The sequence below is a fragment of the Rhipicephalus microplus genome, chromosome 9 (genome assembly GCF_043290135.1).
Source record: "Rhipicephalus microplus isolate Deutch F79 chromosome 9, USDA_Rmic, whole genome shotgun sequence".
NCBI lineage: Eukaryota > Metazoa > Arthropoda > Arachnida > Ixodida > Ixodidae > Rhipicephalus > Rhipicephalus microplus.
The window spans coordinates 49,932,037-50,004,125 of NC_134708.1; the positions used below are offsets into that span (position 1 = coordinate 49,932,037).

Sequence of the window (72,089 nt, forward strand, 5' to 3'; positions counted from 1 at the left end):
GTCAGTTCAAAGGGCCCCTCACTAAGCCCCAAAAAAGTTTTAGTGAGACGCTGGCACTTGAGAGTTCGAAGATGAGCATTGTGCATCAAATTTTTCCCAACCTGGTCATTATGAGCTGAGGAAACCGTTATATTGAAACGGCACAAAACCACGATGAGAGGAGGCAAGCTCGGAACCCTTGCCACTTGCCTCGCGTAGGCTTCGCAAGCCAAATCTCTTCCCTATCGTCTCCGCATCCGAGCTAACGGTCACGTGCAGCATTGTTTTGTTGACCAGAGTTATTTTGTGGTCTGCTGCCCGTTTCTACGGGATGGATTCTTCGATACAAGGTTCCTTGGAAATGCTGGCTTAGACGCGGTAGAATAGATGAACATACTGAATGCTCGAACATGCAGGACAATTAATTTCATTTCCACTACGGGCACGTTCTCGATGTGATAACCACGGGTACATGAACGCATGCAGAACGCAGGCCCATTAACCTTGTATCTCGTAGCAACTCATAAGGAAAAATATTTTAAAAAGATGCAGACATTCCCTTTTTGTGTCTTATTTTTCTCAAGTTTTATTCATCTATGCAAATAACAAATTACACAAGCTGCATGCATTCACTGAAATAATTTTTCCCTCGTCACGTGCTACTGCTGGAGACATTGGACCAGAGTCGTCTACGTAAAGCTATTCTTATGTATAATATCATAACCATTTTCTGGGTGCACGCCTGCAAAAAAAAGGGCAAACAGCGTACATCTTAAAATTTTTGTGGCATGTAGCGTTGCTAAGTTCGGCACAAGTGATTGTGAACGCCCCATGTATACATTGTACTTGTCGGCTCAAAATTGTCAAACCTGGCAAGTGGCCCTTCAGGCACCAGGCTTGCATCATTCTGCCTAATTATTGTAAAAAATTTTGCCTGAACAGGCATTACACCAAGTTAACCTTAGCTAGTATTGATTAGCTTATGGAGCCAGGCATGCAAAATTAAATTTATTCAGCACAGCTCGCCTTTGTCGCATTATGCCAAGTTAAGCCAAAGTGTAGTAATAATCAGCGAAGCTTAGTTGAACATTGTATCACCTAAGTCAGTCATAAAAAGTTAAATTAGGCTGAGTCAAACTAAGCCTACTTGAGCATGCTGTTTTCATATTGAGCCAAGTTTAGCTTTGAAAAGCCCAGATGAGTCAAAGTATAGCCAAATCTAATTAGACATGATTGATCATTGTATATATCCCTTCGTTTAGCAGAGTATAATTTGTCTAAATAAGGCCAGCCTGATCATAGTGAAGTTCTTTATATGCCCACAAAAGCCAAGCTCAGGAAGACCCTAAGTACTCCTTACCAACCTCATGAGCTCACTTAGGTCTAGTAATGTTGAAGGGACACAGATGTCTCAATAAGCAACATTTCCCAATGAAGCTTAACTAGGCATAATTTTCATAATTCCATGACACCGAGTCCCTCGCGTGGGCAAAGTCTGATGTCCCAATTAGCCATATTTATCACCAGTCTTAGTTCCAATAAGATACAATTTAGCTAACAGGCTCCACTTGGTCAGGAGCAATTAGTATCATTCTGAGCTTGGATTCTCAGAACTCATAAAGAATGCGACATCAATTACTTGAAATATTTGGGCTTAAATATATATGGCTTAACTTGGCATAATTGTGGTCTGATTAGTTGGATGATGAAATGATCAGCCGTGCTAAATTACATTACCCTATATATACATTGACAGCTCATAATTAGCTTAGTTATGCATTAGTGTAATGTCATAAGAAACACCATTACCTTGGGCATGTTGAGTTAATTTCATGCTCATAATTCATGCATAGTCAATATTCATCACAATTGCACTAATTAGACCAAAATGAGCCTAATCAGTATCCAATCAGTATGAAGCCGGAAGTCGGCCATATTGACTAGGCAAGTTCTCCTCTCTTGTTTACATATGAATGCGAAGCAGAAGGCGCGACTCCCTCTCCGGCTCAGAAAGCACGTGGGCTGCGCAGCGCGTGTGTCGTGATGATCCGAAACTAATGGAACTGGGCTTATCACTCTGAGCCAGCGGGACATCTTCAGCGAAATGATTTCGTCCGAGTATTTAAAGCGAGTAACAGCTCACCGACAACGAAGCAAGTACACGAGAACGTGCGCTAGATGCACTGACAAGGGCGAGTGCTTCCACGTCATTAATTCAGCAACTGCACAAACAACACGATCGGTCGTGCGCCTTCTACGGTTGCATTCCGCTAAGCGGCCGACACAGCGTCCGGCCACTGTGTCTGTGTTCTGCGTGAAACTCACCGGCGTCAGCATTCTTGAGCACGGTACGTGCTAGTGACAGTTGAGCGCGGTTGCTGTTACGTTGAGATTACGTGCAATGCTGGTGGAAAGAGTACCAAGCGGAACAGAAAAGGTGTTTAAATACGCACATGCAAGTTGTTACTGTACACACACAATACGAAACTACGTATGTGCACATGGTCCTCATGGCGTCTTGCTGGGCTCAACAGCGTCGTCCGTTGTCACAAGCAGGAGCACTGCTCAACCGTCACTGACCTGCAAGACGTTCGTCGTCATTCAGCTTCGTCATGGTGCCCAACGCAATTCCGCTGAACACTAACTGCTTCATCCGCTGCACGACACATGGATATGCACTTTTTCTACGCACTGTTGAAAGCCCGTGATGGACAAAGGGATTTGTAAACGTTGCTAAGAGTAATGTAACTGCCAGGAGAATACTGCGTAACCAATAACGCGGCGCAGAGCACAGATATTGTCCGCCACGGCTCAGCACGAGACCTGGGGAGGCACACATTCCGCCGCCAGCCGCTCACTGCTAGACCAGCTCCACTGCGCAACACGTAACCATAGCAACGCCACCATTGTGTCTAGTGAATATGGCCGCCTTGATGTCATTTCCGCCACACTTTTCACGCCCCAGGCCTCCGCGCCGGCTGGGCATGCCGTCTCCTACCTTTCCTTCCTCCCTGGGAGCAGCCATGTTTGCTGACGACATCACGCACGAACCAATGAGCGCGCAGCTTCCGAAAGCCTCGTAAGAGCGCCTGGCACAGTGCATTGTGTGTGTGGGGGGGGGGGGGGGGTCTATCCGCTCGCCTTTGTAAACTCGCCACCGGGTTAACCGAAACACTGCCCACGAACACACAAAAACGCAATGACTACTCCGGAAATAAAGCCAACACGAGTAGCAATGCTGCATGCTAAGGCACACGGTCATGCGTGTTGTGCAGGTGTCTCGCCGATTATTTCGACCGTAGTCATTTTTAGCAATACGGCCAGCATTCAAATAATGTGGATACATCCGCGTCACCTTAATACGTTAGTACGGCTATATATAATGCCACTTTCCTAAGACAATACATTCTTAAGGTTTCCCGCCCAAATGATAATGCGGCGACTCGAAATGAGAAACAATAGTGCATGAGAATCTGATGACGCGCATGTTGTTCATGAGAGCAAAAAACATGCCTGTTTAGGATGATGACAAAGAAAGAAAACAACGGCCGCACTTCACCTAGGAGAGTTGGCTACTTGACGGTCAGTGCACGCATGTGGGATAGCATGCCGTACATTGCATGCGTTCGACGTTCCGCGCGGTTATCACGACATCACTCGTCACTGACCACTCACATGTCCTCTTCGCGAGTTTGTTCAGCGATGAAAAGGAATCTCTGGAACTTCGAAGACATGTTGCCGCTTGAATGACGCCAAACTTAAGTTGCGGGCCAGAAAATTGAAAGCGGCGTTTCCGAGCATCTCAGTGAAGAAAAAAACACACACAAGAGCAAGCGCGCCCGATCGCGCGCTTTCTAGGGTGCCTCGATGCGCGCGCCCCCACTTACGCTTTCTGCATCGTGCTGCAGTTCTTGAAGTTTTGTGCAAGGGTGTTGACAAAGCTAGTACTTGTTATTTTGTTTTTGTGTGAACGTACGCAACATTTTTATCTGTGCTGATTCCCGGCTAATTGGCGCAACACTCGCAATAAACGATACAAACCTTACTCGATTGTCGTTGTTTTTCCAGTCGAGGCCAGTTAGGTCACCTGGCGATAATTACACACGCGAACCGCGATTTAGCAAGGAGGAAAAACAACATACCTGAGGAAGTGAGCAGCACGAACCAGCAACAAGCCCCTCAACTGCATCAAAAATTGCGCCTGTTTAATGATGATGATGGTACTTCTAGTGCCTTCTTGCCTTGCGGTATTGCAGTTTGGTACGCCACCACAACCTATTTGCCTTACGGTATTGCAGTTAAATATGCCGCCGGCACCTATTTGCATGTAATTTTGATACAACAGCTCAAAGGTACAGTTTCTGTTTTCTAGGCTGGTAGGTGTTCAGTGAGTGCGCACTCCATTCGTCGCCTACGAAAAGCGGGGTTTTTGAAAAAGAGTAGGCCCATACGTCACATACATAGAGTGGTACGCGTTTACAAGGGTGATACCACAATCAGTTATCAATTTTAATTTTTTTTCTAAAAACAAATGACTTACGGTTCTATAATTTGGCACATATCACCACTGTGCCGAGGTGAACACATGTTCAAAGTTTTATTGAAATCGGTGAATATCGAAAAATCGCAGTTCTTTTAATTAAAATTATTGATGAGTGTCTGGGCAAAATAAACCACCCTAGCTTTGGCAGGACTGTCATTACTATTTAAAAACATCCTCAACTCGGTATGGTCGAAAATTAACCCGAGCTCTCATCTAAAGGCTAACTTCGGCGATTTTTTTACCATGCCAGGATATGGGTGTTTCATGTTCCCGAGACACTCTTGTCATGCGCCCGATAGCCGAAATTTCCAACAAGTTCACGAATAATTTTTTGTAAGTGTGGAAAATCTGCTTTCCAAGGTTTCGCTACGTCCATAAACGGATCGACCTGTGAAAGTCTATTCGTTTATGCTTGGCCATAGGTTTCAAAGGGAATTAAAATCAAATAATTATGTCAGAGTGAAAGCTGAATGTGTGACAACATCTAAAGCAACAATATTATCAACAGCAGTGCACTATTTACCAAGAAATTAAGGTAAATGCACAAGAATACATGCGCTGCAGTAGGACTACAGTGTACTAGAATATTCTAGTACACTAGAGAAGGACAATATCAAAATGATACCGTTGAGATCAGACCAACCACCTAGAATAGCTTCACTAAATAAAAAACCTTTTGTGCATCAAGAAACGTAATGAAATTCTGCTTGTTCGTTTCTGCTTGAGACACGGAAAAAAAAAAAAAAAAACGCCCGATGGAACTATGGGTAACGGCGCGAGTAGTTCAAAAGTTCACAGAGAGAATAAAACATTTATTTGTGACCGAGGACGGCATGTCGGTGAGTGGGATCCTTAGTCCGGGATCCCATAAGCACGGGCCGCTGTCCTCGCTCGTCTCACGAGGGCCTCTTGGGTCTTCGGATCCGAGCTGGACGGAGCTGCCTCCTACCCTACGGTGTTGTACCGTGCTCTGGATTGTAGAGGTGAATTGTGTAGGCATTTTCATACCATGTGGTACAGGGTGGCTGTTTTAGTGACGCAAAACCTGCACTGTGGGGCATATGTGTCAGGATATATCTTGGACAGTATGTATAGATTGGGGTAAGACAAGGTCTGCAGGCGACGCCACGCTACCTGAGATTTTTTACTGAGCTTTGGCCCCGGGGGCGGAAGTTTCTGTCTTTCGAGTCTGATGTTCTAGAATATCTGTCCATGTTAGGAGCGGATCCATACACATAGCCCAGGGTGGGTGCGATATGCCGGGGTCGGATGTCCGGAAAAGTAACTCTCGGGCCGAGGCGTGGGCGAGCTCACTGCCTCTAACTCCGCAGTGGCCGGGTATCCATATCAGCTGTTTCCATTCGCCCTCTGAGCATGAGGAGGAGAGTTGTGTAAGAAGTCGATGCACGATGAGGCCAATGTAGCCTTTAAAAAAATTTCAATAGGCTGCTTTTGAATCTGTTAGAACAAAGGTGGAACTTGGGTTTCGTAGGGCGAGGGCGATTCCTGCTTCTTCCATACTATTTGTGTATGTGTCCTGGGCTGATATAATATTCACCTTTTTTTCACAACGAATGACGCTTACTGTGTATTTGCCGTTCACTGGTCCAGCTGCATCGACAAAGAAGGCACCCTTAGTATCTGAGTAGCTGTCGTGAACTTTTGCCAGTGCCTGACGTCGATGTTGGTGAAACTGAGGATGCATGTTGCGTGGTAGTGGTTTGATGATCAAGTTCTGCCTCCATTCAAGTGGCATACGTTGTTTTCCCCTTCTCTCAGTGGGGGCTTCGATGCCAAGTTCTGATAGTGTTTTCCGTCCCGTTTTAGTGATGGCGAGGCGCATGACTTGATTCATGCGGTGTGCATGGAATAGCTCTGCTACGGTACTGTGAAGCTTTGAAGCAGACGTTCCGTGAAGGTCCACGGGGGAAGGTTCAAAGCCTTCGTGAGAGTTACAAGTATGACTCTGTCTATATTGTACTCGTCTGCTTTCAAGACCCTCACGTAAGGAAAGCTATAGGTTATGCGACTGATAACAAATGCCTGAATCAGTCGTATTATGTTGTTTTCATTCCTCGTGGTCGGCTAGCCACCCGATTACTCATGCGAGAAATTTGTAGGCAGGACGCGTTTAGTTTATGTAAAGCAAATGAGTTGTTGCCCTGATTATTGAAGTGGGCCCTAGAGTTTAGATAGTTTCAACCTCTTTAATTTGCATTACATTGAGTTGTACGTTGAGGGATGTATTGTCAGATGCTTTATTTTTATATACTAGGATTTCTGATTTGGTGGGGGAGCACTCCAGACCACTCTTGCGTCCTATCTTTTCTACCATAGAGGCGGCCTGTTGGAAGGCTTCTTCTATCCGATTCAAGTTAGCAGACCGGCTCCAGATTGTGACGACATCAGCGTATATGACGTGGCGTGCTTATGAAATTTCATTTAGGGCCTCCGGGAGACACATGAGGGCAATATTGAAGAGGAGCGGGGAAAGGACAGCCCCTTGGGGAGTACCCAATTCACCCATAGTGATGGGTTGAGATTTAAGGTCCCCTATGCGGATAGTGACTTGTCTGTCTGTAGGGAAGTCCCACACATATGCATATGATTTTGGACCGCACTTGAGTTCCCGATAATTTTCCAAGAGAGTGAAGTGCCGAACATTGTCCAAGGCACCCTTGAAATCAATTGCAAAATTCAATTTTTGCGAAGACAGGTCGTGCCATCTAGCAGGGCGAAGTTGAACCAAAACACGTCTGCCAACTTGAAGCCAATGACAGGAAGTTGAGCAATGGCCCTCGTTGCTGTTGTGGCTCCTACTGCTTTCGTTCTGTCTACTAGTGGCGGAGACCATGCAGTGAAGCTGGGCAACGTTGTGCATGGCAACGGTGACGCGAGTTGGTCCGCTTCTCGAGGCGGGTAATTTTAAGTTCGCTAACCCAATGCGGGCCACTAAAACATGATTTTATTTCAAAATAAGCCCTTCATTGGCACAAAAGTAACACTACGAGGTTTCTGGACAGCTATTTCAACAATTAACGTTGACTTAACAGTTACATTCAGTGTCCCTTTAAAGGTGGAGCTTTAAAGGTACCCAGGGAGTTTTTCAACATGCGTTGCACATTGATTACCACACACTATAGGTGACAGTTTGGTCATAAAAATAGATCATCCTGGTACCTATAGTTGCTCTGCTCATAAGAACAAAATAAGGCTAGTGTGTCAATGAGTGACAAATGTACGTTTAGTGCCATCAATTGCTGGTGAACCAAAACAAAAATGATACTGTTGCATTAAGCCAACTGTGAAATTATACTTCATGAGAGACAACAATGACAGACACCCTGAGCTAAGGAAAACAACATAATATAGTTTAAAAGAAACTCATTAGGCCAAGTGACAAGTAAGCAGACTATATAGGGCAGTGTATCTCTCATATACCAATGCACAAAGAGTGGAAGCAAACTTAAAGACCTAGTTAACATTCCAGCCTTTGAATTTTCGGAATTACCTTTTATTCTACAAACAAATAAAGGAAGCTTTAGAGATGACAAAATTTAGACATTGGCAAAGATAAAGTCATTTCAAGAGACACTAAAAGGTAAAATGAATTTCTGCACATAAATAAAGTATGACTTCACAATCCCGAAACCACCACTCTTACCCTGAAATGATGCCTAGCAAGTGAGAAAACGTTCGAAAAGCAAATTTTGGGATTCTCAAGGCGGAGTCGCCACCTAGAGATTTCCGAAAAAGTTACAGTGACGAAAGAAAGTTTGAATGCATCCACTGGGTCCTACATAGCTTCCAATCAATAAAAATGAAGTACATTGTAATCTGTGGGTGCCACGGTCATATTAAATTAAGCTTTAGGGATTGACTTCGAGCCAATGCCCGGAAAATACAGATAAAATTTTTCAAAATTTCTTCTTTCACATGCGGAGGTTTCGGAGCGAAATTTAATAATAAAACTATGTTAATTTGCTCCACTAATAATGAACTTATGACAGTGAAACATATAGCATTAGAGTCCTCAGAGCGCAGTTGGTCAATCTAAATCAAGTCCTTGTACCTCTTTAGTGTCCCGTTAACATAGTCCCCATACAATGCTAGCCTGAAAAACTCCACAATTTATGCAGAAAATATTGTACACTCCTTTAAAATACTCATTCACATACTCTCTAAAAATATACAATGCAAAACTAATGTGCTACAATGCTGCCAACACTGAAGGAGGCAATCTTAAAAGTGATCGACTGTGGCAACTGCTGAGTGGCATGCTGTGATTCGAATGTCCGTCGCAGCATGTTTTCAAGCAGGATGTGCAATGCAGGCTGTAGAAACTCTGGATCTGGCTTTGGCTTTAACCTTGGCTGCCGCTTTGACACAACTTGAGCAGGCAGAAGGCGGAGATTGTTGGGAAGGCACTGGCAATGTTTGAGGCTGCCAAACTGATTGGATGCGGCTTGAGGAGCTGCCCAGGCACTGGCGGCAGCGGAGTCCAGCCAGGAGTTTTCATGCATGCCACAAAATGTTGCACTGGTACTAAATGAAAGGTTCTCAAAACACTCAAGTAAACAATTTAGGCAGCTGCACAATCTTTCATCTCTGACCACACTTGGCCCTGGAAAAGTAACAAAACTATTGCTAGTAAAACTATTTTAAATTTTGAAAAATATTTCGTACCGTACATCATGCTAAAAAATGCATTGCATTGCTAATACATGCAGATACATGGATAAATTAGATGTTTATCAGATATTGGATGCAAGATATTAGATATCCAATATTGGAGTTTGTTTTACCATAAATTTGTACTTCAAGATTTCCTCGAGATGTTTGTGAAAGTCTTTGGCAATGAAAACTATGTCTCTCGACTATCAAATTAAACAGTATCCGCAGTGGCTGTCCACAACCTAGTAATTCAGCCTAGAAGGCCACTGCATGTATTGCCATGTGCAAGGTAAAAAAAAATTATGAGATCTGCCCAAAGCTTTTACAAATTACTGAGACACCTTATTTCAGTAGCTCTGAAAGACCTCTGTGTGTGTATGATAATATTATTATACCTATATAGACATGTTATCACAATATCACTGATGCGAACTTCTGTGTTCACATGTAAATCTGTAAATCAATAACAAAAGTTTCCAAACCACCTGAGCACCTGCCAAACTGCCTGTTCGCACCACCTAGCAGTGTGCCATATATCCTCTACTGCAGGGCTAGGCCGTAAACAAATCTTCTTGTCACTCAGTGACCTTTCTATTTTCTACTGCCGTGTAGAGCATTGTTAGTACCCAGTTTCCACACGAAGCAGTCATCTGAAGTATGAACATAGCATTTTTATATGACAGCAGGATCAAAGCTGTCATTGTGCGTCGAACAGTTTTTTTTTTTTGTTGTTCGCAAGGTATCAATTTGTGATAAACATTGCAACTGATAACAGCTATGCCAATCAACTGCTCTCAAGGCAGAAGCACACAGGGACGCAGATTCCTAAAGAGCATGTCCCGACAAAAAGTGAGAGGTGTAAATTATTTGTACCCAGTCAGAAAACGGACATTGATTGATTGATATGTGGGGCTTAACGTCCCAAAATCACCATATGATTATGAGAAACTCCGTAGCGGAGGGCTCCGAAAATTTTGACCACCTGGAGTTCTTTAACGTGCACCCAAATCTGAGCCCACGGGCCTACAGCATTTCCGCCTCCATCGGAATGCAGCCGCCGCAGCCGGGATTCGTTCCCGCGACCTGCGGGTCAGCAGCGTTAGCCACTAGACCACGGCGGCGGGGTACAGAAAACAGACAGGTCATAGATTAAGGGTGGGACGCTTCTCGAGTGCTGCGAGGCTATCAACTGCCTCTGACGTAGCTGAAGTGTCGCGAGGAGGCTTACGCTTTGTGCTCCCATGGTCTGTCAACTTATGTGGTCGACTGTGCATTTATATTGTTAGTCAAGAAGCCCGTATTAAAATACTGTGAGCAATCATTCTTCCATTTCAACTTAAAGATATCTACTGTGTGACCCTTCAGCAAAATCCAAAAGGAGATTGTTTTATGTCCACAATGTGTATGTGCGTGTATATATATAAATATATATATAGCTGCATTTAGGTTTATTAACGCTACGACATATTTGAATAGTTCGCTAGACCATGAATGTCTGAGTGGGCTTACGAATAAAATCATTATTTGTAGGTTTCATAGATATGCAATCTTATGAGATTAAGACAAAAATTATGGTGCACCCGAAAGCAATACTGCCTCATGTCGAACACCATGCGCGTAATTTGAAAATCATGGTTTTGATCCCCACCAAGTAGTTTTTCCATCCACTTCGGAATGAACAGAGTTTGTTCCCATGTGCCTACGGCTACTTACCATTTTGTTCTGATGGAGCAAGTGTTGTTTCAGAGTGGAGCACACTTGTATGGATAAACACAGCTCAAGGAGGCCTCTCATTACACCTTCTTTTACAGCTCTCCTTTCATTTCACAAATTTATGACGTTACTCCCTTGCGGGCAGCCAAACTAAGTTACTTTCCCAATCTTATATCTACTCTTTCATTGTAACCTCTCGTGAACAAACTCTACCCGTTGACCACTCACTCTTTATCGCTTCTTGTTGGCATGACGACGGGACACGTGCTGTCTGAGATCCAGATTCCGTGAGAAGGATGCGCTGCAGTGGTCACAGGAAAAAGGGCGCTCTTCTGTGTGGATGCGCATGTGGCGAACAAGGCCGTCTTTATGTGAAAAGGACGCATCGCAGTGGTCACAGCAAAATGGACGCTCCCCAGTGTGGGTGCGCATGTGTCTCACGAGGACAATTTTCTGCGAGAACGATGCACTGCATACGTCACAGGAATATGGACGCTCTCCTGTGTGCGTACGAATATGTATTGCGAGATGAATCTTTTGAAAGAATGCAGCTGGACACAAGTGGCACTGAAAGGGCCGTTCGCCGGTGTGTGTGCGAAGGTGTGTTCGCATGTTTGCACTATACTTGGTCACATAGGTGCACTGTCGGCAGGAATGAAGTTCGCCTTGTACGGACACGAGGGAATGGTACCGCTCACGGGATGCCGAAGACAAGGAACCTGCAAAGCCACAGGGAATACAAAAAGGCAATAAAAACCATGTCACACACAGTTTCTGTGAAATGGACTACAGCACCAGGCAATGACAAATGGTTGCTGCCCTTGTAAATGAAGCATACTAAGCAAACCACATGTTATGACAGTAGTAACCATGTAGTGACAGCATGTTTTACAAAAGTTGCCATCTCTCTATACAAGTACTCCATTACCCTTCGTAGGTTGGTCTATATCTGTGTACCGATGATGGAAAGATTGGCTGTGGTATAGTAATATATATACTACAAATAAATAGTTTCAAATGAATTTCAAGAAAATCAAGCCAAAAGTCTATACAAAAAAATCATTAGAGTATTTTCGAAAAATGGCAAAACACTGTTACGCTGTCTCTTTAAAGGGCCCGTAAACCACCCGGAAGTCGAAATTCAGTTGTGGTGGCGAAACTGCACGAGTGTATGACTAAAAGTAACCGTGAGAATTTTTCAAAACGGTGCAGTAATAGCAAAGTTAGACGCATTTGATTATCAAAACCGCGACGATCCCTCATTCCATTCTCTTCTGTGTTTACCTCTGCTGGTATCCTTTTCCAAGCCGCTTTACCCTCTCGCTGAGTGCCCCACCCAATCTCGCGTAGCATACGTCATCGCTCACGCGCTGCTTGAAACACCGCCTACATCCAATTGCCGCTAATCCAGCTGTCGACCCCATCAGTTGCGTTGCAGCTGCTTGCTTGTTGAAAAAGTGTTGCCGCCGTCATCATGCGGGCATGAACACTGCGTTGCGCACACGCCTTCAAAGGACCGCCCACAAGATGGATTCGTACGGCGACATGCCGGCTATATTAGCTGACTCGTGAGCAAAGGCACGCACGCAGGCAACACGACGAACAACAAGCAGTGCAGGCAGCTGCTTGCAGACTGACCGGAAGACGTAAGCTCATGCTCGGCCAATCAGCATATTGGGCTCGGCACATCAGAAATATAGCACGGCACGTCAAGCGGAGTCCCGAAAGGCACAGAAAAGAGGAATTGTTCCTCGGAATCTGTGGCAGGCCGGCGGTTCGTAGTGCTGCCACATGTTGATTCTTTCATCGCTACCGAATTCTGCACACGATGGGCACATTTACTTGAAATGTTTAAAAAAAATTAATAGAGATGGTTTACGGGCCCTTTAAGGCCGCACCTCGCGAGTGTATCAATGGGTACCTATGATGAAACTGCCAAAGCAAGTGGCACAGATTATCACTTCTCAAGTTGCACTGGGTAGAGTTGTGTGGGTCTTCTTTCAGCAGGAAACACCACCTGCACCTCTCGCGAGCCTTCATGGCGCTGTGGTCTGTTCCTGTAAAGCTTACTTCACAGCAGGCACCCACCACTTTATTTTTGTGTGTTGTACGGACCCTGCTTTTGCTGTCAAAATTATCAACTACAACTGTTGTCTCTGAATATATGGAAACTTTTTAAGAGGTACACGATATGAAGCAAAATATCTCCATGCACCAATACCTACAATGGCATTGAGAGTTGAGAAAGGTGATTGGGCAGCAGATTGTTCGATGCATTTATCGTTCAAGTTAATCACATATTTACAACAACACATGATGACTGGAAGCTAAAGTGACCACTCTGGAAACAGGACAAAGAGGCAGGTCTAAAGCAAAAAAAAATTCAGAAGCGATCATTAAAAAAATTGCCAAAATCAACCTCAATATAACACTAATCCTGCGCTTCTAAAACAGACTGAAAAAAATTTTCATATTATTACAAAGGCTTAGGTAAAATATGAGTGATTTCAAAATTCACCAATTACAACAGGTGACATTGCTGAAAAGATTTTTTCCTGTAGATGGAAAAATCGAATGTATATATACATGTCGCACAAAGTTAACACATGGAAAACGTTCATTGAATGCACAGGAGCCTTAATTAAATGCAAATCTGATATTATGCATAAACAGCCAACTTTCCTTGCAATATATCGATACATTAGGTGCCAGAACATTGGTGTATTTATCATATTTTCTCTTTTTTTCTAGGAGGATGCTGTACAGGAACTCAGTTCATATTTCAACACATGAAACATAGAAAACAAAATATGAATGAAAGAAGTTCATATAAAATATTCTGGAATACGGCATCACAGTTTTTGGTGGTCAACATTGATGGCGCATTTATGTGGACTGCATAGTGTACTAGCACCATGTAGTATGTGTACTAGCACTGTTGATACATTGACCATGAAAGTCTCCATCCTTTTATGAATGAAAGCATAACGATACTATACAATCCGAAGTGACATAATCAACAAATTGTTTCAGACACTCACATTACCACACACACATGTAGATAATCCACCTCGTCAGAATGTTTAGCTATACACTAAATCAAGACAATCGCTACAAAATTTTCCACACTAAAAAAGTCAGATTCCAAACTAAAAAGGTCATGTTATCTTGCATATATTATGAAAGAATCCATTAAACTTAGTATACTAAGTATTTATAGGCACTACCTCAGAGGGAAGCTAATCAATGGGAAAACCAATGATTAAATTAGGAATAGTACAAAATTAGGTAACGGAAGTCAATAGTAGAACATTCGGGTAAACTCCAGTCACTAGGTGGCACAGTGAATAAAATAAAGTTTGTTTGTACACATTATTTTAAGATTCACTTGAGCAGTATAAAGAGACATATTTAAAAGTTTTACAGAGAAAATAACAACAAAGACCAGGCTGCTGCTGTATGCTTATTAATATTGTATATGTATTAAAGGGAAAAATCTAGGCTGCCACTAACAAGCATGGCAGTTCATCACTTACCAAGCTGTTTCTCTTAGTGCATAAAGATATGTAAAGGCATTCATCAATTATTACCTAACTTGAACCAGTCTTTTGTATGACAGACAATTTCGTTACTCTGACTGAGACACCCATTCTGTGCCGAACTGTATTAGGCTCTTCCCAATTTCAGTTGCCTAACATTATAAAAGGTAAATTGTCAACTTCATTCCTGTATTACATAATTCCATCTTTAGCAGAAATCCATCAACATGGTCACATCACCGCTACAATCTACTGTTCATAGCATATTAGGCTGCGACATTAGCATAAAATGGTGTGTGATTTGCAAGAAGAGGCTGGTTGAACGCATTTCTGGAAAAATCCACAGCATACAGCATTTTTGTTTCTTCATAAAAGGAGTGGACACATCTGAAACAGCACAAAAACCACTGTTAAGACCAGCACAAAAAACACAGTAAGCTAAAATATATTTTTATCTATTGCATCAACTAAGCTTGACGGTTAGAAATTCCTTAATAAATTATAATGTTCAATATTGCAATTAAGTTACCACTTTTTCAGTAATTACATAAGGTGATACATATTTCAGCACTATATGTTTAAGAGAAATATGAGAATGAATGATTGCTCTAGCATATAACATACAAAAGACACATATTGTACAGCAAACTAAACTAGCACAAAGAGTATCCATTTCCTGCTTTTAGCAGACTATATATGAGCAGAATGTAATAAATAGAGTTTTAGCAGCTGTACACATACTGGTAATTAACTGTAGATGCCAGAAAATTGAATGTGTGGAATGTTTCTTCAGCACATTGTGGGACATTTTGGGAGGAGTCTTTCTCAAGCCTTATAAATAATGAAGGGCAGTTTTTCAAAGAGAACACAAATGAGAGACTTAAGCCAGCAAGTATATACAACTGTATGCAATATTCTATCGCACAACACTGTCCCTCTTTCCAATAGAAACATGAAAAGATTTTTGAGTGGCATTACATGGAAAGAAGGAAGAATCTTCCCAAAATTTTGAAAACATGCGCCAGTAAAAATAGCATTCAAGGCTGTAACGGATTCATTGAAAAGCAGGCCAGATTGTTCCGTAAACTGGAATGCAAAGGCTATCTATTGCACTTCACTGGATTTCTTTAGTAAAGGTGTTTAATGGGTCAAAGGCTACAATGCCCACAGAGTACCAATGAAAGTAAAGTGTAGATGAATTACTGTAATCAAAGATTATAGTGAAATTTAACGCGACTACAATTGGCCAAAAATCAGGTGTACTAAATATGTATAAACAAATGATTATCATAAAACTATAGTGACAAAAAATGTGCAACGAATGTCAAACATGCACTTTTACTGAGCACATACTATGGGTCCTTGTGTTTGCATTAAACCAGCAATCATTTTAGCACCATGATAGAATTTATTTCTAATGTTAGTGAGTAAAATCAATCTACCTGTCCCATGATCGTAACGGAGCTCTCCCGAGCAGTGAGGATCACAAGTAAACAAAAAAAACTGGCACATTCATTCCATGTGCATCAAGGGCCCCGAACATATCTATTGGTTTCACAGATTCGTGGTACAGACCAAGAACCCATTGATACAACTAAAATACACACAAATATGGAACTTGTGGTTGCTTTCAATAAACGGACCATCCACTCTGCCACCTCTGATGCAGAACGTGACGGACACGCTGTTTCAGATCTCAGCACAACCCATTTATCTCGTCAGGCCTGCTTCTTTGAGCGGCTGCTGCTGCACAAGTATCTGTTTTTTCACTCCAGTCAATACCGACATGACCTAGTGACTAACGTATTAATAAGTGAAATGCTTCTATATGCAGAAAACAAATCCTTATCAGTATCCTTTTAGACTATTTGTATGCAACTTACAAATTATAAATTATAGTATGTGTATACATGTATTTGTATCAATCGTTTTATTTGTTGTCGAAGTTGTACTCTACAATGTCGAGCATTTAAACTCTTATGCCTTCTTGTATCACTAAGTGCATAAACGGGGTAAGCAGAGCAAGAGATATAGTCAAGGTGGTTTGTGAATACTGGTTTCACATCGCGCTATCTGACTGTAAAGCATGTTCACGGCACAATATTCATATAAACTAAATGAGGTACCAACAAAAATGGTTTGTAAATACTAAGAAAGCAAGTACTTTCACGTACACTGCAGGCTGCTAAAATAATGATAATAAACCAATAACATAAAAATGAGAACATGTTCAGATCAAAGATTGGGTTACCAAGTGTGAAGCAATACACACAAAAAAAAAGGGTTGAGATATTTCAAACCACATAATAAATGTGTTTTGGGACGTAGAAAAACAACCAATTCACAGCATTCGGCCCACTCTAAAATAACTATCTTCACTGAAGAGCATCACGTGTAAATACGCAATATCACACATTCCTCCAATGCCAGTGGAATTAGTGAGAATAAAGGCAATACTAAAGGTAATAATGAATGTGCTGTGCAATGAACTATACCTAAACTGTAACAACAGCACATTAGTAATAATATGTAGAGTTCTACGACCCAAAACCACAATATGATTATGACAGACTCTGCAGTGGAGGGCTCTGGAGATTTTGAGCACCTGGTGTTCTTCAACGTGCACTGACACCGCACAGTACAGCCGCGGCCACGCCTGTGTAGAGGACACGAACAGCCGTGTTTTGCTCTGCGGGGTGAAACCCTGAGGCAGTATCAGGCTCTGACGTGATCAGCCTGACAACTAGGTTGTGCATACTCCTGATACACCCCTTCAGAGCCCGATACTGCCTCAAGGTTTCGGCCTGCAGAGCAAAAACCGGCTGCTCGAGTGCTCTACACAGACATGGCCGCGGCTTTGCGCAGACCACTCCCACTTTACCTCCATTGAAATGTGACCACCAAGTCTGGGATGGACCCAGCGACCTTTGCGCAAGCAGCCCAGAACCTAGCCATGGTTCTTCTGAGGGGCACTGATAGAACAATATGACGTCTTTGGAATTGTAGGTTATCGCAGCTTTAATCAACCTTTTGTAAGCTAATGAACAAAGAAAGTGCTTTTTACACTATGAATGTTCAAAGTGGAAGCGGCAACAACTTTTCAGTATTTGTTCCACACACACTATCACAAAAAGAAAAAAAGAAAAACAAAAAAATGGGCAACAATGTGGCCACCATAATTCTGGCGAAATACCCGTTTGTTCTGCTAAGCCCAAGGAAGCCAAAAAGCAGGCCAGTATCTAGGCATCTAAGCAGGGGCGGCACCAGGATGTTTTTACTGGGGGGGGGGGGGGGGGCAACCACGAAAAGTGAGTTCCTCCGGGGGGGCAAGCTAGCTCTGCTCCTACTAGGTTTTCAATATATGCTTTCGGGCACTTGGGTGGGCATAAGGGGGGGCAGGCGAGAATTTTGGGAGGGCTCCAGCCCACCCTTGCCCTCCCCCCCTGGCGCCGCCCCTGCATCTAAGGAGTTCTTACATTAGGTGCCATTTGCTGCATGTGTATCTTGAATTTCAGCACTGGACCAAACCGGAACGGCGACACCAGCGACTTCACAAATGGGACCCGGAAATGAGGTTCCGCATGCCCCTTAAATTGAAACGGCAACACACAAGTATGATCCACCGCATTGGTCTTGGTGTAGCGTACACCAGACGTTACGCACATATCATCGGTCGCAGTGACACCGGTCCTAATTGTGAACACTGTGATGTGCCAGAAACACTTGAGCACATATTTTGTGTCTGCCCAGCATACGCACGTGAACGACAAACACTGATTTCTTCTACTGAACTATATCGCAGTAGGTCATTAACTGATGAGACCATGTTGGGCCCTTGGCCAGACACCAACAGTGCAACTGCGGTCACAAGAGCAGTTATAACCTTTTTGGAAACAACTGGACTATGTGCGCGGCTATGAAATGTGTCTCAGATAGAAAGAACACTACATACTCACCACTCTATCTTACCATCGTCATTCATTAATCTTTCTTTTCCCCTTTCCCTTCCCCCAGTGTAGAGTAGCAGGCTAGAGCAAGCTATCGCTCAGGCCGACCTCTCTGCCTTTCTGTAAATAAACTTACCTTCTTCATGAACAAAAATGCTGTTTTTAATGTAAGAATCCCAAAGCTATATTTTATCAGAAACTACAATGATAGTTTAGATAACAAAAAAAGGTAGGTTATCAGACGCTGATTGTGGAAAATTATGAGCTAGGAAACCATGCTGGACACTGTGTGTGTCTTGTGCAATTGCATTGGGAGTGACAAAACAGAGTCCAAGGCAGCATTCCAGTCGAGGCCACAACTAATAGTCATTGCAGGCACAAACTAGGTAAAGAGATACATGTAGTTGACAGCCGACGTATGCCTTTCAGTGATGAAATAAATATGAGAATATAGGTGAGAATATTTACGTGAACCAATAAGGACATGGATAGAATTATACCTATTCATTAATGTTACAAAATGCATCCATAAAAGAATCTGCAATTTACTGAATTCACGGGATTTATTGATATCTGAGGTTTAACGTCCCAAAACCACTATATGATTATGAGAGACGCCGTAGTGGAGGGCTCCGGAAATTTAGACCACCTGGGGTTCTTTAACGTGCACCCAAATCTGAGCACACGGGCCTACAACATTTCCGCCTCCATCGGAAATGCAGCCGCCGCAGCCGGGATACGAACTCGCACCCTGCGGGTCAGCAGCCGAGTACCTTAGCCACTAGACCACCACGGCGGGGCACTGAATTCACGAGCTCCTACAAGAATAAACAAGCCCCATAAATTACACAGATTTGTCAGGCTTTGGTAAAGATAAAGTCATATAAATAAACACTAAAGAGAAAATGAATTTTTACATATTAGTAAAGTACGACTTCCCAATCCCGACAACACCACTATTATAACATGGTGCTTAATAAAAGAGAAAGCGTGCGAAAAAAAAAAAAATGCGGGTGGCAACGCCATCTTGAGATTCCTACACATAACATAGTGACGTAAAATTTCGAAGGCGTCTACTCGGTCCTAAATACCTTCCAATTGATGAAAATTAAGTACATTGTAATCAGTGGGTGCCACAGACATAGCAAATGACGTTTTAGAAACTTTCGTAGAGCCAATGCCATGAAAATACCGTTAATACATTTTGAAATGTATTCTGTAACGCAGAGGTTTCGGCGCAAAATTTAAAAATGAAACTACAATATTGATTTTTTCCCCCTAACAATGATAGTGACACATATTGCATTAGAGCTATAGGAGCGCAGTTTGCCTATCTGAAGCAAATTACTGTTCCTCGTTAGTGTCCCTTTAACATGTCTTCTTACAATGCTAGCTTGAAAAATTTCATGATGCACTTTCAAGAGAAAATATTGTACACTCCCTTAAACTACCCACCGACATACTCCCTAAGGAAAATGCAAAACCCGAGTGCTACAATGTTGCCAACATTCAAGAAGGCAATCCTAAAAGTGATCAACTGTGGCAACTACTGATTGGTATGCTGTGGATAAAATATTAATTGCAGCATGTTTTCAAGCAAGATGTGCAATGCAGGCTGCCAAAACTCTGTACATGGCCTTGGCATTAATCTTGACTGCAGCTTCCACAGCACTTGAGCAAGCAGAGGGTGGAGATTGTTGAGAAGGCACTGGCAATGTTTGAAGCTGCCAAACTGATTGGACACGGCTTGAGGAGCTGCCAAGGCACTGGCGGCAGCGGAGTCCAGTCAGGAGTTTTCATGCATGCCACAAAAAGTTGCACTGGTACTAAATGAAAGGTTCTCAAAAACACTCAAGTAAACAATTGAAGCAGCCGCCCATTCTTTCATATCTACTGTGTCCAAGCAACCATCACTAAACCACACTTGTTCCTGGAAAAAAAACAAAATGATTGCTTGTACAACTATCTGCAATTTTGAACAAAATTTCATACATCATGCTAAAAAATACATTGCAATGCTAATACATGTAGGCAGGCCCCGGAAACTCTCAAATTCAAGTGCTCTCCTGTAGGGGGCAAAAAAATCAACCACAGCGCGTTTTTGCTTCAAACACCAAGAGTGGATTTACTGACCTCTCTCGCCACTCACGCTATTGCACTTTTTTTTAGGGGCACCCTCGTTGGGGCCAAGTTTCAATTCTAAAATGATCAAATACCACATCTTTGCGTTTTGTTACGCATAAAAACAACTTGTTCTTATAGCAAGTAGTTTTTCTTAAAAACATGTGTTGCGTCACCAATTTTTTGTAATAGTTTTTGCTCCAGCTGAATCGAGGTCAGTAGCAGCCTATCGGCATCATTATCCTCTTTTCAAAATATACGGCAGCCAACGGTTGCGATGGCAGGCAATGGCTCGTGGCACGTTTTGATGTGTCTCTGACTGTTTCGTTTCGCTGTGAATATTTTGAGCCTCTGCCGACAAACACACTTTTTCTCGTTCTGTTTATTTTGACTCCTTCAAATGCTTTCGCGAAGGGAATTCAAGTGAGGTCCGGAGAACGAAGCGACCGTTGAAGCTTTCATCAAATGAACACCCGTTGCAAGCCCGGGCCGATAAGTAGAAACGACTTCAGTTTTTCAAGGACTGCTGCTTGCTGGGCTAGTTGGTTCATTTCAACATATGCAGTTTTTTTGCCAATAACTGCATAGGCATCACACGGTGCTAGGGCATTGCAATATTAAATTTTAAAAATTTTTTAACGTCTCGATCTGTCAGGGGAAAAACTAGCGTTACTTGCAGCGTGGCTTCACGTGGGAATGAGTCGCTGACTCAATAGTTATTTCTGATATTATATCGCCAGATAACACAAACCAGACAGTTGCGACGAAAGAAGGCAAATACATCAGTGTTGCCTTACGTGTCTTCTTTGCGAGACCATATATTAGTGCAAAAACCAACGAGTTGATAGTTTACCGCAGTCCCGTTTGAGAGACGTCACATAATTATGGGTGTAATTTTGCTATAGTATGACAAAGAAAGTGTCACATAAATTAGAAATACTTCTTTTTCTGCCACAGCCTCCTGGCCCACCTGACATGGAAGCAGCTGTGTGCAGTGGGCAAGGAACCTGCTACATGACATGCCTTGTGAAGAAGCAGCCCTGAGTGATACATGTGTTATGGGGTACCATTACATAAATGTATAAAATACTGCTGTTTACTAGTTAAATGAGTTTCTTTGTTTACTTTGGAATATTTTATGCATTGATATCTGGTGATGTTACTTATTTTTCTAGACTGCCTTGCAACGACAGGATGACTACTTCCGAATGTCAACGTTGAAACATCTGAATGTCAACTACAACAGGTCATCTCAAACCTCACACATGCAATGCCGTAATTGTGAATGTTTTACCGTGCATATCGTGGAGGGGTGCTTTAGATTGGCTACAAGCATTGGCTGCCTACCGTGGCATGGAATCTACACTTCAATTACGCTGAAACTGTAACACTATTAGTTAGATTGTGTGGCACTGCTGAGCTCAACAACACAGGTTTAATCCCAGCCACAGTGGCCATATTTCGATGTGGGTGAAATGCTAAGACGCTTGTGTGCTTAAGGGTTTGTTTGATTCGCCTGCACCACATGATCCATTTTACAAAGTGCTGCATCTCACCATTCATTTCAGTGGTGCAGCAATGTCATCTTCTAAACCGTGCCATTTATTTCAAAAAGTGCAGGAGAGGTACAGCACCAAAACTAGTTCATAATTTTTCTGTACCTCCTACTGTGACGGCTCTGGTTTGGTGCAGCCGCACGCACAGTTTAACAAAAAAGCGGGTCACATCTACCGCAATTGCCAGTACCGCCAACTTGGTCTTTGGGCTTTCACCCTGATGCTCGGTGCCCGCGTTACGGTGAGCGTCCCCGCGACATCGAAGCGTACCTTACGGGCCAGCAAGCTCCTCGCCTTGGTCAACACCCCCAATCACAATCACCATCACCTCACCATCCCACGTCACCTAGCATTTCCTCGTCATCTTATGTTCCTTTCAGAGGCTGGTCACTGAGTACCCACAGGGGAAGCTAGAAACCGCGTCTCCTGGGGGTGAAGCCGCATCTCAACGAACTGTCAAAGGGCCTCCCTCGACACAAAGACCCGACGAAGACCGTTCTGACTTTCCAGTCGTTTCCGAAAGTCATAAGACTGTTTCCGCCGACATCACCGTACATATTGATAATCACGTCGTCACTGCCCTCGTCGATACCGGCACCGATTATTCAGTTATGAGCAGCGCCCTAGCATACCAACTGAGGAAGGAAACTACTGCTTAGCAAGGACCTCCGTTGCGCACGGCAGGGGGCCACCTCTTCACGTCAACTGGAATGTGCACAGCCCGTGTTCGAGTCCCTGCTTCGACGTTCACAAGGTATTTCCTCGTATTACCTGTGTGCTCCCGTCCACACATTCTGGGACTAGACTTTCTTCGCGAACATGGCACAATTATTGACCTAACGAGACTTGCAGGTGTCGTTCGAGGACCCATTTCATCCTGAACTTAAAAACACCCACTTATCGAAGGTTGCCCCACGTGTATCCTCCAAATCTGTTACTATGCCTCCCCGCAGCAGCCCTTTATCAACGTTGCCTGTGACCAAGACGTCCCCGATGCTGTAATTGCAGAAGGAAATTTGTCCCTATTTTTTTGCACAAGTTTGCGTTACCCGAGGTATTGTTCAGCCCAGGAGAAAGCAGGCTTGCCTATTAGTCACGAGTTTCAGTGAGGAGTGTCACCATCTTACCAAACACACTGCGATCGCATACCTTGAGGATATTGCCGACGTCCCTGGTCCCTCAACATTATCTGCTCTTTCGTCGTGCAACGATTCCGCCATGACATTCGCAAGCACTCTCGACATAAACCAGAGTCTACCGTCCGCTCAACGGGAACGTCTCTTGAAGCTACTCGACTCATTTCGGGACTGCTTCGCTACGACTTCGAAAGTAAACCAAACACCGCTAGCCAAGCATCGTATCATCACCAAGCCTACCCAGAGACCCATTCAACAGCACGCCTACAGAGTCTCACAAAGAGAACAAGACATTGTACGCCAACAGGTCCAGCAGATGCTCAAGGACGATGTCATCCAGCCATCCACCAGTCCCTGGGCGTTCCCTGTTGTGTTAGTAAAGAAAAAAGATGGTACCCTGCGATTTTGCGTCAATTACCGAAAGTTAAATAAGATCACGAAGAAAGACGTGTATCCTTTACCACGAATAGATGACTCGCTGGACCACATTCGCAACGCTCGTTACTTTTCTTCCATGGATCTAATCAGCGGCTATTGGCAAACATTTGTTGATGAGCGCGACCGCGAAAAGATCGCCTTCATTACTTCTGACGGACTCTACGAGTTCAAGGTCCTTCCCTTCAGCTTATGCTCGGCGCCAGCTACTTTTCAAAGAATGATGGAAACGGTTCTTTCTGGGCTAAAATGGCAATCATGTCTTGTCTACCTTGACGATGTTGTCGTCTTCTCGGACACGTTTGAGCAGCACGTCTAGCGCTTACAGGCAGTTCTTCAAGCAGGCGATTCGAACAGCTGGACTTTCTCTCAAACCTGAGAAATGCCACTTTGCTTTCGAGAAACTGAAGTTTCTTGGTCACGTTGTCAGCCACCCCGGTATACACCCAGACTCTGAGACAACGAAAGCTGTTGCCGCATTTCCTGTCCCAACGAACAAGCACGATCTCCGCCAATTTATGGGGCTGTGCACATACTACAGACGCTTCATCAAAGGCTTTTCTAAAATCGCTGAACCGCTAAATGAACTTACAAAAGACGGCGTACCGTTTGTTTGTGGTCATGATCAGCATCATGCCTTTGACACATTACGAAACCATCTCCAAGCCCCACCAGTACTCGATTACTTTGACAACAACGCTGCCACAGAGCTACACACCGATGCCAGACGTCGGACTTGGAGCTGTATTGGTTTTAATGGCAAAATGGCGTAGAGTGCGTGATTGCCTATGCAAGTCGAACACTATCATCCGCAGAGAAAAACTACTCTGCAACAGAAAAAGAATGCTTAACTATTGTTTGGCCTATAATAAAGTTTCGCCCTTATTTGTACGGTCGACCATTCAGGGTAGTTAGCGACCACCATTCTTTATGCTGGCTCGCCAACCTCAAAGATCCTTCCGGTCGTCTAGCACGCTGGAGCCTTCGGCTGCAAGAATTTGACGTTACAGTCATTCACAAGTCAGGACGCAAACACACTGATGCTGACTGTCTCTCACGTGCGCCAGTTCGAAGTACGAACGCGGACGTTGAAGAGGACGATACATTCCTTTCCTCTGTATCAGCAACCGACTTGGCTCAAATACGTGACAACATGGAGCTAAGCCCGCTGATTGACTATCTCGAAGACTGAAAACGGAGCCTTCCTTGAAACTTCGCACGTTCACTGGCCTCGTTCTGCATCAGGGTTGGAGTCTTCTATAAGAAAAATTTTGACCATACCCAGGCTACTTACCTACTGGTTGCGCCAATCTCGCTTCAAGACGATATTTTATATGCTTATCACAACGAACCATCATTCGGACACCTTGGCTACACGCTCAGATTGGAAAGAATCCGCCGCTCATACTACTGGCCACGCCTCGCGAATACAGTCAAGCGGTACGTCCGCACATGCCGCGACTGCCAACGCCGTAAGACTCCACCAGTCCGACCAACAGGACTACTACAGCCTATCGCCACGCCGAAAACACCATTCCATCAAATTGGCATTGACTTGCTCGGATCGTTTCCAACGTCTTCGTCTGGAAACCGGTGGATTGTGGTTGCCACCAATTATCTGACGCGTTACAGTGAAACAAAGGCCCTGCCCAAAGCTACCACAGCCGAAATCGCCCAGTTTTTCGTCACCAGCATCGTACTTCGTCACGGAGTGCCAGCTGTGATAATTACTGATCGTGGTACAGCTTTCACCGCAGAGATGCTTCAAGAAGTGCTGAGACTAAGTGGTACAGAACATCGGAAAACCACGGGTTATCGCCCCCCAAACAAACGGACTCTCTGAAAGGTTGAACAAGACCATCGCAGATATGCTAATGTATGTAGTCGTTGATCACAAGAACTGGGATGATATACTCCCTTACGTAACTTTTGCTTACAATACAGCAGTCCAAGAGAGTACAAGTTTCACCCCATTTCGCTTAGTTCATGGTCGAGAGGTCACTACGATGCTCGACGCAATGCTCCTTCCCAACAACCTGGGCATGTTCAATCGGATGCTGCTTTGTTCGCTCAACGCGCCGAGGAGGCCCGTCAACTCGCCCAACGCCGAATTCAGGCTCGCCAAACTGCCGACGCATGCCGCTACAACCTTACACACCGGGAGGTTACCTTCCAACCAGGCGATGAAGTTTGGGTGTGGACTCCCATCCGACAGCGTGGCCACTCTGAAAAATTGCTGCGGCGCTACTTCGGCCCGTACAAAGTTCTACGCCGACTCAGTGACGTTACATACGAAGTTCTTCCTGAGGGCACCTCAAGACGTTCCCGTCGGTTTTCACAAAGTGATGTGGTGCATGTTTCAAGGCTCAAGCCACATTTCTCGCGTAATTAATCGCACGTGGACTGACTTACCATGCAATGACTATTTTTTGTCACTTTCGTTTCTTTTTGATTGTCTTGTGTCCTAACTCCTTTCTTTATTGAGTACTTCTATGACACCAGCCCATATTTTTTTTGCCTTACGACGTAGTTGTTGGATTCCATGGTAGCATCTTTTCTTTCTCATTTTTTTTTTCTCGATGCTCATTATCAGCATTGAGACGAAGCTTTTCGAGGAAAGGGAATAGTGTCAAAGGTCATAAGTATGAGCCATCAACTGTAGCGTGAAATCGCTTGGAAGTTAAGAAAGAAGAGAACTTTGCTTCCTGGTCTAGGGGTGAGCAGAACGTCGATTCGTCGCTGTCTGTTATTTCGTTCGTGGCAATATATACAACAATGAAGTGGTTTGCAACATGTTTTACCAAGGTCATGCCAGCAGTTTATTGAAAAAATCAGAGGAGAGTATTTTCGAAAAGTGGCAGTACAGTGTCACACTGTCACATCAAGGCACCACCTTGCGATTGCATTATTGGGCGTTTGCAATGAAACTGCCCAAGCAAGTGGCACAGGTTATCACTTCTCAAGTTGTGCTGATTTTATTTCAGCCAGAAAACACCACCTGCAGTCGGGGCACATGCCCTGTGGAACATTTGCTTTAATTTCTCTGCAAGTAGGGCAGTGCTCTTGATGATACTGTCGTTTTAGATGTTGCCACAGTGCTATGAAGGTTCTCGTGAGCCTTGACAGCACTGTGGTCTGTTCCTCTAAAGCTTTCAAGATTCAATGCACCCACCATTTTTTCGTTCATTGCATTGACCTTGCTTTTGCTGTCAAAATTATCAAGTACAGCTGTTGTCCCTGAATATGTGCAAAGTTTTCAAGAGGTGTACAATACAAAGATATATATATATATATATATATTAGGTGTGAATACACTTTATAAGCGACCCCAAACCATCCACCGCCGTCGGCGGCGTCCGCAGTCTTCTCTCTCTCTCTCTCTCTCTCTCTCTCTCTCTCTCTCTCTCTCTCTCTCTCTCTCTCTCTCTCTATATATATATATATATATATATATATATATATATATATATATATATATATATATATATATATATATATATATATATATAGTGGGAGTAATAATTTAATGAGCCAGTTAGTCTTTGTGAAGGTATGAGATATGGCACAACGGGAGCGTTGTCAACAAGGATAAATATATTTATTTCCCAACAGTTTCGGGAGGGGTGCTCCCTTCATCAGGGGATGATTATCCCCTGATGAAGGGACCCCTCCCGAAACTGTTGGGAAAAATATATTTATCCTTGTTGACAACGCTCCCGTTGTGCCATATTCCATATATATATATATATATATATATATATATATATATATATATATTGTGGGCATTTGTAACTTACATCGTCCTCATCCCTGCATAATCACAATCACCCGCTTGTCTCTTTGCCCTCATTGCCACTCTGGGTCATCATCATCCTCATCGTCTGTGTGCTGGCTCTGCCCGTTCGTTTTGCGAGGTCTTTCCTCAAATAAACGCTGTCGCAGCCAAGACTGCCAAGACTTCATAATATATATATATGAGGGAAAGAAGTGTATACCTAAGGGCTCGCTTTTCCGTGTTTTAGCACAATATTAATGAGATCTAACAGACAGTAATGCCAAGGAATGTACAGGGGAAGTTATTAGAACCGATTGAATGTAAATAAGAAGAAAGAAAAGTGGATGAAAAAATAACCAGCCGTGAGCAGGAATCGAACCTACGACCTTCGAATAACGCGTTCGATGCTTCGATGATATATATATATATATATCGGTGTCAGTAACGCGCTTTATATCCAGATAGTAGCGTTGCCTCCGGGACATCCATCGCACAACCCGCTCTCGACGGGAGACTGAGAAAGAAGGCGGGCGCGAGAGAGAGAGGGGTGCGCGTGCAGCTGCAGCGAGCGAGGAGAGCGGAAGAGCGACACCGATATCAGCGTCGCGTCCGTGGCTTATTCGGTAGAGCGTCGCGCTGCGGCCCGCCAAGTCCTCTTTCTTTTAAAGATAGAGAGAAGACTGCGGACGCCGCCAACGGCGGTGGATGGTTTGGGGTCACTTATAAAGTGTATTCACACTTAAAAAATATTTCCATGCACCAATATCCCCAATGGTGCTGAGGGTTGTGCGGGTAATGTGGCAAAGATCGGTCTGGTGGACTTATCGGTCAAGTCACTGCACAAATTTACAAAACCACGTGATGACTGGAAGCTGAAGTTCACTCTCCACAAACCAGAAAACGAGGCACCCTGCCGTTCTGAGGAAACGAAAAATTCAGATTTCATTGAAAGATTGACCGAAATCGGCACCATTGCAACACTACAATCTCCCTTCGAGAGCGCGGTAAAAAAATTTTCCTTTGGATTACAAAGACTTTGTAAGATATGAGTGACTTAGCGTTTCGCCAATTGCAATGGGTGATGTCGGAGAGCTTTTCCTTCAGATAGAAAAGTGGGACATATATGTACAAGTCTCACAGAGTTACTAAATGCAAAATGTTTTGCGAATGCACAGGAACCTGATTAAGATGAGATTCTGATACTATGCCTAAATAGCAAAATTTTTTCATATTATATCAATACATTAGGCACCAGCACATTAAAGTACTTATCATACTTTCTTTTCTTTTTCTTTATTGCAAAAAGCTGCAAAGCAAGTCAGTTCATATTTCTATAGATGAGACATGGAAAAAATACAAACAAATTTAATATAAGAAAACCTAAAAAAATACAAAAAATCATGAGCCAGGAATCGTATGACATTTCAGTTTTTTGTGGTCAACAGTCAATCCTTGGCACATTTATGTGGATTGCACAGAAAATTAGTTCTCTATGAGTACGAGCAGTGTTCATACATTTCTTATCAAAGATATACTAAAGGCAAACAACTACTCATGTCAGAGTGAAAACTCAATATATGACAATGTCCAAGACTGCAAAATTGTCAACATCAGTGCCCTACTTACCGAAAAATCAAGCTAAATGTACCACAAGGCATGCGCTACGAGTGGGACATTTTCAAAACCATCGGAACGATGTGAGAGCGTCCGATTACAGTTAATCGCTAGTAAACAAACTGCAATAAAAAAAACATATGCGTCAAGAGACACAATAAAATGCGGCTTGTTCATTGCTGTTTGACTTATGAAAGAAAAGAACAACCTGATGCTACTATGAATGGCACAAGTGGTTTAAAGTTACCTTTTCGCCTGGTTAGGCTGGAGAGGTGGTGCCATCTAGCAAGGCTTAGCTGAACCCAACAAGCAGGAAATTATTCTGTGGCCGCTATTGCTGCTGTGGATCCCGCTACTCTCACTCTGCTGCTACTAATGTCGGCACCCACGCAGCAAAGATGGGCAACATTGGGCATGACAATAGTCACATGAAAAAGACCGCTTTCAGACAGGCGATTTCAAGTGTGCTAACAAAATGTGGACCACTAAAATGTGATTTTATTTAAAGTAAGCACTTTCTTAGCACAGAAGTAGAACTACGAGGTTTCTGGACCACTATTTCAAATATCAACATTGACTTATTAGTTGCGTTAAGTGTCCGTTCGAGGTCTCCATCCTGTTTGAATAAAGGCACCACGATACTTAAGAACACAAAGTGAGCTAATCATCGTGCAATGTTTCAGACACTTAAATGAACACACACGCAGGCCCATATTTCTTCTGATCACAATGTAAAACTAAATACACTGAATTAAGATGAGCGCTATACGTACATCTATACTTAGAAGGCCTGATATTGTATCATGGTCAAAGTACTGTGGATATATTACAAAAGAATGCACTAAACTAGCATGACCTCAAAGGGAAGGTAATTAATGAGAAAAGCAATTCATAATGGCAAAACCTTAGATGAGTGAAAATAGAGGAACATTTAGGAAATTTAAGAGACTGTTGCAAACTTGACTGGCATAGTGCAAAAAAATAGTTTGTTTGTCCAGATTATTTAAAGATTCTCTTGAGCAACACACAAAGATACTCAAAGGTCTTACAGAGAAAATGACACCAAAAAAAAAACACTAAACTGGTACGGCACGCTAATAGTATTACTATTATATGTGTACTGCAGTTCAATATCGAGGTGCCACTATCAAGCATTGCAGTAATTACTTACCCAGCTATTTCTGTTCATGCATAGAGATGTGTAAAGACATGCATTATTCAACACCTAACTTAAACCAGCACTTTCTAGGAAAGACAATTTCTTTACTGAGACACCCACACTGCACTGAACTGTATTACACTCTTCCCAATTTCGGTTCGCTAACAGTATAAAAATCCAATCGTCAACTTCACTCGAGCCACGTAATTCAATCTTTAGCAGAAATCCAACTTGACCACATCACCGTTACAGTCTCATGTTCATAGCGTATTGAACTGCAACATTAGCGTAAAATGGTGTATGATTTGTAAAAAAAGACTGGTTGAACGCATTTTTGGAAATATCCAAAGCATACAACATCTTCGTTTCTTCATAGAAGGAGTGGACACATCTGCAACAGGATACAGCTAAATGTTAAGGCCAGCATTAAAAACACAGTAAACTCATACTTTTACCGATTGCATCAACTAAGCTTGTCGTTTAAAAATTCCTTAATAAATTACACTCATTCAGTAACAACACAGGGTGATACAAACTTCAGCACTATAATTTGGAAAAAAATGTGTAAATGAATGTATGATTGCAGTAGCATAAAACATATGAAAGATGCAGATGCACAGTGAACCAAACCAGCACAAAGAGTACCCGTTATCTGTTTTCAGGAGACTTTATATGAGCGGAATATAACAAATAGAGCTCCTGAAGCTAAATAAATACTCGTAAATAACTGTAGAAGTCATTACTATACACTCCAGATAATATATTATCTAAATTATTTATATTGCACATTGTAGAAGTCATTACTCTAAACTCTGGATAATATAATATCTAAATTAATTATATTGCACATTGTGGGACATTTTAGGAGGTGTCTTTCTCGAGTATAAGATAAATTATATTAACTTACTATAATATATTATAATATATGTGCAATAAAGGTCAAATATGTACTTTTGATAAGCATAGATTATGGTCACCTGTATTTATGTTAAACTAGCAATAATTACAACACCATGATAGAAATCAGTATTTCCCATGTCAGAGCTTGCAATCAATCCAACTTTGACATGGTGGTAGTGGAGTTGTCCTATGCAGTGACGATCACAACTTTAAAAAAAGTCGCAGCGTATCCACAGAGTGAATGACTATGAGTGGGGCGAAGCGCCTGTCCACCCATCTGTGTCTGCCTGTCCGTCTGTGTGACAGATAGAAGGACGGACAGATGGATAGACGGACAGATGCCTTGGCCCACTCATCATCAATCACTACGCGCATATTCTTTGAATTTCTTATTACAACAGTGCCACCCATCGTCTTTATAGTCAACTATACGAAAACCACTAACGCCCTCTAGTAATATTATTTCCATGGACATATACACACAATGTCAACTAGTGAGCGATTCTTAAACCTAACTAGATGTGGCTCCTACTGCTACAATATACTATTATTACGAGGTAGCGACCCACACTCCAAGGAGCTTCACCCCTAAAAAAAAAAGGCATGTCAAACTACGAGTTACTGCACTAGTAACCATACAACAAAAACACAATTCCCAAAATTTATATTTCGCTGTACGTGCTTTGCCTCACACACGCAATAAACTCCTGTGGATTCAGAGGGATGCGATTTAGATGTAATTCTAATGCGATACCTTATCAGTCTAAGTTCTTCAAATTATGCTAAAAGATTAGGAACAAGCCCAGTGAAGTATTTACTAAGCTTTTTTTTTGGCATAAAAGTATCCAGAAAATGCTGCACAGCAAAAGGAAAACCTCATAATTCAGTAACTGAAGCATCAGAAATTAGGTATGAGTGACGGAAGGTAATACTAAATAGAGAAAATATAAAAAGAAAAATATTTAAAAGAAATGGAACGACATCACAGATTTTGGTCGTCAGAAATACAGGCCCATATATGTGTATGAAAAAAATAAATTGTTTCTACAGTCCACTCTCGTTAATTCAAACTCGAAGAGACCTCTGAATTTTGTTTGACTAATCAGAAGTTCTCAGATAGAGGACTCTCGGTGAGGTGACAATCCATTATGATTAGACATCGATTTCATCTCATTTAAAAATTTTTTAAGCCCTAACTGCACGCAGTGAAAAGAAAGCAAAGGTGTAAAGTTCACAAGCTTATAGGCCATTTTACTGCTGATTAGACTTCTCAAGAAATCGTGAATTACCAACTGCTTCATTGCAATAGGTACGTGACTTCAGCACAAAGCTCTCTACACCAGTTGAGAAGCATCACAGTTTACCATACATGTGCTCCGTTTCAAACGTTTGTTTACTTGCAAAGCCTTTTTTCTTGAAGGCCTCAGACGGTTGCTTTTCATTTTTGCACTGTTAGGATTATATAAGCACACAAATTTTTGAATAGTAGTGGGAAAGCAGCAGATATTTGATATGAACCAGCGAAAAGTATGAATTACCTGAATGATGGACTTTAAGTTAAGAGGCTTTTAAATACATTGAAAAAAATAGAGAGCCAACCAAAAAATTGAATTTTGTTTGAATTAACCAAAAGTATGAAATATCGGAGTATGATTTATTGCGAGTCTACTGTATCTGTGTACTAGCAGAGATTTCACAGTTGGTATCAATGTCTCCATTCTGTTTCACTAAAAGCATAACACCATCAAATTCAAAGTTATCAAAGTTATTCACCACGTTTCAGACACAATACCACACACACAAGTAGACATTCCACCATATAAAAATGTACAAACACAATTTCTTTAAAAATATGACAGTATAGTTTAAGACAAATTCATTATGCCAAATGACAAGTGAGCAGACTATGTAGGGCCTTGTGTCTCTCCCTTATGATTGCACCAAGAGTGAAAGCACAATTAGAGATACGACCAACATTCCAGTTTTGGAAACAAATAACTTGCATTGCTAGCACTCAGAAGGTACTCTGATGCCCTAGATCATAGAAAAATGTAAGTAATTACTGTTGAAGCAAAGGTGCTGAATATGTGCGCATCTGTAGAAACCAGGAAACAACCAAATAAAAAAAAATTACGGCATATTCACGGGGTGAATGATGATGAATGGGCGAAGCTCCGGAGGGATTCATCGGTAAACTGTGAATCTTCCGTGTAATTCGCCCAGTCGATCATCATGTAAAGACGTGAGAAACACTGTGTGTGTATATACACAAATCAACTTTTATTTGTTCTTAGACGATGGATGGCTTGCGATGTCCCTTGCCTCGCGCGCTCGCACATCGGGATTCTGTCTGCGAGCGTGCGCTGCTGCCGCCTTGCGCTCTCTCCGCTGTGCAGCCTTATCTATCCGGCGACTCCGAGCGCGCGCCAACAGCGAACGGATTTTATTACAACGCTCCCCCTAGCGTACGTCGCCGCACTAAATCGAACGATTGCCTTCAACCAATGACACGCGCCATATGTGACATCATTCCTATTTTATAAGATCTCGCGTCTTTCATCAACTACAAGTACCGCTTTCTAGTTTATAACATCTTGCATCTTTTCATCATCAGCTACAAGTACCACCATCTAGTAAACACTACAAGAACTAAACGAGAGGTGGCTACATACAGAAGACGGTACCGCCATCTAGTGAACACTGCAAGAACTAAACTAGAGGTGGCTACATACAGGGGACGATACCGCCATCTAGTGAACACTACAAGAACTAAACTAGAGGTGGCTACATACAGGCTACAGGGGACGCACAGCCCACGCCCTAAGGAGCTTCGCCCCTAAAATAAAAAACAAACAAATAGAAACTTTTGTTGTGCCTACCGAGTACTACGTCACCTTGTCCACAGCAAAGAAAACACTTGCCGAAGTTCTGAAGCTCACTACACTTTACATAAATCTAGCACTCACAACGTACTCTGATGCCCTAGATCATAGCAAAATGTAAGTAATTACTGATGCAGCAAAGGTGCTGAACATGTGCGCATCTGTGGAAACCAGAAAACAACTAAATAAAAATAAAAAACAAACAGATAGACAGAAATTTTTGTTGTGCCTACCGAGTACTACGTCACCTTGTCCACAGCAAACAGAACTTGCCGAAGTTCTGAAGCTCACTACACTTTACATAAATCTTGGTAGAGAAACAGCAATTTAAAAGTGAATGTCCATAAACAGTGTCTTTGCAATGTAAAGAGAAAATATCGCATAATGCCTCAAATTTCCCGTCGATATGCACCTATGATAATGCACAATCCAAGTGCTACAATGTTGCTGACACTCAAAAAGGGGTGCGAGACAATAAACATGGCATCAACTGCAACAGCTGCTGAATAGCAGGCTGTAAATTGAATGTCTACTGTAGCATGCTTTTCCAAAATAGTATGACAAGAAAGCTCTGCAAACACCAAATATCGTAAAGGCTCTGGTCTTGACTCCAACTTTTACTGGAACTGAGCAAGAAGGGTGCGGAGGATTTGTTCAAATGCACTTGCAATGTTTAAAGCTGCCGAACTGACAGAAAGTATCTTTAGCAGCTGGGAAAGCGTTGGCTACACCTGCATGAAAAGGCCGAAAAAACGAGTTCTACATACGGCAAATATCTATTGCACTAATAATAAATGAAAGTGGCAGAAAAGGCAGGGTAACCTATTCAAAAAGCCGCCTAACATCCTAACATTTGATCATTATTGTATCAAAACAGCCATTATTAAAACACACTTGCTCCGGGACAAAAATAAAGGAAGACGATTTTCTATATAATAGTGTACAACTATTTAAAATTTCTGAGAGCTATTGAGCACATTATGCATTAAACATAGTGCTGTGTTCAGCTTGTTGGTGCATGGATGAATTAAATAGCTCATTTTGTATATATGCTAGTGGATATCCAATTTTGAAAAGTGTTTTCCCCTACATCAACATTACAAGGTTTTTCGGGGAGGCCTGCACAGAACGTGCAGCCCTGTCACAGGGAAAGCTGGAAGAGCAGCTTTCATAGCGTTTTATGAGGCATTAGTAGATTGTTTTCTAAAATTACGCCCACTTTGGGAACGTCACAGATTATTCGAGAACCTACGTCGCCGCTAGCAATAAAAATAGAATATTCGATGGGAAGGGTATAAATGCCGACATGCTTCTCCACTTGTCAGTTGATCGACGCCCGACGCCCTGTTCGCCGCTATCAGTGCAAGACTGCTACTGGAATCAGACTTCCCATTCACCGGGCACAGGGTCACCCAAACAAACAGTTTGATCTCAACATACAGTCTCCCGTCTTTGGCCACTTCACGGCTCCGTGACATCTGGTGGAGGTTCTGGGTATACTGCTCAACGGGGGAACCCGGTAAATGAACAAAGCAGCACCTCCGCAACAGAGTGGGCGCAGAGAAGCAGCAGAGCGGGCAGGCACCTGACAACCGCCCGCTCTGCTACCACTGCCGCGAGGCCGGGCACACCTACCACTATTGACAGTACCGACAGATGGGTCTACGGGCCTTTGACATCCACGCGCCATGCCCACAGTGGACTGAATGACCGCATGACAACGCGGACTACTTTGCGGGAGAGCAGTCGACACCCCGACGACCTTATCGTTCGCCATCGTCAGGCCACTACGCCTCACCGCACAGCAGGCAGTACACCGGCTCTGTTCGGGGCTGATCTCCGAGCCCTTACTTAAAAAACTAAGGGCAGCAACCGATTGAAGTGCGGTTGCTGTACGACGAACTACCGAAGATCCTCCGCCGCCACCACGAAATTGAAAGTACCCACTGCAAGACAAAAAGGGTCTTGATGCCGAACCTTCGCAGCCTGCAGAAGACCTCGCGACGCAACGTGGAAGCAACGGAGCAAATAGACGTAGCCGTTATTACGAGTAAATGATACCGCTCACGGGATGTCGAAGACAAAGAACCTGCAAAGCCATAGGAAATACAGAAAGCAATGAAAGCCATGTCACACAGATTTCCTATGAATAGATTACAGCACCAAGCAATGACATATGGTTGCTGCTCTTGTAAATAAAGCATACTATGCAAACCACATGTTACTGTAGTAGTAACCATGCAGTGACACAGCATGTTTTACAAAAGCTACCATTTCTCTCTTCAAGTATTCCATTTACCCCTTTGCAGGTTGGCCTATATCTTTGTACCGATAATGTAAAGATCGGCTGTGGTATAATAATATTGATGCGAGGTAGGCAGGCAACTATAGTTCTAGACCCTGAGGAGGATAACGAAGTAGTTCGGTGGGTGCGTGCTCTAGTGCTTGTGCTTTTGGCCTTTGGGTTACGAAAGTAAACACCCTGTTTTTGTGCCTGCGTCCTTGTGCCTTTGTGACATTATCTGGTGGAGGTGCGGGATACAGTAGATGATACGGTCCCCTGAGAGCACACCTGACGTAAGTCCATTGAGTAGCTCAGCCGAGCTGGCCCCTGTGCACGTCTGTTCCAGCCGTTGTCTCCAGGGACTCGAGCCACAGAACGTTTTGCTGCATGAACGTCAGAGGACTATGAATCAAACACCGCCTAACGTCACCGCGCCAGCACCATCACACCTGGTTGTCAACCAGCCCAAGACATTTCACAGAGCTGCTTTTGAAGATGCCGACGACTGGCTCGAGCATTTCAACCGGGTCGCCGTCGTCAACGATTGGACCCTAGAGCATAAGCTACGCTATGTGTACTGCTTTCTCGAGGACTCCGCGAAAACGTGGTGTGAGAACCATGAAGCAACGCTCACATCATGGGACGAGTTCCACCAGCAGTTCCTCAAGGCCTTTGCCCGAGAGGAATGGAAAGAGACAGCGGAGCGTGCTATAGAGGCAAGGGTTCAAGGCTCTAACGAAAGGATGATGACTTACATAGCGGACATGGATCGGCTTTTCAGGCGTGCGGAGCCCTCTATGACCGAATCCTAGAAAGTTCGCCACTTAATGTGTCGTGTTAAAGAAGAGATTTTTGCCGTCCTGATTCGAAACCCCCCTGCGACACTTGCGGAGTTCCATGAGGAAGCCACTGCCATGGAGAGGGCCCTTCAACAGCGTGCCTGGCAGTATAACCGGGGTGTACATCCAAGTGAGGTCACTTCTGTCATTCTCGGCAATGACATCAGCACGTTGCGAGAGCTTATCTGAGCTCTCATTAAGGAGGAGCTACAAAAGATCCAGGTGACTGTTTCACCTGTACAGCAGCACTCCGTTGCGGAGATAGTACGCGCCGAGCTACGGCAAGCCGTTCACGCTCCCCAACAGTCCGAGGTGCCACAACAGAGGCACTGCGTCGAAATGAGCTACGCGGAAGCAGTGCGATGTCCTCCATCGTGCAGTTCAACCAGCGTGTTTTTTCCAATGAGTGACGCGCTCAGCCAATGGAGGTAGACTTCCATCCTTGCAAAGCCCGCCATTGATCGCCGAAGCATGACCGAGGAAGAGTGACATCTGGCGTCCACCTGACCACAGGCCCCTTTGTTTCCACTGGGGTAGGCTAGACACGTCTACCGAACATGTCCATACCGTCGTGAGGGTCTCTGTGGATTTTCGCCTAATGCCCCTCGTCCACGACCTTGCGAGCGACCCCTAGAAATAGAGTTTCATCTCGAATCGTCGCAGTATCGAACATCGGTTGCAAAAGCCCCGCTCGTCATTGCCTGCTCGCTACAGGTAACCGAGCCCAGCCTATTCACGCGGCGCTCCGAGACGCCGTCCACCCAGTCCTGCAAGTAGGGAAAACTGAGTTCAGCGACCTCTGGAGATGAGGCCGCTGACGCTGACTCTACGAAAGATCCTCCACTATGACGACAGCGACGGCAGCAAAATGATGTACCGACGCAGTCAACCGTGGTACGTAGAGTAGTGACATCAAACATTGAGGTAACTGTGGACGACGAAGAAGTAATGGCGCTAATCGACACTGGAGCAGACACTTCCGTTATGAGCATGGGTCTTGCCTGCAGGCTGAAGAAGGTTTATACCCAGTGGGCTGGGTCGCATATACGTACAGCTGGAGGCCATCTTCTCATTCTGGTGGGACGATGCACAGTGCGAGTCACTATTCACGGATTTACGTATCTAGGAGACTTTGTAATACTGCCAAGTTACTCGAGAGACCTAATTCTCGGACTGAACTTTCTGCATGATAATGGAGCCGTGATCGACTTGCAAGAGTCGCAGGTGACGTTTTCTATGCCACATGCTTTAGCGCGACACTCACTGCAGTTACGTCAATGCTTTGAGAATTGTTGACGATGACGTCACGTTACTGCCGAAGAGTAGCGTGTTGGCCTTGGTAACTTGCGACGTTTTTGGTGAATTCAACGACTATGAAGGTATTGCAGAGTCGCCGAAGAGTAGCGTGTTGGCCTTGGTAACTTGCGACGTTTTTGATGAATTCAACGACTATGAAGGTATTGTAGAGTCAAATATCCCGCTGCTACTCAAACGAAACATCTGCATAGCCTGATGCCTCGTTCGGTTAGAGAAAAAGCGCTCTCGAGTTTTGCTGACCAACTTCAGCAATGAGTTTCAGCACGTCCCTAGAGGCACTACTGTCGCTTTCTTCAGTGAAATCGCCGACTTTTCCGATATCGGCACATTGGATATGACTTCATTGCATGCAGAAGTTTGTGCTGACCTGGGAAGTTGCATTCACGTTAATCTAGACTTGCCAGGTTCACGAAAAAAGCGGCTGCTAAACCTTGTGAGGGAATTCTCGAACTGCTTCTCCACATCATCGAAAGTTCAACGTACCACCGTTACAAAACACCGCATTGTTACCAAGGAGTCGGCGCGGCCTTTTCGCCAACATCTATACCGTGTGTTCCCGAAGGAAAGAGAGGTGATTGAGCGTCAAGTTCAATAAATGCTGAATGATGACGTCATTCAACCCTCAACAAGTCCGTGGGCGTCACCTGTTGTCTTAGTAAAGAAAAAAGACAACACACTACGCTTCTGAACCGACTATCGACGGCTTTACAAAGTCACAAAACGCGACGTTTACCTCCTGCCACAGATTGATGACGCCTTAGAAAGTCTACGCCACGTCCAGTTCTTTGCATCATTAGATCCCAAGTCAGGGTACTGGCAAATTGAAGTTGACGAGGGCGACCGTGAAAAAACCGCGTTCGTGACTCCCGACGGGCTCTAACGAATTTAAAGTGCTGCCTTTCGGTCTCTGTTCCGCTCCCACCACATTTCAACGCATGATGGACACAGTACTAGCTGGACTAAAGTGGCAGACGTGTCTTGTATACTTGGATGATGTCGTGTTCTCAAGCACGTTTGACGAGCATCTTTCAAGGCTAAAAAGTGTCCTCACTGCAATAAGGAGAGCGAACCTTACTATCAAGCCCGAAAAGTGCTACTTCGGCTATCAGGAACTAAAGTTACTCGGCCACGTGGTGAGCCCAAGGGGTGTTCGACTAGATCCGGAGAAGTTGGCTGCCGTCGCCGATTTTCCTCGTCCTGGAGACAAGAAGGCTGTTCAGCAATTCCTCGGACTCTGTGCGTACTACTGCCGTTTTGTCGAAGGATTTTAGAAACTTGCCGAACCTCTTAAAAGACTGACACGACCAGATGCGCCTTTCGTATGGACGGAAGAACAACAACAAGCCTTCGTAGAGCTAAGCAATCGACTGCAGACAGCTCCAGTAGTGGCACATTTCGACGACACTTCGAATAACGCGTTCGATGCTCTTACCACTGAGCTATCACAGCGGCCGCATTTCGACGACACTGCCGACACCGAGATTCACACAGACGCCAGCAACGTAAGGATCGGAGCTATTCTAGTTCAATGGCAGAACAGCGCAGAGCGTGTGATCGCTTACGCGAGCCACAGTCTCACAAAAGCAGAAGCTAACCACTCTACCACTGAAAAAGAGTATTGCCTGCGGAACAATGTTATCTACAAGAGAAATCTTGAGAGCAGCCAGGAAACTTTTCTCGCCGTTCTTACGGCACTGCATGAGAAAGTTTTGCAGGCGTGCCACAACGATCCTTCTGCCGGTCACTTAAACTTTGCTAGGACATTAGCGCGCATCCGACAGAAGTACTGCTGGCCACAACTGTATTTGTTCATTCAGCGCTGTGTCCGCACCTGCCGTGACTGTCAGAGGTGTAAAGTTGAAAGTTGAAAGTTGAAATTTATTTCACCACAACGATACACCATGATTTACACAAACAAGAAACAATTGTGGCATGGAAAGTAGGAAAAAAGCTGCGCTATAGCAGCTTGACTAGCCCCACCTCCCATTTGTACAAGGCAACAGAAACAATGGCACACCAAACTCCATACAGTGTTCACGTATGATTGAAAGAAAAAAGAAAAGAAAATAACATTCTAGTAGTTGTTTATGAAGTACAGAATAGATGCACACTTGGGTGTTTACAAACAATTATTGGGAAAAAAGGCAACCAAAATAAGACGCTATAACAGAAAGGGGTACACTTAAAATTTCATGCATTTACAAGTACTGGGTGTAATTTTTCTGGGTTTATAGCTCTTTATACAAACAGGTTTAATATATCACTACTTGAAAGGAGACGCAATTGCTGTTCTGTGAGCTTGAACTTATTTAGTATATGGGGAACAGAGTGCTTTAGCATTTGGGGTCCGTAATTTGTTCGCGGTCGGGGGATGTGCCAGTGTTCAGAACTCCGCATCGGACGCAACAAAATTTTCGGCTGTAAATGTGCCAAGCCTCTCAGGTTTGCGCAATTCTTTAGAATTTCAGACCTCAAAGACAACAACAAGTTATGTTCATATGCAACACAAAATTTTAAAACTTTAAACTTGACAAATAAATGGGATGTGTGTTCTCTGTAACCTATATTTGCAACAGCCCGCAAAGTGCTTTTTTGAAGTGTATACAACTTTTGTTTTGATGTTTCAGTTCCAGAAGCCCATACCAACTGACAATAGCGTAGATGAGAACAGAAAAGCGTATTAAAGATAAGAAGTTTCTGGGGGAGCGGTAGAAACGACTGACACCTTCTCAGCACGCCAAGGGCTTTTCTTAGCTTAATACACAATTGTTCAGTGTGAGAATTCCAGAACATATGTTGATGAAAGATGACGCCCAAAGTTTTGACAGTCTCTGAAAGTTCGATATTGAAATTATTTAGTATCAGTTTTTGTGTGTTTTTACATGTTATTTGTGAGTTCCACCCACAAAGCCAGCCGGCTTCCTCCAACCTTTACACCCACCTCGAGCACCATTTCAGCAAGTGGGAATGGATCTTCTTGGTCCATTCCCTACGTCATCCTCAGAAAATAAGTGGATAATCGTCGCAACCGACTATCTGACTCACTATGCAGAAACCAAAGCTGTGCCTAAGAGAACTGCAGTTAAAGTCACCAGATTCTTTGTCCACAAAATTGTTTTGCGTCATGATGCACCTGCTGTTCTCATAACCAATCGCACAGCAGCATTTACGGCAGAGTTATTGTAACAAGTCACCAAGCTGACACACACCCACCACCGGAAAACAACAGCTTATCATCCCCAAACGAACGGCTTGATGGTGGAACGGTTAAACAAAACACTGGCCAACATGCTATCTATGTATGTTAATGTAGAGCACAAAACGTGGGGTGAAATTTCGCCGTACGTCACGTTTGCTTATAATACCGCTGTGCAAGAGGCCACAGACCTAACACCATTTGGGCTTGTCTATAGCCGCCGCGTCACAACCTCGTTAGACGCTATGCTCTCTGTAGACCAGGACACCAGTGGAAATGAGGTCATCTGGCACAATACGAGGTCACCTGGCATGGTCTTGAAACGTGGAACTTACGTGCTCAGCATCTCATGGAAAGCACGCATAGAGTATGCGTCACCCTAACTATGTGAAAATTGGCTACATAGGAAAGTTTGTCAGGCAGCAGAGGCTTCAGGTAGCACAACAGAGACTTTGCACTCAGTGATGCTATGTGGCAAGAATTTTTAAAGTGGTTGTGAAAAGACGGACACAGGAGTGCACCTGCAGACCTTTCGTGCCTTTGCCGATCATACATCATCGAAGACCTAGCAGAAAAAATACAATCTAAGCTGCTGGAAAAAAACTAGAGTTTCATTTAACACATTTGGCAGCCTTTTCACAAGTTCTGCAGAAAAACAAAAAGTTGTTGAAGTCCCCCTGCGAAGCGAACACCATTCTCAAATCCACATAATTCGGGCCATTGTCGTACTGGTTATCTGTGACGACATTCTTTCGCCGACAGGTGATTGCTACCTCAGCAAAGAGAAAGTCAGTGCCGATGAGAAGAAGTTCAATGCAGATATGAAAAATGACGTTAGCCAGTTGACTGGAGCTGACCATCTCTAGAAGGTTACAACAGGAGCAGCCATAAATAGTACAGGAATTCCACGATTTATTGCAATCAACACAGTGTTTGGATAAACACTGCAAGGACCCAGTCTTCAAAGTGACTCACTTGACTTCAACACTAACATCATGCTGTGCTTTGTAAGTAGAAGTGATCAGCGTCACGACACAGTCTCGCGTATTCCCCAATAATTCCTGCAGCTTGAAGCAGCAGCCGTTCCAGATCTTGGTGAACCACACTTACATGAGTGGATTGCGAACTTCCAAGGAACGACTGACGATCGAAATAGGAGGCATGTAATCACTTGGAAAAAAGATCAAAAACAGCTATTTGAAAATAACTGTTATGCCGCACTGACACGTCCACAAAAACTGGCAAAGAGGCTACAGACGAAAGGTTTGTTGGAGCAATATGGCCCAGTCGTCCAGTAATGCATGGGGCGACATCAAACTGAGATGTTACCTCAGAATGCTACAGTCTATTGGGCCAACTATTCTGAGCCACATCGAAGAAGTTGTAAAAGACGACTTTCTGACTTCTGAGCTCCAAGTCATGTTCATTAATTGGTATGTGGGGTTTAACGTCCGAAAACCACCATATGATTATGAGAGACCCCGTAGTGGAGGGCTCTGGAAATTTAGACCACCAGGGATTCCTTACGTGCACCCAAATCTGAGCACACGAGCCTACAGCATTTTTGCCTTCATCGAAAATGCAGCTGCCACAGCTGGGATTCAATCCCTCGGCCTGCGGGTCAGCAGCTGAGTACCTTAGCCACTAGACCACCACGGCTGGGCGCTCCAAGTCATGTTTCATACTTTGTCATCCACTCAAGACATACTAGCCTTCAATAACTGCTTTGATAAAGGAGTGAAGCTAAAGCCAGAGCGGAGCATTATGATGAATTCTATATTCGCATCCTTATTCTTGACTCATCGAAGAGATTGATATGATTGATTGATATGTGGCGTTTAATGTCCCAAAACCACTATATGATTATGAGAGACGCCGTTGCGAAGGGCTCCGGAAATTTCGACCACCTGGGGTTCTTTAACGAGCACCCAAATCTGAGCACACGGGCCTACAATATTTTCGCCTCCATCGGAAATGCAGCGGCCGCAGCAGGGATCCGAGCCCGCGACCTGCAGGTCAGCAGCCGAGTACCTTAGCCACTAGACCACCGCAACGGGGCGACTTATCGAATAGAGCCGAAGCTGATTTCATTCTGTGCACTTGGGGAGGATGGCAGGTGGAGCAGACTCATCTGATCAGTCAAACCACCATTATGCAAGGTGTCGGCTAAGAGAATGACTAAGAGCGAAGTAACTGAGACCGTGAAGTTGAACTGCCGATTTATCCGAAGAGGGCCAGCGAGAACTATGCAGCTCAAAGTCAGACAGTTCGACGTGATCGCAGGAAAAGCTTAGGATATTGTCATGAGGTCGTTACGTGGGTGAAGGGAGCAGACTTAATGTTGAGACGCAACTGTTTATTCAGCCGGGCTTGTGGACAGAAAACTCAAGGTCAGATTACCGCAACACATGGGCACCAATAATGGCGAACAGAACGCCGGCCATCGATCAATTAACAATCGGGGAAGCACGTCGGCATTTATACACGTGCTATCGAATAATCCGATATCACTAGTGGCCACGTGGGTTCCAAAATAATCCGTAATGTTTGCGATGTGGGCACAATCTTAACAAAACGATGTACTACAGTCCTGAAGCTTCTCGAACACTGCAGGCGTGGTTTGCGCTGAGCATTCCCGACAGGCTTTGTGGGCGAAAACACGTTGTGGGTCACTGAAACAGTTCTTCATAAACAAATATTTAAGCAGACCTACAACTAGAATAGGTAAGTCATTAACACAAAAATTCAAGAAAAGAACATAGTATCCGGGAGTACTTTCATTTCAAGGGTACCAATCTCTCTGTAGCCAAGTTTTTCTTCAAGACTCATTTTAAAGTTTTCATGACATGAGCACACGATGTGCACCGGTGTTTACATTAACTAGTTACAACACCGCTCTGCTAAAGCAGACATACTTTCCCACAGCTGAAATATTTATACAACTAATTAACAAAAGCTCTTAGCAATGTTTTAATCATTGACTTTACATTAGTTGGTTATATTAGGAAATTGCAGTGCATGATAGTTTTTAGCATAACCGTTATTAGAAATCACAAAAATAGCACATAGTTTGAGATTTTCATAATCTAATTTCTATGACGAAATTGAAACTGATCATGTCCGGCATGCAAAAAAGAGAGGCGGAACACCGAAATGGCTCGTGACGGGAAGTGACGAAATTTTATTGATTGACTGATATGTTGGTTTAACGTCCCAAAATTACATGATTATGAGAGACGCCGTAGAGGAGGGCTTCGGAAATTCCGACCACCTGGGGTTTCTTTAACCTGCACCCAAATCTGAGCACACGGGCGAAATGACGAAACTTGTATGTAGCAGAATCTGGTCAGAAAAATCAGCGAGAATTCTGAAATACATGAGGACGCAGCTTAATGTTGGAATGCGATGGGTGTTTGTTTGTTTTTTTAACTTAAAGAACCCCTTGGAGTGAAGGTTTTGTTTGTGAATTTTTTACAGTAATTAGTAGCTTTCACACCTGGTAACGTTAAAATTGAAATGCTTTGATGCACTGTATGAATATTGCTAGCTTCGTTAATTCAAAACGATTTTGCATCAGTTCAAAACATCCATATAAATACCATACGAAACTAGCCTCTCACAGCAGGGCAATGTCCAAGACTATGTGTGCTCAGGCTTTAGTGACATTGAATGCGCTATTTAAAAATAGGGCAACTCCAAGGCAGAGAAGATTAAAATGATGTAGGTGCTTTGAGTGCGTCCACATCAGAAAAAAAAGCATTCTTGGTGTAAGCAGCCAAAACCACCTTCACAAGGGGGCCCCTGTCTACGTGAAACAACAAAATATGTCATTTCACCTGAATACTCTGATGATTACGCACTTTTACTTTAAAACTAAATTAAAATATCTTATAGGCAACACTTGTCCCTAATGATCAATCAGAAGTGGGCCCCACAAGCAGGACCATCGTACAACACAAGCGTCTCGAGTTTCCAAATTTGGCATCAGGTGTTCTTTAGGATGCACAAAAGCAATGTCACCTGTCTGCATGGAATGCTGCACTCACTGCCCTTGAGTTTTATGCTGCCCAGCCAAAGAAAATATTGATGTTGCATGTTTTTCATTGATAAAATTATTTTTTTGTTTGTACAGTTTGAAAGAAACTGTGAAGCATCAAAGTAAGGTGATACAGAGGCCCAGGTGACGCAAATTGCAACTTTTGCCGAAAGCTTGTGGCCCCACCTGCATTCAACCGAACTTCGCCATTTCATTGCAACGCGTCATTCTGGTCAGGCACGGCGGAACAGTCAGGCCATCCACCCACTCTTCGTGTGTCTTGCACAATCAGTTTTAATTTTAACCTTAAAATTCGATGATGAACATTTTGTACTACATGCAACTTTTGCGACTTCTAAAAAAATAGGCATGGCGTAAATTGGCACACCTTATAGCTTTGCATTATAAGCACCTGCCCTCGAGTAAATAATTAAAAAGGTAATGAGTTTTTCTAAGTCACAACAGTCATTTTACCCGGAGAAAAGTATTTCGGCCTCGCATGGAATTCGTGAGTGAAAATTACAGGTGCCTTACTACCATAGAATGCTTTGTGAAGATCTGCATATTCTATAAAAAAAACACCCCGTCCTTTGAAAGTGTACATTGAGTATGCATACAAAGAGTATGGATCGTTAAATATACAGTTTCCACAAATTTTTTGTAAACAGAGGCACAATTTTATGACACTCAGGTATAAACTTCACACACTGCAAGAACTCCATTCTTTCCCCACATTTTCAGCCATTAAAGAGAACAAAAGACGAATACCCAATTTCTCTCATTTCAAGATAACCGGTCCAAAGCAGCAGTCCATAAATGTGGTGACATTACTGCCAGAACCTTAACTTCATAATGAATGTAGCTTCATTGTAACAAAGTGAGAGTTAAATGGTCTCTGGCACAACGCACTTCAAGTAATGTTTCATGCGTGCAATTTCCTGCAACAGTGCAGATTGATTTGATATGTGGATTCTATAGTCCCAAAACACCATATTGACGCAAGGCAAACGCAGTATTCAAACCATGCGCGCTAGTTCGTGCGCCCCCCCAAGAGACCAGTGGCTTGATAATGAAACAAGAAAAGGTCGTGACGGCGCGTGCCTCCTCAGCATGAGATTTTGATGAAAAAGAAGTGGTGTACCGCTCCAGGGTTTCTCGGAAATTGATCCCCTTTTGCTGATCGCCTGTTAGAAACGCCGCTACATTTTCCTTTACTTTTCGGGCGCAAGTTAGCCACAATAAACAGCTCTTCGTACACCATTTGGATTGTACGTAACAATATGATTATGAGAGATGCTGCAGTGGAGGGCTCAAAAAATTTAGATCACCTGCCGTTTTTTAACGTGCCCCAAAATCTGAGCACACGGGCCAACAGCATTTTTGCCTCCATCAAAAATGCAGTTGCCACCACCGGGATTCGATCCCGCGACCTGCGGGTCAGCATGCAAAAGCACAGAGATCACAGCTGAAGCAAGAAAATCAGTGATTTTACTACACAATGTTATCCTTAGCATACATTTGCAGATCAAAAATTGCTTACAGTAAACTACACTGCTTGCTAGTGTTATATTTGGCTTATTATGGCACACTGCTCTAAAACCTAGCAGTTTTTTTAACTTCCTGCCCAAGGGATCAGGACTAACCTCCATTTTCTGCAATCCTCGGCAAGCGCGCCCCGGATTGTAGTAGGCATGCTTCATAATTTCCTTGATTTCTGCATGCCACCAGGTATGTGGCAGTTAAAGAAGACAACCACATTGGTTGCACATGTTGAATTCCGAATGGCACGTCCTTGGAGTAAACAAAAAAGAAAGAGAAAACCTGGCCAGTTGAAAATTCACTTCAGCAGCACAGTGCAATCGGTCAGAGGGCATGTTTTGCACCTCACAGCAATCTACACATGTTAGGCGCGGCATCTAATCTGTTAGCGACTTGAACAACTCGTACAAATCTTGCAATGATTTCGTAAATGCTTGTCAAAACCATTTCACGATTAAAATGAGCTGCATAGGTGACAATGGCCTAGCAGATAAAAAACAACACGTTTGTGAAAGTGCAAACGTGTTTTTGTATTAACTAATACTTTAATACAATGATCTTCCATCAATCAGCAAGGGGCGCGTCTAGGTTACAAAGTCAATGTAGATAACAGCAACACTAGGAAATTAAAAGGCCACAAAAAAGCCTTGACAGAAATCATTTAATTATTTAATACGGCACTGATGGAGATGTTGAAATGACTGCAAATACATGCCAATGTTGGGTGCGTTGTGTTATACCGGTTACTAACACACATATCCGGCACATAAACGAATTAGGTACTCGCGTTATAATTATAGCCTTCGCAAGAGTGGCAATGAGGCACGAACACTGGCATTGCATGCAACAATTGAATACGCTCGGAAGGCACGCGTCCAACAGAAGCAAGGACACGAGAGGCGGAGGTTCGACCAAATTAACAATTCATAACACAGACAAACGTAGTCATCACTCGATACAGAGATTGCCACGAAAAGTAGCAATGCGAACTACTACTAGTTGTAGCGGCACACGGACACGTGCACTACTTCGCTGATTACTTAAGCGCGTTCATTTTCAGCTCAACATTCATTATCCAAATAATATTCCATCATTTCAATGTTACGTTTGACACGTTGGCGCTCTAACAATGCGTTAATTACACACACTGCTACATTTGAATGGCATACTACGTTTTCGAGATTACCCGCCCAGAGGGCTCGGACAACATTTCAGACAAGGAATATTATGTGTAAACATGCTTCGCTTTGTTTGGAATCGTGACAAAGAAAACAAACGTGCAGCAGTACGTCACCTACGAAGCTTGGACTTGCCGGTCAATGCACGCGTGATAGTCATGCCGTCCATTGCGAGCGTTCGACGTTCCGCGCGGCTATCACGACTGCACCCGAGGACACTTGCCGTTGCACTCAGCATTGACGCATCAAATGACACCATGACACCTTCGCGAACCTCCGGAACGTCAATGCCAGGTTGCCGCTTCACTGACGCCGCACACGAGTTCGGAAAATAAAAGTGGCGCGTCCCCCCAACACATGAATAGGAAATAAACACAACTGCGCAATTGTGATGTTGTCACGTGACAGGCAATGCGCATTGTGGTTTCGGTTTCGAATTTTACTTCTTGTTGCATTTTTTCTTCATAAAAGCAATGAGCATGCATATAAGTATTGAAAGTATGGAATGCGCGAGTGGCTCGATCTGTATATGTTCCGACTATGCTTATCGCGTGCAAGGGGTGTGGTATTTATTTAGAAGTCTCCAGCGTTCGTTTTGTGCATTGAACAATTTTCGAAAGCATCTGTGCTCTTGTCGCTCTGCGTGAAGACATTGCGCGTTGTGATGTGTGACACGAGTCTTGCATTGAAAAACACTCATTGACTGTACTACTGTAACTGATTGATTGATATGTGGGGTTTAACGTCCCAAAACCACTATATGATTATGAGAGACGCCGTAGTGGAGGGCTCCGGAAATTTAGACCACCTGGGGTTCTTTAACGTGCACTCAAATCTGAGCACACGGGCCTACAACATTTCCGCCTCCATCGGAAATGCAGCCGCCGCAGCCGGGATTCGAACCCGCGCCCTGCGGGTCAGCAGCCGAGTACCTTAGCCACTAGACCACCGCGGCGGGGTGTACTACTGTAACTGTACGTTAGATATATGACACAAATGTTCTTTTATTTCTTTGTAAGGTGTAGGTGCTGTAGGTATCCAGCGAGGGCCTCCTGTCTGGAAACTGCGATGGATTGGATATATACCTCTAAATCAAGCCGTTGTTTAATTGTTTTCTTTCAACTGTTTCTCAGATTATATCAAGAAACTTGCATGTCGGTGCATGCCACATTATTTAGAATAACTTGTAAAAGAAAAATTAACATAATCTCTCAATACAGAAAACCTAAGTGGATGAGAACTGGGTGGTGTGCTTTTTGCTATGGTGGCTAGAATTCTAGCCACCATATTTTATATGGTGGCTAGAAAATATGGTGGCCCAATTCTAGCCACCATATTTTTGCTTACAAAAGGTCCGTTCGATTCGCCTGCACCACGTGAACCAGTTCACAAGGTGCTGCACCTTGCCATTCGTTTCAGCGGTGCAGCATTGACGACCGCTGAACCCTGCCATTCGTTTCGAAAGGTGCAGAATAGGTGCAGCACCGGTTCATGACTTTCCTGCACCTCCTTCGCTGACGGTGCCGGCTTGGTGCAGGCGCGCGTGCAGCTGAGCAGACGACTAAGCACTTAGACGTAGGTGGCTTAGGCGCCGTACCCGCCTCTACAAATGCGGTGTGTTTTGCCAAGATGTTTGCGCCTCATAAACTGTCCGCATGTTCGATTTGCCATCAGTCAGTGTTTGCTGAACGGTGTAAATTAAGCGAAAAGAAATAAGGCCTGCACCTTGTCGGCACATCGTCATTCGTTTCGGGTGTCGTGCTGTGCCTGCACCGCTGAACTCACGCTGCACAATTTCTGAACTTCGCGTGCAAAGCCATGAACCGGTTCCGACCGGTGCAGGTGAATCGAACGGACCTAAAGATTGCCTTACAAATTCAATGTCACAAAAATTTAAAACATCCGTACAGTGAGAGTGGAGCTACAAAGATTAGTCGTATGTTGCAATTGCATGATCTTTTCTCTTGTCCCGACGAAAGCGCTGGAAGCTAAGCCGAGAGGGACGGCAGAGGCAAAGAAAACTTGTCACCCAAGCTTCGTGACCTTGAGCACTTTTTTTTCTGTTTTTTTCTTCGAATGCACAGCTTTTTTAGTGTGATCGCGCTCGCACACGTGGACAAGTCGCGACCTTCCGCGGTGATCTTTGTAACGACCGAGTGCACCTGTTACAATCAACCAATGCCTGATAGATGGGATTCCTACGAGTGATTTCTGATCGTCTTCTGTCATTTGTCGAGAGAGGAGAAAGCAATTTTTAGCTGATTTTGATCATTTATTGAGAATTCCAGGCCGCGTGCTGGGCTATATTATTTGGCTCAAGTGTTGTAGGGAGCCTCGACTACCGATTGGCACACAGAGGAAGGAAAAAGGTAAGGAGAGGGCATGCCCAGCCGGCGCAGGGCGTTAAAAATGTGGCGGAAATGACACCATGGCGGCCATATTTACTAGGCACAATGGCGGCGTTGTTATGGTTACGTGTTGCGCAGTGGAGCTGGTCTAGCAGTGAGCGGCCGCGGCTGGCGGCGGAATGTGTGCCTCCCCAGGTCTCGTGCTGAGCCGTGGTGGACAATATCTGTGCTCTGCGCCGCGTTATTGGTTACGCAGTGTTCTCCTGGCTGTTACATTACTCTTAGCAACGTTTACAAATACCTTTGTCCATCACGGGGTTTCAACAGTGCGTAGAACAAGTGCATATCCATGTGTCGTGCGGCGGATGACGCGGATGAAGCAGTTAGTGTTCAGCGAAATTGCGTTGGGCACCATGTCGAAGCTGAATGACAACGAACGCCTTGCAGGTCAGTCACGGTTGAGCAGTGCTCCTGCTTGTGACAACGGACGACGCTGTTGAGCCCAGCAAGACGCCGTGAGGACCATGTGCACATACGTAGTTTCGTGTTGTGTATGTACAGTAAGAACTTGCATGTGCGTATTAAAACACCTTTTCTGTTCCGCTTGGTACACTCTCCACCAGCATTTCATGTAATCTCAATGTAACAGCAACCACTTTCAACTGTCACTAGCACTGTGCTCAAAGTAACCAGGGTCGCAGAATGCTGACGCCGGTGAGTTTCACGCGCAACACGGACACAATGGTAGGACGCTGCGTCAGCCGCGTGGCGGAATGCAACCGTAGAAGGCGCACGACCGATCGTGTTGTCTGTACAGTTGCTGAATTAATGACGTGAAAGCACTCGCCGTTGTCAGTGCATCTAGCGCGCGTTCTCTCGTAGTTGCTTCGTTGTCGGCGAGCTGTTACTCCCTGTTATTACTCGGACGAAGCGATTTCGCTGAAGGTGTCCCGCTGGCTCAGAGTGATAAGCCCAGTTCCATTAGTTTCGGATCGTCACGACACACGCGCTGCGCAGCCCACGTGCTTTCCGAGCCGGAGAGGGAGTCGCGCCTTCTGCTTCGCATTCATATGTAAACAAGAAAGGAGAATTTGCCTAGTCAATATGGCCGACTTTCGGCTTCATCGCGGCTTCACAACGAGTGACGTCAGGGCCTCTCCTTACCTTTCCTTCCTCCGTGGATTGGCAGCATTTTCTTACCATGCTCAAAAAGATTTGCAGGGCCTCTTTAAGGACTACTCTGCTATTCAGTAGTTATGCACAATTACACGTAGTAACATTATCTGATTAGAAGACCACTCTAGCACATGTTATAAATAAGATCACACAAATTTGGTGACGACTATACCATGACACAGAACTTTAGTTGGTGCTATTCAAATAAGTCATGCAAATGAGAGTGCTCGGTATTTGTTTCCTCCGCTTAGCACTCCTTAATAAGGAAACTAGATGGTTTGAGTGCCTTTTCTGTGACTTATATGTACAAGCACAAAAAACATAGAGGTATGAAGTGTAAGACACCATAATGCACTATGAGGTCCAGCCAATTTGTCTTGTCCCATGCTTTTTTTCCCTTTAAGTCTCTCGTGCTGGCAGCTCTATGTCACAAAAAAAAAAATCACTCCAAGATGAGCTACTATTGGAAGTGGTGACCTTGATAATAATGACAGCACTGGGTATTGCAGCCAGAATATTGAGGACAGGCACTCTTCTTTTGCATATTTCTTCTGAAGTTATTAGGAGCGTATTTATTTGAAGAAGCCATAACAAGAAAACTTTCTTGTAACAATTTCATCCTTCAAATAGAGGTCTCCATCTGATAATAAAGAAATTTATATCTAAATTCTCTAACATAATGCATAATTAATAACAGCTTCATCAATGTTGACCAACATTAGTTTCTTCACAATGCCTGCACCCACACTCAGTCAGAGCCACCGGTGCGGAGCAAGCTAGCGAATGGAACAACACAAATCTCATCTTTGAAATTTTGTTTCCAGGGACCCTTTAAGCCCCAGCGATACCAAATTGCCATACCTCAATGAAATTAATCGATCAAGCAAATAAAATTTTGTGGGAAAAGTAACTACACGATACTGCCTTACTATTCTCCATAAACATGCCAAAGGCTTTCTTCACTTACAATAAAACAAGCAAAGCGACTAAGCCAAATTTTGCAAAAAAACTGTCAGTGAAGAGAAGCAGAATGTCAAGAGATGCAGATGATGATCAAAACTTTATTACTCCCAAAAGAAGAGACCGCCCGAGAGGTTGGTTACGCTGCTTAGAGGAGGTCAGCGGGGATCCCTTGGGACACCGCGACCTCCAATGCGTGTGAGATTACCCTCCGTTGCTGTGCCGAGTCAGTGATATGCAGAAGGGACCCCCATGTATCTTCTGTGTGAGAAGTGACAGCGTACTGTGGGCACATCCGTGCAGAGGCTTACGCTGAAATATATATGGTAGCTCATTCTCTTTGTTGAAGTGCTAAGTATAGAGTAAAATAATATTGCAAATAAATTTTGCAATTTAGTAATTATTAGATCACTTTACAGGTGCAGTCGATTGCAACTATATACAAAAATCAGCTGCATACAGCAAGCTTAATTTAAAATCCAGACATAGACAGCCGAGTGGTCACGTGTGGCTGATGCCTAGGTTTAGCCTCCGAGTATTCAACACGGCATGAGAGCACCCTCACAAAATGAATCATAGCATGAACTAAGGTGGCCATAATTTGTTTGTGACATTGCATTCATTACTCCCAAAGGGCCAAGCAAGACACGCTTCAGCATTGGAAGTTTCGCCCGCCTTTGCACAGCAGTTATGCACCAGCCTTGTGAGTCAGTTTTATAACAGAACACCCCGTAATTTCATACAATTAGTAGCGGTGCCTCAGTTATCAGAGTGAGAAGATGGAAATCTTCAGACTAAAAATGTTGTACAGTGCACTTACCAGATGCGTTCGATACTTTAAACTAAATTTTCCAAGAACATATTGTGACGACGCGGGATCGACGAGCACAAAAAGCTCCTCGAACAAATACGCTTTATCTATCACAGGACAAAGACGGCAACTTCTACTTCGTCTCTGCTCTCGGCCAAGGACACTCGCGCTGCTTCGTTGTCACTGCAATTGGCACATACGCCCGTCATTATTCCCACATAAAAAAAAAAAAAAAACATCGCCCCGATGTTAAACCTTCGCAAAGCAAGGTAAAACCAAAACTGCACCATTAGTCAGTGAAAGTAAGGCTTCATCTGAAGCACGTCGACAATCTCTTGTGAATGTCTGCGGCGCTTCGAACACTGAACGCCATCTGGAACAACCTCGTAGTTGACGACAGTGATGGGTCGCAGAACCTTGTAGGGTCCGAAGTACTTTCGCAACAGCTTTTTGGAGAGCCCATGCTGACGAATAGGTGTCCAGACCTACACTTTGTCCCCCACGTTGTATGTGACGGTTCTGTGCCAGAGGTTGTAATTTTTGGTGGCATCGTCTTGTTGTTTGGTTATTTGCAACCTGGCAAGTTGTCTGGCTTCCTCTGCTCGCTGAGTAAACTTTTCGGCGTCCGTCTCATTACCATCATCTTCATGGAGAGCATCGCGTCTAACGTTGTCGTAACTTTGCGTCCGTAAAGGAGACTGAAGGGTGTCTTCCGAGTGGTCTCCTGACGAGTTGTGTTGTACGCGAACGTAACGTAGGGCAATATGTCGTCCGAGTTCTTGTGCTCTACATCTACGTACATGCTTATCATGTCAGCCAGTGTCTTAGTGAGACGTTCCGTGAGCCCGTTGGTCTGGGGATAATACGCCGTTGTCTTCCAGTGAGCAGTACCACTTAGTCGGAAAACGGTGTCTAAAAGCTCGGCCATGAACACAGTACCTCTGTTGGTGATGACTATTGCGGGAGCACCGTGTCTCAAAATGATGGCTTCGATGAAAAACTGCGCCACTTCACCTGCCGTTGCGCGTGGCAGAGCATTTGTCTCCGCGTATTGAGTCGGGTAATCTGTGGCGACAATTATCCACTAGTTTCCAGTGGCAGACTTTGGGAAGGGGCCAAGAAAATCCATACCAATTTGTTCGAAACGGTGTCGCCGGCACTCGGACAGGCTGCACCAGGCCGGCTGGTTTGATGGATGGTAGTTTGCGACGCTAGCAATCTAGACATGCCTGCACATAAGTTTTGACAACTCCGGCAAGTCTTGACCAGTAATAGTTTTGCCCTATCCTCGCCAATGTTCTTGCGTAACCTAAGTGACCAGCGGTAGGTTCGTCGTGGCATGCTTGCAGTACTTCACGGCGAAGCGAAGAAGGAACGACGAGCAAGTAGCTGCTGCCGGCGGGTGAAAAGTTCTTATACAGAACGTCTATCCGCAAGCAGTATGACGGCAGCTTTCTCGAAAATAACTTCGGCACGCTATTCATTCACCCTTGTAGGTAATTTATGAGTGCTAGTAGTTCAGGGTCATCGCGCTGCTGCCCTTCTAACGTGTCTCGGCACAAGCCAGTAGCTTGTGCCGAGACACGTACAGAGGAAAGGGTGACAGCAGCGACAAGGTGTTTGCAAAGTAAATGAGTGAATATAGCCTGTCGGTGGGATGAACCATCGTCTTCTAGCATCAAACCCTGATTTTATAAACACTACATTGCAGGTACGTGCACTACAAGGTGAAATATAGAGTGTAGAAAGGAATATTTTAAAAGATTTATCAACAGTTCTGGCACATAGACTTAAGTTTTTAAAATATGACAATTGTACATCGGCACAGCATTTCCAGTGACTCCTTTAAAGGCTGAAGGCTCTCTGGAATGCAGAAACTGAAATGCTCTCCAGCTCCCTCGTTACAACCTCCTGATTGGGCTGGACCGAGCTTCAGTGCATTTTTTTATGCCTCTTTTAAGTTGGGAGAAGAGTAGGAAGACGTTTTAGCGATATCTGAAAGGTAGGGTCGCTGGGGAAGCTGAGTTCCATATTTGGTCACGAAGTCGATGACAGCAAATGTAGTGAAGCTGGGCCCACTGTTGTGACTTTTTGCCATTGGAAGGCCTCCTCACCATCCCTCAATATCAACTAGCTCTCTTCCATCTCAAAACATTTTGTTCCACCCAGAAGCACACGAACGACTCATGGCATCAGTACTGTAAGAAGCCTTGATCGCATCAGGGGTCCCGCTCACACTTGCACTAAGTTTGGCGCACAGCTTCACCACACAACACTGCTCTAATAAATTATAAACTGTCAAGACAACAAGGCACCATGAAAGTGGTTTACCTTACGCTCGATGTACACTCCACGAACAATAGAAGACGACTGGTGCACTGGTAGCTAAGACCCCCCACCACCGAACCAGCAGAGTAACATCCTCCTCTTTCACCATGTTTTTAGAGGAAAATATCAGTCCTACTACTCCCTGGAAGGGCGTAGTAAGACAGATTAAACAATGTTCAGCATACAAGCGAGACACAGAAGCTTGACGAATTTTCCACAGCAATAAAGGCTTTATTTGTGAAAGCCGGTGAACTGAGATGCTCGGCGTTCATACAGCTAAGAAGGTTTGCTCTAAGACATACGTTGTGTGCACACGCATCTTTTGCATGTCAATATCTATTCCAATGAAAACCTTGCATTCACTTTAACTCTCTCAGTGCTGCTGTATAACACATTTGTTGACAACATACAACTCACAAAAAAAAAAAAATCACAAACATAAATTAGTTGTGCTACGCTGTGCTTTTCCTTTATATTTGGCATGCATACGGCTCAATTTACTTGCAAATGAACCACATTGCCCCTCCTCAATTGTACGATGTCAATCGTCAACTGATCTTTATGTATATTTACGTCAGAATGATCTGATTTTGTCTATTCATCAGAATTTTTGACTTCCACAAATTCGTCCGAACACAATAGTGTATTGCTATGAAGCTGAGGCTATGACAAACATAGAGCAGAAAACATATAACTGTCAACATATTAATGCGTTTTCAAGACTATATTTTTCTGGCATATTCATCCCTTCAACTACTTAACCAGTTGAGCAATGAAAAATCTTAACTTAGTAATGTTTTTGTTAGACTGAAAGAGTGACGAAAGTGTTACAGAATAAATTCTACAAAAAAGGGTGATCTAATAAAATGTAGTCATCACATTTGTTGCATACATCACTATTCATCGCTACAAGGTCACCAGTAAAAAATGCTCACTTTGTGGGAAATTAATAAATAAAATTCAGGTGTGTTAAATAAGCACAAGTAAACCTTTCACATAAAAAGCAACTAAATTTGTTCATTTTATTTTGCTTAGCACTGAAGCACAAGACTGAAAAATCTAAAATCAGGACAAGCCAAACCTCAACGTTTTGCAATACTTGCAAAGTCATTTGAAGACATTTAAATTTGCATAGACAATGATGGACCTCTCTTTAAGCATAGACTGCAAAAAAAAAAGCTCTATAGTTGAAGGCTCCTGAACCTTTTTAAGACACTTTAGAAGTTACCTTCCACCATTATAAAAAAATAAGTTAATAAAGCACCACAGAAAGACCTTTGAAACCCTGATCATTTCCGCTTCTTGTTTAGATGCGTTGACATGTGGCGAAGGAGGTGGCATCTTTGTGAAAAAGATGCGTTGCAGCGGACACAGGAAAAAGGACGCTCTCCTGTGTGGGTACGAATGTGCTGTGCGAGTTTGCTGGCCTGGACAAACGCGGCCGGACACAGGTGGCACTTGAATGGGCGCTCGCCAGTGTGTCTTCGAACATGTACGACCATGTTTGTCTTGATATTGGTCACGTAGTTGCACTGACGGCAGGAATGTAGTCCGTCTTTTACGGACACAAATGAATCGTACTCTTTCACGGACGCTGTAGATAGGAAACCTGCATAGCCACAGGAAGGCAATGCAAATTACGAGTCAAGCAATACAAGGAGCTGGGTGGCACCGCTAGGCAAACAAGAGTTGATGAACTTGTAAGTGCAGTGCATGGTAGAGTCGACCTACCCCTGATGAATAGTTCTTTGACAAAAACAGTGCACTAACGTATACATCTCACGTGTTCCAATCTTTCCTTCCATTAATACCAAAGGGCTTAAAACATGTGAACTCCTATTTCCGGCTTATAAACTACCTTTCAGAAGCAACCTTAATGCTATACCGAAACAGGCAAGCTATAATTTTGAAGCATTGCCCACCCTTAGACATAATGATAGGCATCATGAAATACACATAAGCAAATTTGCTTCATGAATGAAGTCCAACAGTGAGTGGTGGAATAGTCTGTGTATTCAGCGATCATGGTTGGAAGGTCCGCTCATTCTTATGACTATTCCACCAAGTTGACACAGAGGCTTCTCAGTAATACTAATTGATGATGTTTAATGTCCCGAAACCATGACATGATTACAAGAGATGCCATGAGTTTTAGAGATCTGAGAACATGGCCCTCGAGGCTCATCGCCTCCCATCTAAAATATGCCTGCTGCAGTCGGGATTTGGTTGTGTGACCTGCCGGAAGCTTCTCTGCATTTCTTCACATTGTAATTGTTTCATTGTTTTACTTTTGCAATTCCACAGTATAACACTGTATGCTTAATGTTGTAGGTTGCAGTTTACAGTTGTACCCTTAAGGTTGTATCGTTTCTCTCACAGCATTACTTTACTTCTTGTGAACAGATGCTTTCTTTTATCCACCCTGCATGGACTTCGTATTCATAGCAGTGCCATAGCCAGAGATACTTTTCTGGGGAGTGTTATATGCCCCCAAGTGGAAAAATAAAAAGGCAGAGATTCTGTGCCCAAACAATGTCTCGGTCATTTTTTGCTTTAATAAAACCGAAAGATTAGGTTTTTTTATTCTGTTCACTGTGACATCCACATCAATATAAAAATGGAAAGAACGAGGAGATGGGCAGTGTATGCAGGTTGCATAAAATTAGAGGAATTGGTTTAAATAAGAAACACCCCCTGGTTTCCCTGTTAGTATGCAGTAAATATTAAATGAATAAATAAATATGTATCTTTTCATTACACACTAAAGCACTGAACTAATTGTTACTTTTTTTAGCATTGCTTCATTTACACAGTACAGCAAAGTAAAAGCGTCACTTCATATCCAAACAGACAAGGCATACAAATAAAATATGAATGAATGAAAATGGAAGTTTATATGAAACTGATAAGAAAACATTGAAGATAGAAAAATTTACAAATATAATCAATTGATGGCAGCAGCTCATAAACAAGGATAAGTCAGCATCACAATGTTACATTGAGACGAAAAATACACTGAGAAGAATTTAACATGACCAGCAAACGAATGATGTCTAAGAAGAGGCTTGTGCGACAAGAAGCAAGAAAAGTTCGAAGCCTGGAACTTCTCTGATGCTCTGCAGAAAGAACAGACACAACTGGAAAAGAGTGAAAACTGCTGTTGATGTCGGCACAAACACTCATAGTACACCCGCACCAAGTTTAACATTTTTCGCCAACCAGGGGTGCGGGTAACAAATTGTAATGAATTACATTTCACAGTAGTAGCTTTGTGATTTGGGGGCAATATTACGAGCCTCCAATTGAATGTAACCATGAAGTCAGGTTACTTAATTAAAGGACAGCTCTAGTGCACAACATAAATTGCAGTGCCTAAATTCGGCGGGAAGTACACGTTAGGTGAGGGCAAGCTCAAGATTATTACAGGAGGCTTTACTCCTGCGGGGGGCATAAACAAACTGAGAATGATGATGATACAGCGGAACTTCTGCACTCATTATATCCTGCAGTATAATGAATGTGAATGTAGAGATAGCAAAAGTATTTCTTTCATCTTGGCGCTCCTTATTGGCCAACTATCAAATGAGTGGTGCTCCTATAGCTTGATAACGACGACCACACTTGGTGTTGACGAAAAGAAATCAAGTATGAACAATCTTTTTTGCACTTTCCGCGAAGACTTCGGTCATCGAGCACTAATTACGATCTCAACCATACTGTTACAGTATGATACCAGCTTTCCTTTTTGAAGGCACATGAAGCAAATTTTTGTTGCGACTGCTGGAATGAAATTTCCTCGATGAAAGAAGCAGATAGACACAAGCTTTGAGAAAACAGCTATCAGCAAACATAAACAGAACATCGAGGATGCAGTTAAAAAGACACAGCCTAGCTACTTCTACATACTGAAATTATAATGTTGGAAGTGAAATAGTGCAAATAGAATAGAGGGAAAAAGAGTGAGGAGGTGAAAAAGAAATAAACACACACAAACACAGAAAGAAAGAAACAGAGGAAGAAGGACATTATTTTCGAAACTGAGTAAAACAGCAAAAGCCAGGACTTCAAAAGTGCCCATCAGCTCTCCTCTATCTTAACATAGAACCTCCAATGTAGGCTAATCATTTTTTTAAAATAACTAACCACACTCTTGCATGAATGATAATTTGTTGAACAGGAAATGGTGCTCAAGCCAAGGTTTTAACAAATGGTGTTGTTTTCCAATATTATTACGTATTGTATGAAACCAAGGCAAAAGCTTTAATTATAGTATCATTGATCATGGTCGCCACATTTACTCATTTCTAACATCTGTTGCTTGCATTAAGTCTGTAGGATTGAGCTAGACAAAACACAGTTTTGCCAATTTTTTGTTCCTGCTATGCATTTAATCAATCAAAGTGTTGCAAGTCAGTTTTAGCACTGAACATGCAGTTTTAGAGTTGGAAGCACCGCAGGAGGTTACTGGAGAAACCACAAAAAAAATTGAGGTGGCGACCTGCTGTATAAGCAGTGCACTTATTCATTAAATTTATGAAAATCTGATTTCATTACAACGTTGTTACGTGGAAAATAACAGTAGTCAGTCCGCAGCCACAACGCAGCTCACCGACAACATCCACTTCTTTACTCCCAGTCTGAGGCACCTTTTTTGGGTATGTCCCACTATGCCCTGTTTCAGTCAGCCGAAATCAGGTAACACAACCCACGGCGGCAAAAGCGCCTACCCGGCAAGCTTACGGGGCCACAGCAGGAGAAGTGTGGTAACGCTTGATCCTTGATACGTGGACGATGTCCCAGGACAGCAGACCAGAACAGGTCGATGGATTATCAGGGACAATTTCATATGTAGTGTCAGTCACTCGTCTAAGCACGCGGTATGGGCCCATGAAACTAGAGAGAAGCTTTTCTGAAAGGCCAGCATGTCGCGTAGGGGACCAAAGAAGAATGAGGGAACCTGTTGGAAAGTGTTCCTCGCGCTGCTGCTCGTCCTAACAATGTTTCTGCGAGTCTTGGGACACCATTATTCTGCTGTGGGCAAGCTGACAAGCATGGTCACTCGTGCAATAGCGTTGCGTGCATATTCAGAAGTAGTCTGTGCAGCGGCTGGCAGGAAGGTATCCAACAGCAATGTTGGTTCACGTCCAAATAGAAGGTAAAATGGCAAGTACCCGGCAGTGTCATGCACTTGGATGCACTTGGATTCAAACCTGCACTTGGATGAATTCAGCTGAAGGCTGGCAAGACAGAATACATTAGGAATTTCGGACAGTCTCTCAAGGTGCGCTTTAAAAGTGGAAGCAAACACAATCATGCCATCCAGATAACAAAGACACACAGACATTTCAATCCATGGAGTAGGCAGTCTATCATTCGCTCAAAGGTGGCAGGGGCATTACATAAGCCGAAAGGCATGACTTTGAATTGGTAGAGGCCATCAGGTGTTACAAAAGCCATCTTCTCTCGGTCCATGGGGTCCACGGCAATCTGCCAATAACCAGAACGAAGATCGATGAAGGAAAAGTAGGCGGCACCATGGAGGCAACCAAGGGCATCGTGAATTCGTGGCAGAGGGTATGCGTCTTTCTTGGTGATGTTGTTAAGGTGGCAATAGTCCAAACAAGATTGCCACGATCCGTCGTTTTTTTTTTAACTAATACCATCGGGGATGCCCAGGGACTGGAGGATGGTTCAATAATGTCCTTCGCTAGCATCTTGTTCACCTCCTTCTGAATGATGCTCCGCTAAAAAGCAGACTCTCTGTAGGGACGGCGGTGAACAGGGTCGGCATCACCTGTGTGTATGCGATGCTGGACAAAGGACATCTGCCCTAGAGGCCGGTCACCAAAATCGAAAATATCCTGGTAGGCCTCAAGAAGATGCTGTAGGGCTTCAACTTGAGGTGGTGGAAGATCAGTGGCGATCATGTCTACAATTTGACGACTGCCCGAATGTGCTGCGAGTGGTGTGCGCTGCGTTGAAACAAGGGTGTCTGAGGCAAGCACATCAGTTTTTGAATAGAGCAACGGACACAGGTGGGCCACAGAAATGCCTTGTGAAAGCACTTGATTCATGTAGCCTAAATTTACAAGTGGTAGACAAGTTCTGTTATCTGTGATGCTGAGTACCGTGTAAGGCACTGCAACATTGTGCGCAAGGAGTACGTCGGTGAGAGGCGTAGCGTGATAGTAACTGTCGGGCGCAGCTAATGAGCACAGAAAATAAATGTACGTCACAGTTTTGGAGGGCAGGTGAACAAAGTCGCTGCATTGTAATCGGCATGTAGGTTGGTACGGGGCGTCACTGATTTGTGGCAGGTCAACGCGGAGCACGCCAGCGGAGCAATCGATCAGAGCAGAATTGACGACAAGAAAATCGAGGCCTAGTATGAGGTCGTGCGGACATGTTGCAAGCACGGTAAAAAGGACGACCACTTGATGACCGACTACAGTAAGTTCAGCTATGCACACACTGACGACAGGGATTGTTGCGCCATCTGCAACTTGGACGACACTGGTCAAGGGGGGCGTGAGGACCTTCTTCGTGCAAAGACGAAAATGCGAACTTATAATAGAGACGTGAGCACCCGTATCAATCAGAGCTTCAACAGGTGTGGCATCAACATATACTTCAAGAGTGTTCCGGTTCAAACGTAAGGGCAACAGAAAATTTTTGGGTTAGGTCGACAGGGCAGCTTCACCTCCAGAAGCTGCACAGCCTAGTTTTCCGGGGACATGCGGCGGTTAACCAATGGCGAGGGAGAGCGGCATCGGGTATTTGAACTAGAAGGGCGGCTTTGAGGCGGTGGCGACGATGGGACAGGGTGGCCGTAGTCCTCAGGGGCAGTAAATGCTGTAGACTCAGTGCGGGTCGGATAACGATGGTTCGGTGGACGGAATCAGTTTACTGTAAGTGGGGTACGAGCCAGAAGGCATAGATGGCCACTGGCTGTGGCAGTAACGAGCGATGTGTCCCGCGCGACCACAGCGGAAGCAGATTGGTTTTTCATCAGCTGTTCGCCATTCGGACAGGTTTCTGGTTCGTAGAGAGTACAAACGGCGACGTTTCATGTCCACAAAAGCTATCGAGGGATCAGTATTATCCAGAGTGGTTGCAGTGGACAGGATACCCAGGTTGGCGAATTCCTGGCGAACAACTGCTTAGATCAAGGAGACAGCTGGCGTTGATGCGTCGGGCAACCTCGGTTTATTGATAGCCAGGTAAGCGGCCTCGAGCTCACGTCAGACGATGCGCGTCTCGTCTTCGGTTGTAGACGGCTGACAAGGAGTAGCTTCGCAAGACGACATTGCAGCGATGTTGGGTAGCCGCTGAAACTTGAGTAAAATGCATCGACTCTTCGCCTGCTCGAGACGGTAGCACTCTTTGATCACGGCGTCGATGGTCGTTACGTTCGTAAATACAAGCAGGCTGAACGCATCGTCGGCGATTCCTTTTAAAACGTGCGATATCTTGTCGGCCTCAGTCATGTTGGGATCAGCCCTTTGACACAACGCTAAGACGTCTTGAATATAAGTCAAGCAGGGCTCGGTGGACGTCTGTGTACGTACGGCCAATTGCTTTCGGGCATCAAGCTGTTGACCAAACGGGTTGCCAAAGAAGTCGCGGAGCTGTTGTTTAAACATTTCCCAACTTGTTATTTCGTGCTCGTGGGTTTCAAACCAGATGCGAGGTGTCTCGTCAAGATAGAAAATGACATTCGCAAGCATAACGGTTGGGTCCCAGCCAAATTGCTTGGTGACGCGCTCATAAATACTAAGCCACTTGTTCATATTTGAGTTGCCCTCTGCAGTAAAGGTGCCGGGATCACGGGGTTGCGTTAGGGCGATGTACCGGGTTGCTGTCAATGCCAAAGTAAGTGGCGAAGTCGTATTCTCACCCGGAGCCATGGTGGCAGACTTAAGGAGGCGTCCACTGCATAGCTCCGTTGTCAAAAGAGTACCCAACACCTTCACCAAAATGTTACGTGGAAAATAACAGTAGTCAGTCCGCAGCCACAACACAGCTCACTCAACAACAATGTCCACTTCTTTATTCTCAGTCTGAGGCACCCCCTTTGGGTATGTCCCACTATGCCCTGTTTCAGTTAGCCGAAATTGTGTAGCAATATAAATATCTTTACCTTGTATATTTTTACCTCTGGAAGGTCCAGAGGTAAAAAATGTCAGCGGAACTACTATTAAAACATCTTGTGGGACTAGTTGGTGAGGAATGGTCTTTCTTGCACCAACTGTTACCAACTAAGGTTAGAAAAAAACTGAGGGAATACAAATTACGTAACAGTACTAAGAAAACAAGACTTATGTCAGATAGGGCTTATGGTTAGGAGTAAGTTCAAATCAAGATGTTCCCATTGCTTGAGATTAAAAGGGTACCGACAAAAAACCTTGCCTTCCTTTTTTTTCCTTTTGCAGCAATATCTTGCTGGGAGCCTGCTATTAATAACACGGCACATCGTCTGCTGTAGTGCACGACAGATAATTACAGGCTCTTCATTGCCAACCAGTCTAAGTTTCAGTTTGAAAGAGCTCCAAGAACAACAAGCCACTGGGTGCAACTATCACTGCCTAACGTGTGCAACGCTCGACCAGGTCGGCACACACAACTACGACGCATTCCACGCAGTCCGCATCAAAACGTCCTTTCAAACAGGAAACTGGACCACAGTGTCGCCAAATACAAAACTTAAAACTTATGTTACACGTGCACACACTAGCAACTAGCAGCTGAGAAGTATAGACTCCTGGAACAAACACGGCAAAAAAAAATATTTTGGCTATGATGTCATCACAACTTGTTTTGTTGACTGCAGCGTGGCGACGTGAGAGAAGTAAGAGTGTCCCCATGTGGTGTCTTTTGATGATGACAATACCTTCAAAATTATTGTAAAATATACTCAGAACTATATTCGGAGTTGATATTTTGCATATGATATACGCATGTTCATGGAAATCGATACCGCACACTGTCTAGGACACAAAATTTTTTCAGTATCAGTACCCCTTTCAACATTAAAGAACAAATATAACAGTAGTATCAACATAATTTTGATACCATCAACAGTGCATACTTCACTAACACAATGAATTTTTAAACAAGTAGTTTACACGTTACATAAAATGAGAATTAAACCTGGTTATACAACATGACTGTGTGATGAACATACACAAGTATATTTAATCATCTTATGTAGTCTGTTATTGAAAATAATTTCACGAGCTGCCAAAAAATGTGGTAATGTCCATGATTTATGAATTCATGGAAATACTGAAACAAAATCACAGAAATATTAGTCATGATATTTAATATTTGCTTTGAGAACAAAGAGATTTAATTTAGAAAAACTGTATTATACGTATTGTAACATTGCATTAGGACAAGTAGCGGAGTGGCAACGTCGCTTCCGCTCCTAAATAATAGAGGTCCTAACGAGTTAAAATATGCAAGCTAATGATAGAACTTAAATGTGCAAAAAATATACTTTGGCCTTATTTTACATATATTCTAATTATTTTGTTCTATAGTAACTACATCATAACAGATCTACTTTCAGGCAATCTACATTCAAGGTAAAGCAAACATTGAATATTCGCACATAGTTGTAAAGCGATTTGAAGGCGCCCCTACAGATATTTTTTATTAATTGGGACGTTAAACCTCACACATCAGAAAGAAATTTTCATTAAAATAGATTTTTTTCTACACAATATACTATAAGAAATGCCATTTCTGAGGCATCCAAAAATTCTTGGATGCACTTTAGAACCTACCACCCGTCATAAAAATTTATTCAGTGCCCCCCCCCCCCCCCCCTTCACTCTCTCCGAAAAATTATATATGCTCTTGGCTTTTTCAGCTTCTTTGCATGACGACAACACATGTGGTCTTTTAGTACGTCTTTCTGCACAAAGCATGCATTGGAGTGGACTGAGGAAAAGGGGAAATCACCCATATGAATGTTGTGAATATGACTTTCGATATTTCTGTTGCGAGTAAACGAATGAGGGTGCGTCTACAAAAGTGCGCTTTTCCTTTGTGCATTGCTGACAGAAGTGCGGCCAGCCTTGTATGGACATCAGTGAACTGTACTTCTCCTGCTTCAAAGACGCCTCAGAAAAAGAACCTGCAAAGCCACAGAGAGAAGAAGAAAGCAACACATATCATGTTATATAATATGCATAAATAGACTGTGGCACCAGGCAACCAAAGGTTTTTCGAATAGCAAGATAAGTACTACCAACAGCAAAATTTTGCGGGACATAAAATGTTTGAACAAGCTGAATTCAAGCTTTCTCTGGGAACGTATTGTCGAAAAGGCATATCGACCTACACAGTCACCAGCTTCATTACAAGCATTAGGCAGTGATAAAGCAGAAATTGCATTTGTTGTGGATACAACATACCACAAATTTTTGCTGTTGAGAGTACATAACTTTTGCATGCCCAAGCCATGCATTACTGTAATGATGACACTGCACCAACCCCGATAGGCCTTTTACTAATTGGCATGGCTAAATACATAAACATAGCGGTGCTCAATGCATGCCATTATAATACTATAGATGGATGTTGTTTTAGACAGTACATTTCTAAAAATTTAATGACAGTAAGGCCATTTTAGAACAGGAGCACCATGTTGAGTAGAACTAAAATTATGTTGACACAATTGACAAAGACTTGTAATTAGCTTATTATTTATTTGAGTACTGTTGGTTAAAATAGAGAGTTATGGTGCATGCTAATTTAAGGCATACCAATAAATTTTTAGAAACCATAAAAGTTGCACATAGCTTGAGGTATTCATCATTGAATATCAAGGACAAAATTGTAACCGATCATGCCTGGTGCACACGAAGTGCGACAACTGTGCTTTGTCAGACCGGATCTGCCCATGAAGAAGAGTGATGAAGTCAGTGGTCAGGTCACCATGAAGTTTTTATCAAACGTCATTCGAAATGCCTACGATGGTCCTGTCTCTCAGAAGCTTGTCGGTCAGGTTTCCAAATTAGCCATTCGTAGCCTGCAACCTCGCTGCAGTCAGGTTCAGAAATGTTCAGAAATTATTTTCTCATCGAATCAATTACAAAAATTTGTGTATACAGAAGGAGGTCCCATATTCAGAGACTGAATCGGAACCTCCTGCAGTAGTGAATATAGAAAAAATTAATTGATGCAGCAAACAGTGGTACAGAAAACAGGTAATGAAATACATCGCAGGTAAAAAGGAAAAAGGAGTTCGACTTAAGAAAAACAATAGCAGAAAGCAGCAACAAAAACTGAAATGAGACAACAAAAAAAATAGAGGTAATTCAACTCTCCTAAGTAGTTTTCAGATAATTACCATGGTGAAAGATAGTAAAAATAAACTATGAGAAAAGAAAACTAAACAGTGACATCTGATATCAGCAATGTAGGATGATGACGTGATGCTTTGTTAACATTAGGTTGTGAGAAAGCATGAAAGCGAGCAGGAGTAATAGAAGTCACCAAAACTATCGAGATAATGGAATGGATGACAGGAAAGTCTTCATATCTTTTTGGAATATGCCGATTGATACCGAGGCTTTTATTCCTGAAGGTATGGTGTTCCAGAGATGGATTCTAGTGAAGTGGGCTGTTTGTTTGCCATAGTTAGTATAAACTATAGATAAGATAAACTTGTGATTTTGTGCAAACCTTGTCAAGTTTGTATTCTCTAGACTAGATGGAGGGATTATACACAAAGGAAGCTAATTTTTTATTTGCTTCATAACTAGTATGCCTAGATTATATTTGAAAGTGTTCTCGACTGTTAAGATGTCGTTGAAATGCAGGAGTGCTTTAGCATCACTGCGATAATGACAGTGGGTAAGAATTCTAATAGAGTGATTTTGCATAGTTTGAAGGGAGACGAGATGACTGCTGTAGGTATTGCCCCAAGATGTGATACAGTAATTAATATGAAAATGAATAAAAGCATAGTACAATAAAAGTAATGTGGGTTTGGAAAATATATCACGGGATTTAATTAGAACACGTTTTCCGTAAGCCTTTTTTTTTTTCAGGTATGCAACATGCGAATGAAATTTCAAATGACGGTCCAGTCTAATTCCCAAGAACGTCGCCACATCGCCTGCTTCAATTGCGAATTGATTTAGGAATATTGGCGGGATATAATTATGTTCATGTTGCCGAGAGTGGAAAACAACGAATTTCATTTTGGTGGGACTTATTTGTAAGTTATTATGGATACACCCACGCAGCCAAGCCTGAAAGGTCATGATTAAGTTTCTGTGTTAGAGATTGGAGGCATTTATCCGTGTTCACAATTGTGTCGTCTGCATACAATAAGCATTCTGAGCTGGCAAGGCAAGATGGCAAATCATTTATGTAAATAATGAAAAGAAGTGGGCTGAGAATAGAACCTTGAGGTACTCCTATATTTGTTACTTTTGGTATAGAATTATGACCTGACAGACTGACAACTTGGCTTCTATTGAGAAGGTAGTTTTTTATTAATGATAGTGCAGGACCAGTTACGCCTATTGCTTCAATCTTCATAAAAAGAATGTGGTGGTTGATAGTGTCGAATGCTTTGGTGAAATATACAAAAACGGAACCTGTGTAGTAGCCTTCATCGATTGCTTTCTTCAACTTTTCAGTTAAAGACAACAAAACGAGGTCAGTGGAATATGCTTCCTGAAAACCAAATTGGGAAACAAATAAAATCTGAGACTTATTGAGGTATTTCTCCACACAAATTTCGTGCAATTTTTCGGATATTTTACTGAGAAATGGTATTATGCAAATGGGTCTATAGTTGGATATCAGTGTATGGTCACCTTTCTGAAAAACGGGTACGACTTTGCCACTTTTCAATTCTACAGGAAAGAGGCCAGTTTTGAAAGCTAGGTTGATGATGGATGCCAAAATATCAGAAACAACATGAGCAATCATTTTTACGTGGGTTGGGTGAATACCATCAGGGCCAGCACTTGTTGTGTTCAGGTGACGAATGACATCGTGTACTTCATAAGATGTGGTAGGAAATAGGAAGAAAGATTGTGACATACGAGAAAGGGAAAGATGATAGTCAGCATTGGGGATGACATCAGAGTTTAAAAAGTAGTTACTGAAGGCCTCCGCAATTTCTAACGGGGTATCATACGTAACGTTTTTATACTGAATAGTAGTGATGCTAGAATGCCTTTCATTCCTGTTCAGGAATGAGTTGACAATTTCTTATTTTTTCTAAACATTGAAACAGCATCTTCAATTTTTCGTTCATAACAAATCTTTTTTGCATTTTTCAGATGCAACGTAAGGGTATTGCAGAATTTTTTGTGATGCACGAGTAATTTTAAATTAAAAAGCTTTCGTTTTGTTTTTCTATAAAGGTTCTCTTTGGCTCTCAACTCCTTCAGTAATTTTTCAGTAACCCAAGGGTTTCGAGTACTGGCATACGTTTTTTTACATTTGCGAACCTCAGTATGACGCTGAATGTGTGACAATAACATGAATAAAAGCTCTGAAAATGCAATTTGTGGATCATCCAAGGGTATTGCTGACGACCAATCAGTGTACACGATATCATAAATGAACGATTCTTTGTCTAGAACACACCTGGTGTAAGATATGCTAGTCGGTAAAGAGATACAGTTGAAGCGCAGAAAAATTGGGTAATGGTCAGTGATGTTGACGTTAAGAACCCCTGCATCCGGCGCTTGTGGAAAGTGCATGTTAAATCAAGGTACTTGCGCCATTCATGCAGCCTGTGGGAAGGGAGATTAAACATTCATAGCAAAAACTCTGATAGACACTAGAGTAATTCAAAGAACTAAAAGACGATAGCTCAAGTATATCAATGTTGAAATCACCCATAATCACTTCATTTGTATGACTGAGAGATAGTGTGTATAATACTTTGTGGAGGGCTTCACAGAAATTTATGACCGATGAGGATGGGGATCGATAATTGCATCCAAAGATGAAGCTCTTGCTGTCTAGCTTAAGGAAATCGTGGTTAAATTGTACCCAAACACTTTCGCAGCCAGTTACATTTAACTCAATGTCATGTCGTCGTATGTAGTGTATGCTCGATTTAATATAAACGGTGACAACTCCATGATTGCTGCTAGGCCTATGCGAGTATTCAGACTTGTATGAGGGGAGACCAAACAAATTTTTGTCATCATCGCTAAGCCAGGTTTCAGAGATACCGATAAGTGAAAACGGATTGTCAAGAGCAGAGAGAAGAAGCTGTATGTCATCGAAGTTTTTACGATTGCTTCTTGCGTTATTATGAATCGCAGAGCGGGAGACAGGTAAAAGGAAGCAATTGAGATGATCTGTTGAGAAATAAGTCGCCATAATTGAATGGCCCTTAGTGCAACAGAGGAAGAAATTGAAATTCAATATGGTTCACTAGCAGATTTTGGGCAGGGCGGCTTTGCAGGTGGTGCGTAGCACCTTGCTCTCCAATGTGCTCCTGGCGTTGATTTGACAGTTATCTGCCCACAAGAATTTCCAGTTGTTCGCCTTCTTTAAAGCCAGTGCCTGAAAAAAGAGTGCCTTGTTTTCGGGGGTGAGGTGATCGTTAATGTAGACAGGGTTGTTGGCAGCTTCGGGCAATCCAATGTCACTTAGGCATTGTTTGGCCTTCCGAGCCTTGCTGACAAATTCAGCCTTTTTCGTCCGAGAACAGAAGCGAGCAAGCAATTTCTCTGCGCCAGCTTTCACTGTTGAAAATTATTTACGATGTCGAGATCACTGGGCGCCAGTTTACAATTAATCTTATCACCTATAGTGTACACGACTGTCGCACAGTCTTCCCCTTCTGTCGCCGGAACGCCCTTGATCTCGACGTTGTTAATCCGTGAATATTGTTCCATTTGCATCACTTTACGGGATAGTTCCGCATTTTGTGCTTTTAGCGCCTTGTTTTCCGCAATCAAAGAGACATTATCTTTCCGCAAACTTTCCACGATGTCATTCATGTGCTCAGCGCTGGTTACGAACTCGCTCATTTGTTTTTTCATTTCAGAGAAGTTCACACCGGATAGCTGTGCTTTGACGATGAACTTGTTAAAGATAGCCTCAATGAAATCATCAGGACATTCATTGAATATTGCTTCAAAATTGATAACTTTTTTGGTCAGCTCAGCAACAGTAGGCATTGCGCAGAATTCAGCAAAGCAGTACAGACATGCGCAAAACGACAAGTCACACAAAGGGATGGTCTTAACAGTATGGCAGCAACGACAGTGTAACGACAGAGCAAACGACAAAAAACCTGTTAAATGTACTAACCTGTGCAATAAAGAATCGTGCATAAGGCCAGGAATGATGTGTTTGTTGCACTGTCGTCACTGCAATGATGCCCATCCGCAAGATCCGGTTTCTTTATATGGTGGTGCCAGCCGATGTGAAGCCGTCTAGCGGATCCCCAGAGCAACTATCCCTGCTGTGCGAAGACAGAAGGATGACCGCAGCTCCACACGTGTCGTCAATGACAGTGCAGCAGGCTTGCTTCCACGACAAAGCGGCTGGCGTCCACGGCTCCTTGTCGATGCTTTGAAACACGGATAACTGTGCAGTAAAGAATCGTGCGTAAGGCCATAAAGGATGTGTTTGTTGCACTGTCGTCACTGCAATGATGCCGATCCGCGAGATCCGGTTTCTTTATACGGTGGTGCCAGCCGATGTGAAGCCGTCTAGCGGATCCCCAGAGCAACTATCCCTGCTGTGCGAAGACAGAAGGATGACCGCAGCTCCACACGTGTCGTCAATGACAGTGCAGCAGGCTTGCTTCCACGACAAAGCGGCTGGCGTCCATGGCTCCTTGTCGATGCTTTGAAACACGGATAACTGCGCAGTAAAGAATCGTGCGTAAGGCCAGGAACGATGTGTTTGTTGCACTGTCGTCACTGCAATGATGCCGATCCGCGAGATCTGGTTTCTTTATATGGTGGTGCCAGCCGATGTGAAGCCGTCTAGCGGATCCCCAGAGCAACTATCCCTGCTGTGCGAAGACAGAAGGATGACCGCAGCTCCACACGTGTCGTCAATGACAGTGCAGCAGGCTTGCTTCCACGACAAAGCGGCTGG

General features: G+C 43.5%; 1 protein-coding gene across 1 annotated transcript; it reads right to left on the minus strand.

Moving 5' to 3' along the window:
- Window positions 1-8,014: 8,014 nt before the first annotated feature.
- On the minus strand, window positions 8,015-58,787 carry LOC142772259 (uncharacterized). Its single transcript, XM_075874455.1, has 4 exons — window positions 57,285-58,787; window positions 47,289-47,485; window positions 11,138-11,628; window positions 8,015-9,146 (listed from the first exon to the last, which is right to left on the minus strand). Exons 1-3 carry the CDS (start codon window positions 57,485-57,487, stop codon window positions 11,141-11,143), a joined length of 888 nt encoding a protein of 295 aa, XP_075730570.1. The 5' UTR covers window positions 57,488-58,787; the 3' UTR covers window positions 8,015-9,146; window positions 11,138-11,140.
- Window positions 58,788-72,089: the final 13,302 nt, after the last annotated feature.

Bases quoted from the DNA above. Each gene is read 5' to 3' on its own strand.
- LOC142772259 (XM_075874455.1), bottom strand. From the start codon at position 57,487: ATGGTCGTACATGTTCGAAGACACACTGGCGAGCGCCCATTCAAGTGC. The intron at 47,486-57,284 runs GCGGAAATGATC...GTGCTGCTGAAG, and splicing joins TCAACGCATCTAAACAAGAA to TGAATTTTCAACTGGCCAGG. The intron at 11,629-47,288 runs GTTAGTCCTGAT...GTGGCTTTGCAG, and splicing joins GAGGATTGCAGAAAATGGAG to GTTCCTTGTCTTCGGCATCC.